The sequence below is a fragment of the Oreochromis niloticus genome, linkage group LG16 (assembly GCF_001858045.2).
Source record: "Oreochromis niloticus isolate F11D_XX linkage group LG16, O_niloticus_UMD_NMBU, whole genome shotgun sequence".
NCBI lineage: Eukaryota > Metazoa > Chordata > Actinopteri > Cichliformes > Cichlidae > Oreochromis > Oreochromis niloticus.
The window spans coordinates 8,973,296-9,045,384 of NC_031987.2; the positions used below are offsets into that span (position 1 = coordinate 8,973,296).

At 39.5% G+C, this 72,089-nt stretch overlaps 1 long non-coding RNA gene across 1 annotated transcript; it reads left to right on the forward strand.

Annotated features, from left to right (window-relative positions):
* The first annotated feature begins 12,832 nt into the window (after positions 1-12,832).
* On the forward strand, positions 12,833-16,674 carry LOC109197338 (uncharacterized). The gene is made up of 8 exons (XR_002058450.2): positions 12,833-12,966; positions 13,597-13,655; positions 13,743-13,894; positions 14,376-14,463; positions 14,554-14,753; positions 15,009-15,215; positions 15,449-15,617; positions 15,779-16,674. It is a non-coding gene; the product is annotated as an uncharacterized LOC109197338 (long non-coding RNA).
* Positions 16,675-72,089: the final 55,415 nt, after the last annotated feature.

The following is a 72,089-nucleotide window of genomic DNA, read 5'->3' on the forward strand; positions in this document are numbered from 1 at the left end:
TACACTAACATAAGCAACTTAAATTGGTTTTTATTTCAAAAAGCAGGTGATAATACCAGTAGTCTTTGGTTAAGAGTTAAGAGTTATAAACAGATGCCCAGAAAACTTCCTCACCCACAGTGTAGTTGACATTCTGACTAAACAAACCAGCTTCAGTTCGGTTCAGTTTTAGCCATCTTGCTACCGTCAGTTTTTCAATGTGTGCTTTTTTATTTTTTGTTTTCAAGACTTCACTGTGCAACCACTTAAAGAGAGAGAGAGAGAATAAGTTCACAAAAACAGATAACCTGCCTGCAGGGACTGTGGCTAATTAAGGCTAGCTTAAGTGAGCTTTAGCAAAAATTATGTTACCTGCTTTTTCTTGTTGTGGGATCAAAAATAATTTGTGTGCTTCAAATTATTGACTGAGAACAGCTTTCAAGATTCAAGACGTTTATTGTCATATACACCACAAAACACAAATGGTCCACCTGAGCAATGAAATTCTTACTTTGCAAGTTCCCTTCACACAACTAAATATACAACTAACTAACTCTTAGCATTGTAAATAATAAATAAAGTAAAACCAGTGCCATGTACACAAAGGTAGGGTGTACTTTTAAAGTGCAAGTAGTTATGCAACACTGTCACAGTGTTAAGATATTCATAATGTGCAAATATTTAAATTGTTTATATTGTATGACGTTGTATTATATTGTATAGAAATGTTCAAAATTGCAAAATTACAGGTCAGAAAGACACTGATTGGTGCTTTCTCCAGTATGCTTCTAGCTTTGTCTGCTAATGAGCAAAAATCAAACTACACTATCTTAAAAGAGCAGATGCTTAAATTCCTGATGTAGTTGATCTATGTAGCTTATCCTTAGATTACTTAAATTCGTTTAATATTCTAATAAAGTAGCTGCTTATTGTAAAAGGACAAAAATGATAAGAAACTAACATGATTGCATTTTAGCTAAGACGCTACATTAGCCCTGCGCGATGCAGCTCAGTGCAAAACCTGAATGTTTATTGGAGTTTAAAATCGAAAACTCTGGTAAACATTCGACAAAGCTAATTAATTCATTAGCTTTGTTTTCAAAGGTTAGAACTCTAAATGATGAACTGCCGGAGCTACCTTAGCATAAAAAGTAGGAACAGAGCTATCAACTGACACTAGCTAAGATTTGTTGTGTTGTTGGTTTGATTTATACAAAAAAACAAAACAAAAAAAAACATCCAAGTGTTACAGGCAGGGTGAGGGTGGGGTAAAAACAGGTGGTGTTACATATGGTTAACATGAGAACCAGGAACCTCCAGGACACTGCAGCTGGCCAGTAAGCAGCCCAAATTAAATAGAATATAATGTGTTCAGAGTAATATTGATAAGAGGCTGGTGAGCAGCTTTTTTTACTACTGGACAAGATTCAGATTCCTCTTGTTCTCAGTTTTTTTTCTCCTCTCATCTGGAGACAAAGATGTTATTTCCCTGTATTTCTTTCTTTCCCTGTTTCTTCATCTATGTTAATTGGCTTTCCTTTTGTTTTCTATTAATTCTCTGTGCTAACTGACCCAATCAACCTGCTCCACAGAACAGTTTTATTCAAAAGATTCTGACTTTTACAAGTCTTTTCACAAGTGTGGTCAAATTTTGTACCAAACAGGACCACTTTTATCAGTAGTGTGAAGTCCAAGGGGCTTAGCATAGTTAAGTATGATAAGCACCTTCTTTTCCACACATAAAATCAGATGTATTTATTATGTTTGAACATTGGGATAATTTAGGAGTAAATTTTTCTTTCTCCTTGGTGTTTAATTTGCTTCACTCAACACCTGTCGCACTGCAGATCTGGAGTTAATTAAGTTCAGTTGTAATTAGTCTGCATTAATAATGAAGTGTTAAATTTTAGCTGCCTATCTTCCCTTGTATTTGGGTTAATTAAGTCAGGTATTGTTCCTCTTACACTCGAGCTGTAATTGTTATCAAGCTTCATCATTACCATTAGGCAATATTCTTTTGAGAGCATTAATAACTATTATTCCGTTTCATCATCTCTGAATGACAAAGTCACACTGTGGCTGGTGTCTCTTTTGTGCACTTCAATTCACCATCATTTTAAGGTCAAACCATTATTTCTTCACCTCTGCCACACTCTTATCTGGTTTAGACAAGCCACTCTTACCAAATCCAACATTTGGCCCTTAAGGTGAACCTCATTGTCGTGTGATTTTTGTCCTTTTTCATCTTTATCTTATTTGCTACATTTGTCCACAGAAAGAAATTGTAGATAAAAGCAACCAGACCTTCACAGGAATGCGGCTGAATATTGTATTTTAGATGCAGTTTAACAAGAACAAGACCAAGGGCAGATGGAAAAGCATACTGTTATTGTTCGTGTGCCAAATGTGCATATGTGCACTGATTTAGAGGTAAGTGAGGTCCCAGATCAGAAACATTGTCCAGTTAGAAAAAAGTAGAGTGGCTTAGATGCTACAAAAGATTTTTTCTAGAATACTAACCCCCCCTAACCCCAAAAGAGGAGTCTGATTGAGTCAATGACTGCAAGCAAACCTAAGTCAAGCCGCCATGTTGTTTTTTAGCCCTTCCAACCAACCCATACTTGTTTGGTCTTCTAATTTTGCTGTCATCAACTTTAACCTTTAACGTGCTATGTGAGGCCTGCAGAGTCTGAGATGTAGCTCTTGGGTTGTTGTTTTTTTTCGCAGTTTCTCTGAGCATTGTATGGTCTGACCTTGGCATGTCTACTCCTGGTAAGACTGGCACTTGTCTTGAATGTTTTCCACTCAGAGTTACATTTTTTACTATAGCATGATGGACTCTCAATTGTTTGGAAATGGCCTTGTACTTCCTATGGATGCAGTAAGAGTGTAGTTATGTTTTTCAGAGGACTAGATAGAGTCCTGTGAAAACTTTATTTTTCTAAAGAAGATACTGTTACTGTGTCTCAATTCAACTACTTCCCTTATCACACTTTCCTGTAGTACACTATGCATACTTACTTGTGAACAAGTAAGTGTGAACTTTAAAGTTTACCTGTGAGTTTAAAACCTGCAGCAAAATTATAATTATTTACCAACTAGTTGGCCAGTGATTGTAGGAGATTGCTGGCAGTGTCAAATTTATTAATAAAGCTAAATTTCCGGATGCTTAGAAAGCAGTGACCTTAGTCACTGTTCAGACATCTTAAAACAGCATTCATTTAAAAATGTCTAAAAAATCTATCATGACATTTTCATATTCATATAAATGTTCATAATATCTGTAAAACTTAAGAGTTTTATTTGGTGCTAACACACTGAACTGTGGAAAGGAAAGAAAGATTAGGAATTATCAACGACAGCAAATGATCAAAGATAAGTGGGAATGAACTAAGAAAAGAATCATGAAGGCTTCCTGCTGATATACAGCATCAGAAATAAAAAGGCCTTGTTTTTCCGTGTTCACGCTAAATAAAAGTCCACTCTGTGAGAATTGATGGCGTTAGACAGCTGATAAAACCAGATTGTGTTTGCAGTTGTGCTGGCAGTGCAGGCAGATATCATATATCATCCCCAGTATAAGATCCCCCATGTTTGACCCTGTGGCATTAACCAAGATGTCCTCCTGGTGTTTAAATGTGAACGTGTTCATCAGACAAGAATGTCTCTACTCCCCTTTCCCCCACCTGTGTGTGAGGCTTGTTAAAACTTTATGGACATATGAAAGGTCTGGCCTGTCTTTCATATGACACGGATAGCTCAGTAAAGGTGCGAGAGGGTCAGCTAAATGTGCAGCGTGGTGTTATATTGAAGCGGGTCAGAACATATAAGCGAGCGGAGTTTCATTCCTTCCTGCCAGACGGAGTGTGTGCCCAGTTTGAAACTTTGATATCAAGCCTGATGGATATTTCATTAGGCAATAACTCACCCATACTTCAGTGTAAAAAAATATGAGTGTGAATGTCACTTTACTTTTTTATGTCAGATTATATAATCTCAGCCTTTATACTTTGCCCTGGTTTTTAATTACTGCATATATTAGTTTATGATTTTATGGATGCCCCAAAGCACGAGTGAACATGTAATGTACAGTATGTGTTCAATTAACCAGCTCTGATCTGATGGTGTAATTCATCTTTTAATTCATTTATATTTCCCCAGTTAAAACATTCAGTGTTTCCCCAGATAGTGTTTTTAATGCAGTGCACTGCAAATTAAATGCACACAAATATCCACAAACCTGAAAAGTTCTACTCTTTATATAATTACATTTAAATGTGTTTTAATCTCGCCCTTAACCACTGCCTTTTCCTGTAAGCTAGCAAACAGTCTCATCTGAGCAACTTCTGGTGCTGATAAATGAAGCTAAACCCTGCAGTTTCTAACATGCACTTGAGGCTCCAGCAGTGAGTCAGTCCCCAGAGACTCCCATGTTAACATGTCCAACTTTACTTCAGAAATAAACATGGTTACTTGATACGAAACCCCCCCAAATACTGTTTTGGTCTAACATTTTCCTCCTTCCTAACAACTGTATTAAAAAATGTCACCTGTTTAAACTGTATTAGCACTTAAAGTTTGCATTTTTAGACGTGCAGCCTCTTTCACTGACAGGTGGATGGTGACACAGGTGGCTGTGGCTACTGGTACCCGTACAGTCCAAACAGTCATGAGGGTCAAAACTTTTTTTTTGCTTGTATAAAGCAGGTGAACTTTTTTCTCAGAAAAAAAACTATGACCAATTTTAACAAAGTATTACATTGTTTAGAAAAATATTCACTAGTCTGCCTTCACACACTTATGAAGCTGAGTGACATCCATCCTTAATACGTTGGATTTAATATAATGTCGACCCACTTTTTGCACCCATAATAGCTTCACCTCTTCTAGGAAGGCTTTCCACAATGTTTAGAAGTGTGTTTATGGAAATTCTTAACAATTTTTCAGTTTTTGAGGTCAGACAACAATGTTGAATGAGAAGACCTGGCTCACGGTCTCTGCTCTAATTGATCCCAAAGGTTTTTTATTGGGTTGAGGTCAGGACTGCCTCTAGGCCAGTCAAGTTCTTCCACATCAGATTTGCTCATCAACGTCTTTTTTGGACTTTGACGCTCCCAACTTTGCAGGAACTGTTTGGGGATTACCTTTTTCTGTTCCAACATAACTGTGCACCAAATTGCCCAAAAAGTCTTAGTTCCAATGAAAGGAACTCTTAATTCTTCAGCATACTAAGGGGGGCAACTCCTGAAAAACAACCGAAAAACAACACTGTGTTTGGCACAGTGCAGTCAGACAAATACTGTTCTTCTGGCAACCATCAAATTCAGACTTGTCCATCCGACTGCCAGATGAAGCAACGTGATTCATCACTCCATGGCAGCAAAAACGAGTTCTCTGAAGTCCAGTGGTGGTGTGCTTTACACCACTGAACTTCACAGCAGCAAAAACAAGTGTTTTGCATTGCACTTGGTGATGTAAGGCTTGGATGCAGCCGTTTGGTCATGGAAACCCATTCCACTATGCTCTTTACCCACCGCTTTTGAACCAATCTGAAAGCCACATGATGTTTGGTGGTCTGTAGCGACTTACTCTGCAGAAAGTTGACGACCTCTGGGTACTATGCTCCTCAGCAATAGTGCCTCTGTGGTTTTGCATTGCCTACCTCTTCGTGTCTGAGTTGCTGTTGTTTCCAGTGGCTTCCACTTTGTTATAAGAACATGAGCAGTTTACAGTGGAATATTTGCACAGGTGGCATCACGATACCATGCCGGAATTCACTGACCTCCTGAGAGCGACCCATTCTTTCACAAATGTTTGTAGAAGCAGTCTGCATGCATAGATGCTTAATTTTATATACCTATGACCACACAAGTCATTGGAACGACTGGATTCAGTGATTTGGATGGGTGAGTCAATGTGTATGGCAATATATTCAATATCTTGAAGTATCTTTCTTTGCAGTTTGGACAGAAACTCTCTGCCAAAATATTTTCAGAAAAACTGACAGAACACCAGTGAAATTAAATGTTATTGGTCCGTGGTATTTTTTTAAGGTACTAACTTTTATCTTAAATAATGAGGCTGTACCTAGGCATTATTTTTCTTCCTCATAACAAACTTCATGAAAGCACAACAAACAATATTAATTTCCTCTACCCCGACTTGAAGCTCAAAGCCTGTTGGGTCCTGTAATTTTTACCGTCCTTAGTCACCAGCACAGGCATCCTCATTAACTATTTTCAGCTGCATAAAAAAACACATTTTGATTTATTGCATCAGGACGCTTCACATGGAACTGAATCAAGATAAACTGCATTGCTTGCACGTCATCGAAATAAAGAAACCAGAGCTTAGCTTTACTGGCAAGCAAATTAAAGTTTAATTGACATAATTAATTTTAATCAGTTAATCATTTCAGTCATTTGTCACTTTCATCTCTTTGTGCAACTTCAGATTTTTCCTGACTTTGGAATAAGGTCAAAAATGTCAGAAGAGTTTTAGGGAGACTTTTTTGAGTATTTTTACCTAAATGTACGAGTCAACCAGAGGAAAAAAAAACAATCACTCCTCTCTACAAGGGGCTGATGATGCTTCAGTAAAGCCAAAAACTGTATGTTGTCCAATGTTCACCACTTTTTAGTACAATTTAAATGCTCCAAAATGCACCAGCAGCACAAACATGGTCCAGTTAGCTGAGGTGGAAACTAGAAGACATCTAGCATCTACAGCCATCTGTGTCACCATCCGACTGTCAGTCAAAGAGGCCGCAACCCTAACTATAGACCTTAACATCATTCAAAAAAAGTTATTAAACTTTTACTCCCATACAGTTGTTATGGAGGGGAAATCAGTCTTTTTGTATCAAGCTGTAAACATGTTTAATTCCGCTGTAAAGTTGGACATTTTAACATGAGAGCCTATGGTGAATGATTTACTGTTGGAGCTTCTAGTGGATGTTAGAGGTATGGCAGTTTTTCATGCTTCTGATACTTTTTCAGCCTCAGGGATAGCTATTTAGTTACAACAATAACATTGACGAGGAGGAATTTCTACATTCTTACCCATCATGCACCCTTTCATAAAGTCTCTAAGTATGAACAGAGGATGTCAATCTGCAAGCAGGTTCATGACCTGGCCAAGATATCAGCCCTGCCCTGCCAGGACGCCATCGTCTCCACCCCTGCTGTGTCCTCTTGGCCTGCACCGAGGCCTGGAGGCCAGCCGGTGCAGAGGGGTCCAGGTGTTGTGAGTTAGAGAGCGTCACTTCAATAACATCAGTGCAATCAGAACCTTACACGGCTCACACAGCGGGGCTGCCTCCTCTGCCGAGAGGTGTGAACAGCCGGTCACAAATTAGTCGCTCTGCACGCCTCATCCATCATCCCTTTCGTGCGTCTGTACATTCTCTGTCTCCTTCCTTCCGGCCTGCGCAATCATTCTGTATACTGGCTGAATTAACTACACAAAAATGGAGAAATACACGATTTAAACCTTCCTTTCCCTTTCTTTTCCTATTTTTAAAATGAGTCTTGAGGTCGCAATTACTCGTCTGATTAAAGAAAGAAATTACAGCTTCATCAAGTGGCATTTAGAAATGCCTCTTGAATGCATCAATACTTGGGTCAGAGTGCCTATTTGTGGTTCTAATACAACAAACACAACAACTTTGGAGCCATAATACAATCAATCAATAATCAAGATCATGTGGTCATTGATTTGTTGAAGCTGCTGTATCAAAGGCTTTATGTGTGGGTCCTATAGTATGTGCTCCCTGGTGGTTTCTTCTTTGTCCTCATGTATATGCATTGTTTGTGCATTCGTGGTCAGCCGTGGTCTGTTTATTTGGACTGTTTATTTGTCTGTGAGTTTTTAACATACATGCTTCTAGCAATGTAGCAGAGCATCCCAGAGGCAACCAAAGGATAAATAAACCATGGAGGGAAATGTGCATTTTACCATTTCCTCCCCCCCATCTCTCCACAAAGGCTAAGTGCACTCACTCATGGTCGATTTTCAACTCAATAAACTGGATATTTCTGCGATGACACACTGACTGCAGATCCCCCGTGCGGGCAGAAATCTAGCAGTAATGCATTTCATATTGTGCACAAACACAGGCGTTCAGGGATATACATCCAAGCATACATAAGGGCATGTGTTCTCTTTTTGTCTGTTTCCTGTTTAGAAAGGGATATTATGGCTCTTCGTGGGAGACAGAGAGAGTTATGGTGGGAGGGAGAGGGAGGTGGGAGGCTGTGTTATTATTTTTGTGAAAGTTGTCAGCTATCAGGGGTCATAACTCTCACGTGGCAGCGTGAGATGATAGACAGTAAGATAGTGTGCCACTTATGAAAATTTAACTTCTCATTTAATCAGAAATGAGCCCAAGTAAAAGACAAGGTCACGTCTTTGTTCTTTATTCATCTTGTGTTTGTTAATTTTTAGAAGAATTCACAGAGTAAATTAAAAAATAAAACATTTAATATATACATGTATATGCTGTTTTGTTCCTGTAATTATTTATTTCCAATCTAATTACTCATTCTTTACTGCATTTATTTATTGAATTTCGAGCCTGCATATATAAGATGCATGGAGCTTCCAGGTCAGAAAAAATGCAGGGACTTTAACCTGATTTCTTTCTAATGATCAGCAGGAGAAACAGGAAGTACTCTGGCTGCAGAGAGGCAACTCCATCTGTGACCTCAACGAACACTTTCACGAAGAGTTTATGGTCTCAGTCACTAGTTTTAAGTTGTATAAAACATGATGTGACCTTCAAGAGTATGAGCTCGTTCCACATTGCAGGCAAAAAGTCAGACTCGTTCCCAATTAGCACTGGACTCCATCAGGTTGATTCTCCACTGATTCTGTTTGTAACTTTTATGAGCAGAACTTCTTGGTACGAGCCAGAATAGGAGGGTGACCCACATTCTTGGTGGGTCATGATCATGCCTTCACTGAGGGATACAATGCCTCTACCTGAAGGCAAAGATTTTGATTTACTGGAATTTACAGATCTTAATTTCTAACCTTACCTGTGAGTAAGAGTTGTGGGTGGTAACCCAAAGAATAAGATCAAGGCTACAAACGGGCTTTGACTGAAAGTTGTCTGAGCTGAACCTTAAAGATAGGAGGTATCCAAGAGGCAGATGCCTCCACAGTTCCTCACCCTATGTATACTAGGTAGTGTTGCAAATGTGGCCAAACCAGAGAAAATTATAAGTGGACTAGTTCTCAAAGCACTTTTTACAACATTTATTCACATGCCAGTGAACGCATCACAGAGCAACTTACCCAAGGATTCTTTGACTGGAGCATTAAACCACTGACCTTCTGATTAGCAGATGACATGCTCTAACTTCTAAGCCACAGCCACCCCAAAGCCACAGGAAGGTGGGAATGTCTCCAAAATATCCCTCTAACTCCAAGAAGAGCTTTGTCCATCTGGTGGTGACCAAAAAAAGAGAGGCCAAGACACCTCAGCTTGAACCAGAAAATGGTAGTGGATGGATTGATGAATGGATGGATGAATGGATTGATGAATGGATGGATGGTGAGTACCACTACTGCCAAAAGGAAACATCCAGATAGAAGTTACATGCAGCGTCTCAGCCTCATCTTGAAGCATCTGACTTAGGAACCATGACAACAACCATAGTTAGTTTCTATGTCCGTCTTAGAACATTTCATCATTTTGTGATAAAAAGTTAATGACATCATAGTTTTCCCAACATCTAGATAATTTATATTTATATCATACTAAACCAGCATTTGCCAAGTAGCACTTTCTTCCTCAGCCTACCTCTAGTGGTTACCAGAAACTGCGGTCATAAACTGATTACATGATTGTTCCAGGTTTCTTTTTTCCTTTTCTGTTTTTTTGACTTTAACTGAAGGTAAAGGGATTCTGTTTGTGATGATGGCTGCCTAAAAATAACATATGAAACACTATCCTCATAAAACACTGTAGTTCCACTGAAAAATGCAATTATTAAGAGTCATAGAATAGTTTTTAGTCTGGGCAAAGGGGCCCCTAGTAAAAAATAAAAAACAACAAAAAAAAAAACCCAATCTGCTGAGGGCTCCTACTGACCTCCTTCCTCCCACACTCTTTGCATTGTGTATGTACCCTGTTAGCACTTATCAGGCACAATGCACACAACAAACTACCCATGGCAGCTTTGTTGTGTTTGGCCCAAAGTACCAAAAACTTTGTATTTCTGCTCATCTTAAGAGTTCTAAAAGTTTAAAACAGCCAACTTTTCTCTGTATCCAACTCCTCTCATATATACAGACTTTTCATAATGAAAAATATAAAAAGGTTCTCTGCAGTCCTGCAAATACATTTTCAGGCATCATTAAATATATTATACATTATTGTCCATAGTCCAAATCATATTTAATCTCCTCCAAAGAAAGGCATGAATTCATGTCCCTTTTCTTTGAATAACCCCTTTAGCCTTTCAGCTATGGGAACAATGAAAGTACACTGGAGGACAAAGCATCTCAGAGCCCTCTGAGGTAGACTGTGTAGATCTCTAAATAGGGAACACTTACTAAATACAGTCAGAGTATTTTATTTATTTATTTATTTATTTTTGCACCCGGTATAAATGTAATTTGGATGGAAACACACCCCACTTAGGTAACCTTCAGTACACTTTCATCCAACCCACCCACAATGTCTTAACATATACTACTGTAAATTTGGAGTATATTTATTGCCAGTTGTTGAAAAGATCATCATTATCAATATCATCAATGATTACACGATTGAAAGATGATTACTTATTGATATACAGTTTACAGCTTCCATGCAAATATTATTTTATCCCTGACAGCTTCATCCTTGTCATCACCCTAAAAAATTCGCACGTTCGTGTATTTCAGCGGCCGAGCCCGGTCTGAGTTATCACGTCTCACTCGCCACATTTCCCACCTTCCTCCGAGCTTCCCCTGAATGGGAACACAAACCACAATATGGTAGCGTATCGAGCGTGTGTATGCAAAATAAAAGCGTTCCAGCTGGTTGCCAAGCCTGGATTCACTTTGTAATCCCAGTCTTTACCTTCAGGCTGACTTCCATTATGTTTTCACACGTTAGCACTTTCATCCTCGCTTTTCTGCCTCTCCATTTTTCGCTCTCTGGTTTAGCAAGAGGAGAGGGGGTAAAAGAGCCCGGGGCGGGCCACCTGTGCGGTTGTGTTGTTTCTTGTGTAAATCAGTAATCAGAGGAATTAACTTCTGTGTGAATGCCTGTGAGAGAATAGAAAATGACATGTGAAGGAAAGACCAGACTATATTTGTCTGCGTATGTGTGTTTAGGTTTTCCACTGGCTGGATATTTCATCATTCCACATTGCTGCACATTACTTGCTTCTTCATTTTCGGCTTCATTAAAGAAACTCATCCATAAATGCAACAGCAGAAAATGACTTTGCAGCAGTATCACAACATTATAGTGTTGTTGTTCATTTTCTCTCACAGCGAGTTTATAATTGTTCTTTCTCTGAAAATGCTCTAAATCTATTCCTATAAATTATTGCAGGTCAGACTGTGTGCGCAGAGAGCAGATGGAACAGATTCCCTCGCACTTTGAACACTGTAAATGCAGCCTGGTGAAGTCATGAAATCCATTTGTTTTTTTGTTTTTTTTGTGACAGTCAATGCGACTTTAAATCTAATTTCTTCCAGTCGGAGCTGGGCTTGTTTCTCTCTCTGCATTTTCTTTTCTCATTTAGTGGCACCACTTACCCAAGAAACATCAGAACATGTGGATATTTAAACCAAATGCCTCCAAGTACTTTTTGTTTTACTTTATCTGTGGAACAACCTCAGTGCTACAGTGGCCTGCAGTATATTGCATGACTTCCCTTCATGTCTCTCCTGTTCCCCTGGCTGGTGGTAGGTACAGTAATCCCTGTGAGCCAAGAGCTCAGGCTGTAGACTGCTCTAAATGCTTGCTTTATCACAGCTTTTTCTACTCTCTTATCTTTGTAATGTCACAGAGGGGTGATATGACTGATATGCACTCTCAGAAATAGAGGTACGAGAGAAGAACATTTTTGTACCTATAGGTACATTTTTTGTAAATGTTCCCTTAAAAGTACAATACTGGTCTTTAAAAGTCCAGAAATGCCCCTTTAAAGGTTCAATTTGAAATAAAGTACAAATCTGTACCATTTTGACCTGTACTGCAGTGACAGTGGCAGAATGTGGTAATGGGTCAGCATGGGAAAATCTGGATGGGCCTGGTTAATTGTAAAATTCATATGAGATGTGAGTGTGCTCATAAAAGCTACATGTTATAATCAAATCTGTTGGTCCTCTCCTCTGTACGTAAATTATCCTATGATGCAAAGAATATCTGTAACCTACCTTTGTGTAAGTTATGTTAAATTATATTAAAAAAAAAAAACACACACACACAATGACATGCAGGCACAACCAAATGATGTTAAAAAAAAAAACTGGTCCATTTCCATTTTATTAAGTTCCAGTTATAATTTTTAATGTTTTAAATCTTGGTTGTAGCCTTCAAAAACGTGAAATCATTTTACTGTTATGTTTGGCCATTTACTTTTTCGCTTTTACTACATCCTAGAATTGTTCATTAATTGTGAGGTTTTTATGGAATTTGCAACATCAAGTTAAACCGAGGTTCTTTGGAAGTTAAAATGTCAAGCAGATTTTTATGTTACGGTGACTACATTTTGTAAGTTACAAATATAGTTCGCCAAGACAGCATAACGGTTTCTAAACAACTGCGCATTAATACCACAATGTTGTATTTTCATGTGTCAAGTTCGCAACGCGCATTAATCCCAAAGGCTGAAAAGCCAGCAGCGACGAGTGCTCCGCCTCCGCGCTGACTAGCGTTGACACAGAAAATGACTCTCAGGGGGTTATTGATGGAGGAGCTCCTTAAAAAGTTGATGGAAGAAGGCATTGATGTGTCAGACGACGAGGCGCAAAGGTTTAGAGGTAAGTCGGGTGTGATGGGTGAAAGCTAGCAGTTAGCTAAGTTTTAAACAAAGAAAGATACAAATGTGGACTATTTAGACTGTTGGTGGAATGTTCAACGTCTGTCTGCCCGCCGTATTCGAGTGTTTTATCAATAAATAGTGACTAACCGTGTACAACAATGTAGAAAAATCAATAATTTCTCAAAACGTGCTAGTATGTAAATATAGTTATTAACAAAATCGTTTTCTAAGCAAAATTTATCGCATCTAACTTGTTTCCCGCTCAAAGGGATTTTAAACAATGGAAGGTACACATTTGTACCATTCCACCTACTTAGTGGGATTTTCGAATATGAGAGCTGTAAGCTCTGCGCAGGGACACTGTCTGCAAACACCTGTGATGCCAGCTAGCTGCTCGATCAGGGATCGATTTATAATTTCAAATAAACCAAAATCAAGGAGGCAAATTGTGGGCAGCAAAAACAGACAAGATAGCCTAGGATTCTATTCTATCCACAACTCGGGTTATTGTTTTGGTTGCAATGAATAATGCCTACAGCCAACAGGCAATCGGCGCAAGGATTCCCCCCCCCCAAAAGAAATTTGAAAATGGTTTTATTTTTATTTCATACTGTACTTTATATTTCAGATAACGATGTACAACATTGAAGGTACAGTTGAAGGTCCAGTGTCCCAAGCAAACCAGAGGTAGGTTGTGATAAATGTCTAAATTTGCATATGCATTTAAGTGCTTGCAAAATGGCTAGTTAATGCTGTTTTCCTACTGTATTGCAGTTCTATACCTTCTTGCCTGCAGTTATTTCCATTCCAAAATTCCCACAAGATGTCCAGAGTCGCTTGGATCTCAAAGAACCAGTCCAGAAAGAACAGAAGTACCGAAACAAAATAATTGGGACTCTTTATGAAATGCTGTCACAGTACACAATGTAAGGGTTCCTTTCTGAATAATTACATTAATTTCTTAATATTAATATTGCTGTTGTACGAGAGGCAGAGAACAAATGGTTAGCCCATCTGCCTCCCAATCTGGAGACCAGCGTTCGAGTCTGGCGTGACACACGGTTCCAATGAACTGGCAATAGTGGTAAAACCATACATCCTGTGTCTCCAGACCTTGTCTGGACTATGATATCCAAAGTGTTCATTTTCGAATTTGCTCAAGAGTAAATTAATAATTCAGGACTGCAGTCAATTAATTAATGAAGTTTGGGAGAGGTGTGGCTGTTTGTCCACGCCCATTTTTAAAAAATTAAAATCAACTTTAGCTACATTGATTTGACATTGGTCTATAACATACTATTTAGGGTAATAACAATATGAGTAGAAGAATTGAAGAACAGAAAAGCCCCCAGAAAAGGATAAGAGTAATCAGTGTACTGTGTGTTGTTTTTCTTATGTTTGAAACAGGTACCCAACCCACTCAGACTACATCCAGGTCATCAAAGCCCTGATTGTGAAGTATCCTTTCTTAAGAGATGTACACGGAAATGGTTATGTGAGTACCTCTCCTTTTTTGTTTCTTTTATAGATTATATTAATATAAAGTAAGCATAATTAACTACTTATATACATTTGAAACAACTAGGACACCTGGCACAGCCAACTCAAGAGAAAGTTCAAAGCAGAACGGGCTCCCCTAATCAGCAACGAAGAAGTGAACCGGGTTAAAGAAAAGTTTGGACGCACGCAGAAACATCGGACCACAGAGGAATCCAGCGGCTCCTGTCTGAAGAGACTGAAGCCCTCTCTCGTAAATCCTCACACCCTCAGCCTCTAAGAGCTAAGGTAACATATGTAGTCTTATTATGTTCACTGTAAAGCTAAAAGTAAACATTAATTGAAAGAAACATGTTAACAGATAACATTAACATAGAAAAAGGAACTTCACAGTTGATTTAACAAAAGTCAGCTCAACTTGCAATTCCTATTCAACATTTTTGCATTTTTTTCAAAGCATTTGGTGTACAAATTACTGCATTTCGAGTAACATTAACTTATCAGATTTTACTTATGATAATACTGATATCTGCTTTGACAAAGGATTCGTGCTTTGTGGGGGAAGATGCAGCCTCCGTTGATGCTCATATCAAGGTGCTAAATGATCAGCACAGGACGCTACATCCTGACACAGCACTGGTGAAAGACCGCATGACAAAAACCTTTGCATGGAGACGTCAAGAGGTAGCTGAAGGAATGTGTACTGTGGACCTATTAAAGAGATATCCATTCCTGGGGACATCTGCAGGGGTAAGAATTGTTAAGATGATTGGGCAAACAGCTAATGATTTTTTTGTCTGTAAATCTGATTATTATTTTCTGTACTAACTGATTAATCAATCTGTTTATTATCTTTAGAATTTTTGTTCAAGGGTTAAAGCACTTTACATTTATCTCCAGTCTGTGTCTTTAAACATGTCAAAAGTTTAAATCCTCAATGTAAAATGTCATTCTTTTGTCTATTCTGCTCTTTTCATTTCCAGTTGTGTGATGAGGTTGATTTAATGCATCCCTGCCAAGACAACATCTGTTGCCGCTTTAGCGAGAACTTCACTGCTGTTCTTCAAAATGTTCTTCAAATGACCAAGGATTTGCCACTGAAGAAGGTCTACATGGAGGCAAGAGAGAATGCACTGGCTGAAGACATTACAGGTACTAATTTGACCTCATACAAATAGTAAATTTTGTGACAATTCATTTGCGCTCTCTTCCAAAGATAATTGATGTACCATAGTGCCATGTCAAGAGCATGTTAATGGGAATTTGCATGCTATCAAAATCTAATGAAGTGCATTTGCATCTGTATGACCTAGGAATTGACTTCAAGGGGGCACTTCTCCTCTTGCCATCCATCTTCAAGGAGAAGATAGAAGATTTCATCATCCTTGGAGAGGTAAATGCATGATGCAATGCATAGCCTTTGGCCACAAGTTTCATTCTCGGTGTTTTGTTGGCATGGAGCTGAATTCAGCTGCGGTTCAGCATCACAGCTAAGCTAATGTAGGGGAAACACTGCTGTTAATCCACAGACTTACAGAATGCTCTGGAAATGAACAAAAGTTTTACAGATGTGCATTTTCAGGATAAAGTGCTTCAGCGTGTGTCTGCTATATCTGTCAGCAGTGTCAAATATGAACTTGAGGATGTTTTTGTAGTTGGCCATGTACACACTGAAGCCATACCTATATTCTTTAAAATCAAGTATATTTTGAATGTTGATACTTGTTGGGTATTGTGTGGGAAACTGTTACTTCCTTGCACTTATGAATGTCATTTCCATGCTTACCAAGTGGCAGTTGACAATGACTGGATCCTGTTCAATCCAGGAAATGAATTAGACTTTCAAGCTCTAGACACCTATTTAGTTGATGATAGGCTGTTTGTGTCCTTGAGGTATTCTGTGTGACGTTGCAAGCACATTTTCCACTTTGTCTATATATATGACATATATATATTCTGGCTTGTTGAAGTAGAGCAAAACATTTGTGTGGACAGTTTTTTAAATACATGCCATCTCTGTGATCCGTCAAAAACATTGTGTTCAGGTGTTTAATGTCTTTATGTGATTGTTTACTTTTTTTAAATGAATGTATTTTTCTTGACATGTCCTATGGCAATATACGAATGTAATCAAGGATGTATTCCTATGGTTGTTTAAATGCTTTGATGTGATTCTATTATCGAAAATAAATGGTTAAATAACCAAATATTTTGGACTATTGGGGGTACATTTTTGTCTCTTTAGGTACGAAATAGGTTGTCGCTGGGGGGGTACCCTCATAGGTACCCTATTGTACCCTTTTCAAGGGAACATTTCTGTACTATAGTTTGAAGGTACATTTATGTCTTAGGAAAGTACATGATTGTACTTCAGATGGTACAACTTCATAAGGTACAAAAATGTACCACGCCTAAAGGGTACAGAAATGTCCTTCAAAAAGGAACACCCCCAGCGACAAGCATTTGTACCCTTTTTGGTACACTTTGGTACCCCTATTTCTGAGAGTGTGGTCATCTCAGGTACAGGGGCCCCACCCACCTGTTCAAGCCTAGCCCTATATCTGTGAGGGGCAACCAATCAGACGAAGCTTAAAGGAAGGATAGTCTTAAAGGAGGAGGGGCTAAAATTAGTTCTCTCAAACAGGGCACAAACTGAGGGGATGCTTCTGTGCATAAGGATCATTTTAAACTGTGACTCACACAAAGCTGCACGTAAAGCTCAAGGATAAAATTATGGCGCTGAAAACAATTAGAAAAAAAAGCAGTAGGTGGGATGTTCTGGTTGTTAACTTGCTTCGACATTACAAAGAATCTGTTCTAACAACTGTCCTGGTCTGTTTTTATGTCTCCGAGTTCTCATCCCACAGCATCAAATGCGGATGTTTTCTCAGATGTTTCTGAGGTTGGAGAGATGTTTTTGGCTTTGGATAATTGTCCTGTTGAATAAAGACAGAAGAGAATAAGTTACATGTTTATCAACCATGAGACATTGGTTTCTGTTTCATTAGGGAGCTTTATGTCTTGAACTTTGTTTTTGCTCATTATTCTTATTTCACTGGTTGGTTTATTGGGCCTGCTGGATTTGGATCATTATGGTTCCAAAACATTTAAGCTGCCTGAGAATGTAGGAATTTTTCACACAATCACAAACACACTCTCACAAGTCCAAAGAGAGTTTTCCAGGAACAAATAACCATACAGAAGTTTATCACAGAGCTTTCTTACTATCACGGTTCTGATGCTGAAGTAGATAGAAGATAAACTTTGTGAAGTAAATGTACTTTATATTGTAGAGCATCCAAAGATAAACTTAAAAGTAGAGAGAGTGAACAGTCGTAAGAGCTGTAAATTTACTATCCATGTCATCTTGAGTCAACAGTTCAGCATCCAGGGTAAGAATCTCACTAACCAAACATTCAATATTACTCTCATTGTAAACACTCATATTGATTAATTGAGAAACAGTTGTGGAAGTTAGAACATTGCTCTTATAGTGGTCTTCATTGTATTCTGCAGTGCTGCAACACGGATAGACAAGTCTGATGGTAAGAGACTAATTAATACCCCCAAAGATTTCTTGGTTTGTGCAATTAAAGGAAAGCTATTTTTCAATGTCACAGCAAGTTATTACCAAGTTGAGAGGTTCAGTTCTTTCTAGTTAAATTTATGCAAGTAGTTTTTTTTTTTTAGAATTCACGCAACATGTACACTTAATATGTAAAAGTGGGGAGACAACTTTACCGCTGATATTAATATATGCACATAATGAATATGGAAAAGAGAAAAATGCACATAGATTCTCTCCATGAAAGTGTTAGCATCTGTTCCTCTATTACATGGCTGGTTCTAAAGTCCACGGGGAAATTCAATAACAGTAAAGATGGTGGATATCACGTCTCTGGCCTCAAAGTGATAATGAACTGAAAACTGGGGAGCAAATGAGCCAATGATACTCACGGTAGAGGATCATGACAGTGTCAAATAAGCATATATGAATATGCTAGCTTAGTAAAGCTAACTAATAAAGTTAACAATATTTATTGTCTGTTGTATTTACATGAAGTAGCATGGCACTGGTTCAGTGCTCTGGTTAAAGGAGCAATGAAGTCGTAATGTTTTGTAACTTTGAGTAACTTTACATAATATATGTATAAAAATGCATTGTTAACATTATTTTGGAGCAAAGCCACCAAAACTTTAAAGCCTTTTTTATGTGTTGATCACTACTGTAGCTTTTTTAGATAGTGGCTTCAAAATAACTGACCAAATGAATTGACAAGATGGCTTTAGAGTGGCAAGATTTTCATGGAGAAGGACTTTTGTGGAACCATGTAGATGAGAATGAGACTGCATCATCTGACATCTTGACCACACAAAAAAAAGTCAGTCGTACACGTTAAAAAGAGAGCACAGTTTGCCTTGCTACCTCAAGCAAGCCTGTCAAAAGTTACAGATAGCAGCAGATGCATCATCTGGGCAAAGGAGCGCAATAGAAGCAGCATGTCACCATTGCTTGTTCAAACCTAGGATCCAACATTTGGCCATATTCAAACCAGAATAAATTTTAATACCAAATAAATTATAATCCCTCAAAAAACCTTCGTTACCAGGTGCAAACAGGAACTTGTAGAAAATACTTAGCAGAAGCTAACTTTGTCTAGATCAGTGGACTACGTGGTAAATATAGTCCACGGATAAATTAGACCAATTTTCACCATTGTTGGTGGCACTCTTAAAGCACGTCAGTAGAAGCTGATTGGTCTAACTCACTGTTGTTCTGCTGAAACGTGCAGAACCTGACCGTGATCTTTTAAGAACCCATCTGCCTCTCAAGGTAAGTAAATGGGTCTTTGTCACTGGCATACCACTTGTACTGCTCCACCTATAGCTTAAAGTTTTCAGCATATGTTCTATTTATACATTGCATCAGCTCCTATAACCAGCTACAGGCCTTGAGCATGTGGGAAATGGTGCTGAGACCTTCCCTTCACTCTTTGTTGAGTTTGAATAAATAAGTGGAAATGGAAAGCAGACCTTTGGGTCTGGGGAGGGATCTTGAAGACACCTATTCGTTGTGAGTGTTAGAGTCCCGCAGGGGGGTGCAACAGCCCACTCCATCGAGATTTGTTTGGCTAATGGCACCAGTGGCCATCTTTTCTTCCTGATCAGAGAGGGAACCAGTGGGGAGGAACGGCAGAGAGAAAGATGAGGGTAAGGAGGAAAGGGTGCATACAGGGGTAAAAGTATTTTTAGCTGGAATCAGAGTCAGATTTGACAGCAAAGAGCTATTTTTTTTAAACACGCGTGTGTTTCAGAACAGACAATGAGCTTACGTGTTAGTGTGTGTGAGGAATTCTTGTCATGTGTCACTCGAGCCTGGAGGTGTGAAAGAGAAACATGCTGAGCAGCAATATAGTAGACGAGGGATTCAGTCACACTTCACTGGCACACGTTCCTGTGCTACATTTCAGGCTTTAAAGATGTTCTGAAGTTTTTCTACTAGAAACATTTGATTTTCAGTAAAAGGAAGAAACATGCGAGAAAACTGTATAATAATCCACTTCTTATCCCAGTATCTATTATTTGAACAAACTGAACACTGATAAAATGTCTTCATAAACTCTAATAACAGCAATATTAATCGCACAGTCAAACTAGACTAAAAATAGGACACCAGCCTCCATGTGACTAGGAATAATCGCTGGTTATTTAGTGATTGCACTGAATATTTTTGCTGTTAGAGCCCAATTGTAAGTAGTTGTAGCAACCATCTGGTTGTTTGGTGGAAGGAAACCTGTCTCCAAACAATTCTGGTCCAACTCAGTATGACTGTAATCACTCTCAGATAGACTGGCAATGCATTGTAGTCAGAGTTCTTCTGCGGTGTACAACTGTTTTACCAACTGGTTGTCTTCTGGTTATATTTTCCTGTCATTTTGCTCTTCTATCTCTGTCCTGCAACAACTACAGCACTGTTTCTGAATTTCTCTTTCAGATTTTTGAGGTTCCGACTGGACTTTGAAAGGAAAAAGTTAGAAATATAATAATTAATGTGAATTTCTTTGTGTGTCTTGTGTTTGTCTTAATCTTCAGAACCATCAGAATAAAAAAAAATAAGGTTTTGAAACAAGATTCACTAATAGTTTGTGCTTCAATGAATTCATTCACCTGTTACATAAATTCTATGGTTTACTGCTCATTGGAAAATTAGCATGCTATCAGAGAAAAGACATTGTAAACATTAGTTGCTAAGTATGAGCATTTTCTGTGAGAGATAAAATGGGGCTATGGCACAAAACATTCTACTAACCCAACCAGCAGATATACGTTAGCCTGCTCATAAGGAGCTTTACAGCCTTCCTCTAGCTGTATGCTGTTCAGTGGTCCTTCCTGCAATGTTGTATATTTCAGTCCTTTTTAAAAATTAATTCAGGTTTAACTCCCCTATTCTCAAACTCAGGACCTCCTGCACAGTGAATGAAAATCTGGTCAGGTATCTCCAAGACCTTCTTTCCCACATCTGTCTCAGAAACACACTTAAGGTTTGCTTTCTATTCGTTTCTTTCTTATTGATTAGAAAATCATTTGTTTCTTGTTACCATGCATGCTACAGATATTTACTCACAGTGAGGATGACTGATTCAGGTCGTGCTTATACACAAGACAGAAATCCGGTATTATAACTCTCAATAAGACACATGAGCTAATGAGCTCTGTGATAATCAATGCCATGCTTTTACATAGATACATGGTTTTTATGCATCTCACTTTAACAGTGTTTTTCTTCAGTCAATAATAAAGTTTCCCCTGATTATTCATTATTCATTTGAACCTGCACAAATTCTTCTCTCTGAAAGTCTGCCATTTTTGTACCAAGAAAAGGAATAAAAGAAACACACTGATCTGTAGATATAATAAGTGAATAAATGTGAGAGACAATAATTTATTCATTTTAATTGCTCTCTCTGAGCCGATTCTCTTTGAAAGGTTCAACTTACAGTTCAGCCTCACATACAAAACACTGTTGAAGCATAATCCACAACACAGGACCTCGGATTCAAGACCAGCTGAGGAGTGTATGTACCTTTGAAGGATGGTCATTTAAGGAATATTGAAAGTGAAACCTGATTCTAAACTGACCTACATGAAATACTATATATCCTGTATCTTTTTGATGGATTGGGAAAGCTGAGAACTCATGAGAACTGCTTTGGTAGGAGACACCTAGGGTGTAATAGATATTCTCTGCATTGATGAACATCAATTTTTATCAAAGAACTAGATCTCAATCAAAGATGGTTTAGCAGCTTATCAGTGATTTACACGAGAAGCATAACGCTTTGAAGTCTAAGCTATCATAGGCGCTAACCCTAACCCAGCCCTAATTCTATGTTTTCGGGGAAAAAATTTACCAAGGTTTTTTTTTTTTTTTTTTTAAAAATGAATAGTTTTTTGATGTGTGTCAGAATATTGTCTGTGTTTTCTGATTGTTAATAAAATATAAATAAAAAAGTTAATAAAAACAGTAAATTAAATATTCTGATTGATAACAAATAATTAATGATGTACACCAACCAAACCCTTTTGAAGCCCTAAGTTGTAACCGATGCTGTAACTTGATGCCTATAAAGTCAAAACAACCTCTGACAAGTTTGATTGGTACCACTGTTTCTGCCCATTCATGTCCAGCTACTTTTTCTTTCTGCCATTTGAACAAGCTGGAAGAAACTTGGTCAGGTCAAAGAGGAAACCCTCACTTCTGGGTGTAGCTCAGGTGGGGTTGGGTCACCTACCAACCGGAAGGTTGTTGGTTCAATCCCAGTCTACTCCAGTCTGCATTCCAAATGTCCTTGGGCAAGATACTAACCCCAGGTTGCTCTGTGTATGAATGTTAGTTAGATAGCACTGAAAACCTAGAAAAATGATTGTGTGAATGGGTGTGATTGGGTGAATGAAAAAGTTGTATAAAGTGCTTTGAGTGCTCAGATAGGGTAGAAAAGCGCTATATAACAACCAGTCCATTTACCAACTAGTGTTTCATGGAGCATAGAAACACAAGTTCAGTACACAGAAGTACATCTTGGCTTTGCCAAGTTGCGTAGCCTACAGCGCTGGATTGGTTCAAAGCAGAAGTATAAATTAAAGCTATAATAGCCTGAATAAGATGTTAAAGAAGAACAAGATGTGTTTTTAGACTTGGGTTTCATAGAGAGGGAATTCTGGCATTATGTGACATTTCATAATAGTCTCGCAAGAAAAGTAAAAAAGAGCAGTTTTTTGACTTAATGTGACAATATTTCAACATGAAAAAAGGCTATGTCAAAAAGGTTGAAACTCTAAAACAATCAAAAAATGGGTGTGTTTCAAAGGTTGAGAATTAACTTTGAAGCTCAACGTTTAAGGATATAAAAAGGTCTAGGAGTATAAATCCTCAAAGACCAACGTGCTGTCATAGCATGGCATTTAAATGGCAAACCACCTTTTAGTCCCATATCTGCGAATTTTTAACTTCTTGCGTGTGTTTTTGAGGTGTTTAGATGACACATGAGAGGCTTAGGGCTTCAGTTTGGGTGAGGGTGTCATTGTTTGAGGCTGCATAGAATCAAATGACAGAAAATACACCAAGCTCTAAAGGTCCAGGAAATAAAGGGTGCATTCTAAATATTGATTTGCTCTTCTATTTATTCTGTTTTAAACAAAAACAGGCTTAATATGCACATATAGAACTGCACCAAACATGTTTTCCTCCTCCCTGTTGCACCAGTACCTCAAGTAATTGTATGAGCTTCTTGAGTTAAAGGTAAAAACATCACGTTTTTTTATCTGTTTTCTTGCTGGGTTTATGTTTGCATTCTTACACTGAGGATTTATTATTTTTAATTAACATTCACACTATATGTGGTCTACAGAAAATCAAATTAAAGTCATTTTAAAGATGGTGACATCTTTTGAAATGCACTGGTTTCAGCAGCAAGGCATAACTTTAAAACTACTTTAAAGGGAAATGGTCTCCATTTCCAGTTTTTCCTTTTTACTTATTCAAGTTTCACAGTTGTACTGTGATTAGTTAGGATATGTTTGCTGACAAGTTGGTGTTTGCCATGCAGATTATGGCAACCACAGCAGTCTGCCTGAAGTCAGAGCAATTACAAGTACAGGACCTTCTGTACTTTACAACTTGTTGGGGATTACACGTTTTTTTCCTGGTAACTGGAGGGTGCCAGCAAGTCATTGGCAGGTCTCTAGGGCTTTGTTGTTGAGGTCTTAGCTCGTCTTCCTTGCTTGCAGATTCAGATTCATGTTATTTAAGACATGGGGAACTTCTGCTGTCACTGCAGGCTACACATTAGTTCTATTTTACCACAATTTATAAAACACATGTGCATGTTTAAGCCAAAACACCAACATTTCACTGACAAAACCTTAATATGACAAAATAGTTCAATAAAGATGTAGAGGTAGAACATTTCAGTTAATTTTTGAAGCAAACTGAAGCCTGAACAGTAACATAGATTTTGCCTGAAGAGGAGCTTTGACCATGTATAACAGAAATAACCATACGACCAGTAAAGTCTCCCTTTGATGGTAGAAGGTGTCTTATATGTTAAAAAAAAAAAAGTCATGTAGAAGGAATCCATGCATAGCTGCATGTTAGGCCTGAGGACAATGAAATGGAGTTAATAAGGCCAAATCTTGACTGCACAGTGTGTCTCTTTCGACTGTTTTGCAGGGGGAACAGCTCAGTATCCAAACCAATCTGTCACTTATATGATTAGATGGTGACCAGACTGTTTCTCTGCCTGCCAAAGGAGATGTGCTGCCTCTGATTATAGACAGGTGTCTCGGTCAGTGAGACAGACAGCTGAACTGGCAGATTGCAGAAAGATTTTAATCGCGGCCATGGTCACACTAATGGACAGACTCAGTCAGAACATTCCCACAGGCCCTGCTGAAGGTCACATCCTCCAGGCAGCGATTTAAATGTGATAACATAAAGCCTGATGTGTGATGTTATCTGTCTTAACCTTTTTAATATGCACCAGGTCACCAGTGAACCACTTAGGGTTAAGGTTACCATCCACAAATCCATCACCTTTTCCATCAGTTTTTCCATTTGAGTCTCCCAAATAAGTGGATGGGACCCTAACTCCTACCCTTAACCTTGAACAAGTCCCTGGTGAATAGGTCAGTCTATTAACAATTCAAGCTACTTTATTTGCAGTCAGATTTATGCAGGCGTAAACCAACCAATGTTTTGTTTTAAAGCTTCATTTACCCACAAATAGCAAATTTTCAGTGGCATCCACCCAACTAAAGTCTAAATAAGCAGTAAATTGAGCTCAGTAATACCGAACGAGCTTTGCGTGAATGTGTTTCTTAGAGCAGTGTTACTTTGATGTGCCCCGTTAGCCGAGTTGGCCGAACATGACACACTCAAATAATGTTTTTCTTTCTACTATACAGTAATTTGGATACATCCATTCACCAAATGGCATGGGTAACTCTAACAGCCAGAGCAAGGGAAATCAAAAGACCCCTCCTGTTCTGAACTAAGCTGGCTTTGTTCCTGCAAAACCGTGTTGTTTCATTCGATTACATTTGATCACTGCAGCTGGTGTGAAAACAGCAGTGTTCATCGTGTTTTGGCCCGGGCACTTTGAAAGAGCCATATGCTGTGGGTTTTTAGCAAACTTAGGAAAGCTTGTTATAGATTTCCCCTGTGAAATGGTGCATACAATATATAAGATTAATCCTAAAATTCCACCATCGGCCATTCTTTTATTTAGATTGCATTAAGGAAGGATAATTCTTTGGCCTACAGCTGTCACATTCACTCTTTAGTGGCATCTTCTGCACTTTAAGTGCCTCTTGTTTTCCAAACACATACTGTATACTTCACTTAGCCTGAAATACAATAGGAACTTTGGCTTTTAGAGGAACTTGCTGATTATGAGTTGGCAGGAACACAATTTGTGAAAATGTAGTCATGTGGAATGGCTTCATACGCTCTGCTGCTGGTGTCCTTGTCAGGGTGGTGCTGTTTGGCAGTCAAGGTAGGACTCAAATGTAGGACAGAGATGTGGGAAATAAACTCAAGGAGGCAGCTTTATTGCTGTAACAAAATTGTGGCAATACAATCATACAAAAATCAAACACTAAAAAACTGAAAACAGGAATGCAGAACAACAGAGACACAAACCACCAGGAACTACAGCAAACATGGACGACACAACAACAAGCAGAGGGAGACTCATGACTTAAATACACACCCAGGATAATGAGAGGATGGGCAACAGGTGGGAACGCAGGAGGAACAGATCAGACATAACGAGATGGGCGAAGCAAAATTGAACGCACACAGGACACAGGACAAGAGACCTTCAAAATAAAACAGGAAGTACAATAACCATGGAGACCAAGACTAAGACACATGGGCTTGACACTGAGACTGGGGAAGAAATGAATGTGGGTACATAACTAAGTGGGGAAACAGAAAGGAAATACTGAACACAGAGACAATAGTTAAACAACTTGAAGACAAAATGGACAAATACATCTTTATACTGGGTCATAGACTCAGGACCATGACGGTCCTATTAAATGTAAAAAGGTTAATGCTGCAGTCACACATTGGAAAACGATGTTTGGAGACTGTGGCGCAACAATTAACTTGAAAACTCATCGCATTTAAAATGTTGTTTCGAGGACAAGCAGCAGGTCTGCGACCACTTACAATGACTCCGATGCATTAAGATGGCCATAAAACAGCACTCTCATAATTTTGAAAGAGAAATTCATAAATTCATCCACAATTAGTCAAAGAATTGCTGCAGTTTAATAACAAGATGACAAAGGTGCTCAGCAACCTTGCTTTTATATAAGAATAAAGCCATAACCCGGTGAATCCCCTTTGGCAAATATCTTACACTGTTTTACCAATGTGTTTTATTGGATTTGGGACAGTTTAATAATTTCTGATTATTGGCACTGCAGTAAAAAGTAACTTGGATAAAATGTGCTCAAACAACCTTTAAGCGAAGCTGCACCTTCTTCGCTCTGCCCTCGGTACTGCCGTAATATTTTTCTTGCCCAACTGCTGAGCAGAATGTGTTTTTCTCTGGTGTTCAGGTGTTTGCTGGAAGAGAACAGCAATTCAGAGCTCAAGTGGTCTTACCCCAGGCACAGAGGCCTCAGGCGGGCGACTCGAGTCATGACTCGCTCCCAGCAAGGAGGCCTGACAGCGGGGATTACATTCATCTCGTCACCTGCTGAGAGGTGCCAGACATGGACTCAATCAGTTCTCTCACTGTCCTTGGAGAGAAGGATGAGTAAGGAGACAATGGACTCAGCGCACACACGTACACACACTTAATTGAATCCCATTTGTCTCATCACCGGACATCTATGAGATATAATGACAGCTAGAAATCTGCAGTAAATTGCTCCAATGCTAGGCACTCATTTACACCCTCATCTTCATCATTAGAGATGGAGGGAAGCATGGATAATTGCTCGTATCTAATGGCTCGCTAATTATCGATATAAAAATCACCACTGCTTCTGCAAATTCTAAAAATATCTGCCGACAGGTGGAACAGCGGCAGCAGCTGGATAACTCAGACCGAACCCTCTGCCTTTACTCTCTCCTTACTCATGGCTGTCTCCTCCTTTATCTTAAACTCAATAAACTTCTTCCTCTTTCTCTCCTCTTCGCTTTCATCCATTATGCATTAAAACATTGGCAACGAAGCCTTAAGGTCTACCCCACAGTGCATTTGTGTGTTAAAGCTTACAAACCTCCACAGCTTCCACCTCTGAATGTATAATGACACAAATACCTTCAAAGCGAGTCATCCAGCTCTCCTCCATAGACGAGCCGCATTCATGCTCTGACCTCAGGTCACTCTGTGCTCTGGTTTGCTAATCCGACAATACTTCACATCAATAGAGCAACAAGGTGAACAGGCTAATTATTAACAATAATAACTTAAAGAGCTTCTATTCAAAGAGCAAAAAACTTGAGTCTTAGTATTAATTCATTGCAGTGCATCTGCCATTCGTGAGGAAGAAAAACTCAAAATTCCATTTACGAAGCAAAAAAAGTGAAGAGGCAAAATGTTTTTCTCAGTTTTAAGGCCAAATAGCTGCAAATGGTTTCTATCGTCACATTAATACAATCACGTTATGTCCCCAAAAAATCTGAAACATTTTTAATGTGTGCTGAACGATGGGGTAAAATCCAAAGACTTTATTTAAAAGATTACATCACTTACTGGTCTGTAAAATCCAGTCTTCGAGCCTCAGCTTGAGCACATCAGTCACAAAGCCCCATCAAAAATCATCCCCTGACTTATCTTCCACTGTGACAGTAAGGGGACGATAATTTTCTTAATTAACATCATGTTGTATTACAATAAATGAAACCTGAAACTAGCAACAGACACCAAAAACTCATCAGGAAAATGTTTACTGAGCCCAGAGATCAGGTGAGCAGCACTGTCTCATAGATTTCTATGTAATCTGACATTTTGAATTAACCAGGTCACCCCCTGCTGCTCTTAAACTTTTTCTGACAAGAAGTTCTGCAGTTTTTAGCCACTAAAAATAAATAAAAGTTCAGTGAAAGTAACAGTCTTTTTTCCCTTAAAAATCATATTAATCCAGTTTAGTGTCCCTCCATATTTTTCCTATGGTCATCCACGCCCCACCTGCAGTGGCAATGTTCTTTACCACCATCCACGCCCCTTAGTTTCAGAACCATTGCTCTGTGATAACAGCACAATATCAGACTGGTAAGAACAAAATATCCCGAACACATGCACAGAGGACTGTAGCTCGCCCTCAGCTCCTTGGAAGTATGTGTAAAGATTGGGGGAGCTGGGAGCTCATTTAATGGTCACTTTGGCTGATGCAATAATAGCTGCAGAGATGCGCCGTGTAATGACCACCTCATTCAGCTTATTCAAGTAAGCCGAGCCTTTCCAGGCTGCCCCTAATAAGCAGTCTCTGGGCCAGAGGAGACACTGGACTAGCAATTGTACATTTCTTAGACACCTCGAGGAGTGAAGACATAAAATAGGACAGAGAGGGTATTATAGAACATTGAGCTTTATGACAATGGCAGAAGTGGAAAAGAGTTTTTTTTCTTTAACATTTGCTTTCTGTGGATGTAATTACGATGTGGGTTTAAATGTGCTCAATAAGACACAGTCAAATCTCTTTTTTCAGACTGTAACAACATCAAAGTCACATAAATTCATGTGAAATATCTAAACCTACCCACCAAACCCTGTGTCCCAGGATCAACACAGTATTAAAAAAATCATTTGACTGTGGAGTGAATGGTGTGGAGAGACATCGCCAGAGTACCCCATTACTATTTTTTTTCCTATCTGAAATGATGTCACCCTTTGTTACAGGTAAGATGGATTTATGAGGTTTGTGCATTCGATGAGAAAAGTGGGAGAATTTGAGAGTGAAGAGTGAAAGGGCATGATATGGAAGATTCTCCTGATTTGCCAACTTGCTGAACAATATATTCCCACAGAGAGATGATAGATAGACTTTCTTTTTTCTTTTTGCTCTTTGCAGACATCTGTCTTCTTTGTGTCATTTCACTTTGGGCCATTGGTACAGCCAGGCCTGTATCTTTGCTGGTACTTGCTAGTGGTATGTTGAGAGTGGAGAGTGGAGGTTTTAGTGAGGAATAGGCAATTTTAATGAACCCTAACTAGTGTATATTGGATATATTTTCTATATCACTATGTTCATATTATGTTGTGGATAAAATGCTAGTATTCTTGAAAGAGTAGTTGCAAAAAGCTAACTGATCATCTGCAGAGGATTGGTTTATTTGAAGAGTTTCCATCCGTGATCTTCTCTTAGCCTCTGACGGCGGACTCATCCCTCTGATTGCCCTGTTAGACCTCAGTGCGGCATTCAATACTCTTGACCATAATATATTATTACAGAGATTAGAACAGCCTCTAGGTATTAAGGGTACTGCGCTGGACTGATTTGAATCAAATCTATATAATAGACTCCAGTTTGTTGATGTAGAATCTTCATCACACACTAAGGTTATTAACTGCAGAATCGTCTTAAACACATAAAGATCTGGATGACCTCTAATTTCCTGCTCCTAAAAGAGAAAACTGAGGTTATTGTACCCTAAAAATGATATCTGACCACATACCTACTCTGGATGGCACTACCTTGGCCTCCAGTAACACTGTGAGGAATTTTGGACACCAGGATATATCCGTCAATATGGATATTAAACAAATATGTAGGAATTCTTTCTTGCATGAACACAGAATCTCTAAAATCAGAAACATCTTGTCTGAGAGTAATGCTGAAAACTAGTTGATTGAATTGAATCTTATTTGTTTATATAGCGCCAAATCAACAGTTTTCTCAAGGCAATCATGCATATATTACTTCTAAACTGGACTATTGTAATTCATTATTATCAGGATGTCCTAAAAACTCCCTGAAAACCCTTCAGTTATTGTCGTGAGAGTACTGACAGGGACCGGAAAGACAGACCATATTTCTCCCATGTCGGCTTCCCTTCATTGGCTCGCTGTTAAATCCAGAAGCGAGTTTAAAATCCTTCTCCTCATATACAAGGCCTTGAATAATCAGGTTCCATCTTATCTTAAAGCCCTCTTAGTTCCCTACCACACTATTTGGAAATTGTTCAGAGAATTTTTATCTTGTTTATTGTACTTATAAGGGATCTTAGAGACACATTTTTTCACAGTTCTCCCTTGGTTTATTTGTCTGGGCTGACTGTTGCGTACATAAGGCTGGTATGCATCTCAGAATGCAAATTTTAAGCAAGCCAAAAAAGCAAAAAAAAAGGTCATTTTTATCTGTCATCAGTCTTTATGTCACTTCATTTAGTATAGTTGTTTTGGACAGACAGGAAAGTAACTCTGTGGAATTCAAATATGAGGTCAGTAAATCTAAACGCTGTCTTTTTGAAACACTGTGATACTAGCTGATCATTTTGGCATTTAGCTTTGCATCTCATGAGATGAATGGCCAGTGAACCTTTTGCTAATTTAACATTGACTCACAGTGAAGAATATGCTGTGATTATGTTTTTTTTTAAATCAATATTGGTCTCAGATGAAATATTTGTTGCTGCCTCACTGAACATAAAGTTATTTTCATGTTTTAATTGGATAGTCCAACAGTTCGGGAGAGTTTTGGGACCTTGTTTGAACAGAGATTGCCCTAAAAATCAATACATTTACAGCATATACATGTAAATGAAGAGAGTGTTGTCTTTACTAAACTTAGTTTTATGGACTTTATATTACAGATTTCTGACTGTATCACTGTGTGGAACTGCATGATTATGGACAAAACGATGACCGTTATTGGTTTCAACAGTATTGAGATCACAATTATTTGTCATAATTTTTCAATGATTTTGGTGACACTGCTTCCACATGCATGTTGTGCTGCATGCCTGCCAATGTACAAATGTTTGCCTCAAAACAAAACTGGTCCTCTTTAACTACATAAATTCAGTGCATCTCTTAGCGTTAATTTTGTGGTTTTCTTTCTTTATTTTTTAAAACTGTTCTTCCATCAACAGAGCACTAATTTTAGTTTTACCTTTTTCTAAGCAGAAAAATATTTACTTGACCTAAGTGCATCTGTAAAGTCTTCTAGTCCATTCATTGTACCTGATTGATGGATGGGAATAAACCTTGAAGCAAAGTACTTGCTGTTGTGAGATCCCTCTACATTTCCATTCCTTGTTTCGCACACTGCACAGGTTTTGGTACTTAGGAAAACTAATTTCAGGGGGGGATGACATCTTTTGTCTAATGTGTTGACCATTTTCCTAAACCCTCTCCCCTCATGTTTTTATTGGACATACATCTTTGGCTAAATGTGATTAGTTGATGATTTCAGTGTTTCTTTGTTAGACAGGTGCATATGCAAGCAGGTTCTACAGGCTCATTTTTAAGACTGACCAAGCTGATGTTGGACGATTCGCGTTAGCACCCATTTGCACTCTTGTTTGGAGGGTTTTCATTATACTGCAGTTTGTGATGTTTTTCAGAGAGTTGAATAAGTGTTACTTTGTGATGCAGAAAAACACTACAGCACTCTTCGATTTCTTCTTGGTTAACATCACTTGGCCTAAAGTATTTCCAAACAACAGAACAAGCACTTCACCTTCTTTCTGCAGCAGACATTTAGTTTTTGTTTGTAGCAGTCCCATCACTGTGCATGTTGGTGTTTCCTCATAAAAAGTCTGTCTGTTACACTTGAAATTATTTTTGTCAAAGTGCAGAGAGTCAAAGTTTTCTAATCACTAATAGTTTTAATGTTATGACAACTTGTTCAAGTTTAAAACCCATCATTTTGTGTTCTGCTGCCTCACTTCTGAATATCAGAAGTGCATCTCTAAAGTCGTTGGTCCATTCATTGTACTTGCTTGATGAATGTGATTAAATCTCTAAGCAAAATATCAGCTTATCTGTGTATCAGAAGTGGGTCCTACGATTGGTGTATTATGTACCTTCTCCTATAGTCCATTCATTGGGCTAGCCATCAGATATGTTCAGAAATACAGATGTACCTCTTATCCACTTTCTGCTCCCCTTTGGTGCATTTTGATAACCATTCTAGTTTTGCACAGGTTTGAGAGCTGAACACTGTAGAGGTTCAGGAAATGATGTTGGAAGAAATCTTTAGGTTCCATCACTACACCTGTCTAATTGTTGAATGTTGTCATTGTGGTTCTTAAATTTGTAAAGTCTGAGTTCAATCTATAGGATCAAGACATTCCTTTGTCTCTGACCACCTCTCCAGCCACTCTGTGCTGGGGGAGGTTTTATTGTAGATAGATTCTATCTGGAAGATCTGTTTCTTGTGTTGTAAGCTTCCTGCTTTTATGATCCTTTTGGTGAGCAGGAGGTCACACAAACGCACCCCCAACACACACACATTCTTGCACATGTGCTTATACACACACACACACACACACACACACACAGAGACACATGCAGACACACACACACACACGTTCTTGCACATGCATACAGGTGCACACACATACACACACACATTCTTGCACACGTGCTTATACACACACACAGACACACAGACACACACACACACACACACACACACACACACACACACACACGCAGACACACACACACGTTCTTGCACATGCATACAGGTGCACACACATACACACACACAGTGCCTTGTCTTTGTAACCAAGGGGGGTTTTATGAGGGGAGGTGCTTGTGCTGTGATGTGGACTGTAACTGTCATGTCAAAAAAAAAAAGGCTACGAGGACAGTTACTCTTTGAAGGATTTGGGCTAGAGACAGGTGATGAGCATTAAGCTCTACTGCCTGGTTCTGACCATGCTTCCCTCGTTAGCGAGTAAAAGACCGGTTGAAGATGTTCTGTCTTGTTTTCCGTTCTTCATGAGGAATAAGTCTCTAAACTAGCGAGGCATGTGGAAACACAGACCCAACAACACCCAACAATTTTATCGTGCTACCTGGCTTCTTTCAGTGGAAGTGGTGGAATCAGTTATAGATTAAGCTGTGACTTCAGTGTAAAAGGGTAGAAAAACCTTTGTGTCACTACAAGAATCCTGAGCATCTAATGAAAGGAAATGTTAGAGGGAATATGAGACAGAAACATCTTTACATTTTGGTTTGGTATCTGCATGAATTAGCTTTTTACTAGGATTTTGCCTCTTCCTTTCACAGTGGAGCAGTGCTATGAGGGTGCATAGAAAGGTCAGTTTGAACAGAGGGAATCAGACAGAAACTTGATTGTTCACATTTTGGTAAATGCCTCAAAATCATGAAAATTAAGAGAACTATTCCCATTACTGCAATTTGGCTGCTCTAGCCTTTGATATTTGTCAGTTTTTTTAAGTCGCAAGCATAGTGTCCTCTGCCCTTTAAATGCATAATAATTCTGCACTTGGATTTTAAAGGGGAGGTTAACAGATACTGTAGTTGGGAAGCAGCTGAACCGCACACTTAATTTTAATTGCAGGCCAGCTGAAGAGTGCAGGCTGACAGTTGGCTGAAAGAAATCAAGCAATAAATGGACATCTGGTCTTTGTGCTTGGATTAGTGTACATTCAGCAGTGCTGGGCCAACAGCACATCAAACAAACTCCCATTAATACCACACAAAACAAATGACTGTGATAAATATAGGTAATGTTACCAAGTACATATGAATAGAAAGCTTTCAAATAAAAGCATGTTTGAAAGTGAATCCTGCCTGCGTGAAACAAAGGACAGACAGGAAGTGCAATTCAGATTGACCCACAGTGGGGTAAATGTACAGGGGAAATGTAGGGTTTGACGTGTGCTCCATTGTTTCTTCCTCATATTCCATGTCATTATTCTCTTGAATATGCCAGCCTTTTTTAATTACACTTTATGTGAAGCATTTAAGCCGAGGCCTCTTCTTTATCTTTTCCCGTTTCCTGTCTCTTTGAGCCGCTTTTTCTTCCTCATCTGTGAAAGGTTGGGAGACACGTCACCCTCTCTCTCTGGGAGACGCTCTGGTAACTGGCTAATTTCAGCTTGCCGACTGTCTTGTCATTCGAAGCTAATTGCATGGTTTAGCCCGGCTCTGGCAATTACAGCCACCCTTCTTTTGTGCTCGCGCGATAGCTTTCAGGGGTCTGGTGGTTAAAGAAGGTGGGGCTGCCGCTTTTTCCTCGCGCAGTTCAATTCGGTGTTGTACTTAACTCTGTGAATGCAGATGTCTTCTAAAAGCGGTAGAACAAGGAGCTCTGGGGAAGAATTAGTCAGAAGGCTACTGACACTAAGAGCAGAAAACAAAGCAGGTTCTGTTGATGGGTTGATAGTCTCAATCCTATGACTCATTACCGCAGCTCGAGTGGCAGAAAGCTGGTACGGTGTCAGGGCGACATACAAATAAGACATTTATCTCCTGCAGTGTTTTCTTAATCATGAGGCCAAGCGAGAGTGCAGAGTGGCGGACTTGTTTCTTTCTTACATTAGCACATTTGGCATCTGACCACACTCCCAGTGGAACAAAGCCACATACTTTGAACCTTCCCGCACACACACTGGGGAACCTCAGTGAAGTTGGAGGCTTCGGGGTCAGGGCTGTCTGAAAAAGGTCAGGTCCCTGTTTTTTGCCAGACGTGTGGAATGCTAAATACAAAGTTTGTGCATCTGTGTGTTGCTTTCAAAGTGGTAATTATATAAATGGAAGCGGCTTACGTACTTTCAGTGAAAATATTCAGATAATGACTCCTGGACAGCCCATCTTTGGGTTAGGCGAGATTAAAAAAAACCAAAACACAAACATAAATACTCACATGCAAACTGAGCAGGGCTAAAAGGCCAGAGGCATTTGCCAACAGGCGCCTCAGAAATTTTCACACTCTAAACAGAACCCAGGAACCACTGACAGACCACGAGCACGAACACCAGAGCAGTCGGCAAACACCAGGCACCTCCCTTGTGGCTTGGAAACTGTTGGAAGCGGTGTAAGGGCTCTTGGTTTGAAGCCCACTCAAACAAGCCCAAAGCTAATGAGTCCTTCGCTGGATAAACCAGAGGCTGATTGGGCCTGTTGTTGTAGTGAGAGAGCCAAATGTGGAGGGATTAGAAGGGAATGCAGCAACGATGAGGGCAGGCGCTTAATGCGGAGCAACGGTTTGAAGATCAGATTAGAAGAAGGTTGAGGAAATGTTTGGTGTTGTGGCTTCAAATTGACTCTGGCACACACACACAGATAGGAAACACTTGGCATAATGTCAGGGTGAAAGCCTGTGCATGAGCACTCTGATGTAAATCATGCATGGACTGTATGACCTGCTCTGTGTCTGTGGAAGATGTGAGATTTATTATAATAAGAAAAAGGATATATCCATCACACATTAATACAAATGTGAACACTCTCGGCGGTGAACAGTTGGGCGTAGGATCCATTTATAGGGGAAAATAATGACAAAACGGATGGTATAGTTTAATTTACGAGATTCAGATGAACCTGTTTAAGGTTTGATTTTATTACAAGAAAGTTCTTTCTAGCTCTGCACCCATATATTGTTTTCTTCTCTTTTTCTTTTATCTGAATTTCTAATATAACATTTGTTTTTTGGAAAAAGCTCCACTTGAAAATACTAGCAGGGCATTTGTAGAAAGGCTCCTTTGTTTTTATTCCATTTCCATTTGACAGAACACTTATGAATTTAGTCAGTAACAAGGCCAAAATGAACAACCTTGGGCTGTGTGGATAAGAGGCACTTGGACGAATTTTGAAATACACAAAGTCCCTTTATTCTTATCACCGGTCCAAAGTGAGATATTAAATAACTCCAGCAAATACTAACAAATTTTATTTCTGCCTATCAAAACTCGTAATTAGAATCAATAACAGTCTGGCAGCAATAAGTTATAACTCCATCAAATTTGATGCAAGAGAAATCACTCACAATATTGCTCCACCCATTATATTTTAGAGTAATACCAGGGGCGTCTTGTGAATGTTTAACACATGGCTGCCTTCAAAAAATGGTCCCAGTACACAGACCTCCAAAGTGGAAACAAATTAAGAAACCATATAAAATATGATTTCTCCAATCGATATACTGAAGGCAGTTTTATTTTAATGTATATACTGAGTACTTGGTATTTAGTTTCTTGGCAATAGCTGCAGTAATTTATCTGGTTCGTGGAACAGTTTTTAGACAGAAGGTCAACACCACATCTTTTGAAAGCGGTTATGGATAAGCAGACGTATATCGAACGTAGATAAACTCACATTCATTAGTTACACCTTGCTAGTAGTTTCAGATTCTTCATGTCATAGATTCAGCAAGGTGCTGGAAACATTTCTCAGAGTTTTTGATTCAAATTGACGTGACAGTGTCACAGATACTGCGACTCGTTGATGACAATACCTAATAAAGTGGCTGCGTGTATTTCAGAAGACTCTATAGTACAGTCAGTCTTCTGTTAGTGAGATCCAAGATTCTTTGTTACAACCTTGGTTTAAAACAATGTTCATAGACAAAACTGACCAATAACAAATGCTGCACAAGTGCTAATGCAGTCGATATGTTGGATCACAAGTTGGAGGTGGTCTAAATTTTTGTCAAAGACCTTTTTATTCTGATGAAAACAAGATGAAATTAACCAAAACCTAGTGCACGAGGACAAAAACTATGATGAAATGTACTGACACTTTCATCAACAAGTAAAAATGAGACTAAAATGTTCTGGAGAGATGAGATCCAATCAGACTCATGCAGTTTGATCTGCTGTTGTTTCTCATGAAAACGCGACAAAATATCAATGCTTAGGAGGATGAGAGGAGTAGACATGTAGGCATATTTCAAATTTGATATCAAGGAAAATAAGATGTTTGGCAAAAACGACAAAACACGACAAACATTTGCACTTTATAGTTTAGTCAACTGAATGAATTTAATCGACGATATACTGATGATATTCAGTCAACTAAACTAGACTACAACTAAGAGACTTTAGATCAGCGGTCCCCAACTCCCGGGCCTCGGACCGGTACCGGTCCGTGAGTCGTTTGGTACCGGGCCGCGAGAGTTGAGGCTCAGGTGTGAAATGTATGGTTTCCAGGGTTTTTATCGGTTTTCAGCGTTATTTTGTTATCGTTTTTATCGTTAACTCGGTTTTCCTGGGTCTTTTCACGTGTGTTATGAATAAATCTTCTTTTTTTCGGTACCGGTACTAGTTTTATTTTGTTGTATTTATCCGCGACACCTTAAAGGCCGGTCCGTGAAAATATTGTCGGGCATAAACCAGTCCGTGGCGCAAAAAAGGTTGGGGACCGCTGCTTTAGATGACTAAATTATGACTACAGCCATTTTTTTTTGTCAAAAGACTATGGCTAAAACTAAATCTAAATTTGTTGTCAGTAACACTGCTCTAATGTTTGTGCCTCTCTCTTCACTTCTCTTTTTATTAAGACAACAGGGATCTCTTCAACAGCACCAAAATACTGTCAGAGTGTTGACAGCATTCCCATCATGAAGTGACCTTGGTAATAGCTTGTGAACGTCTGGAACATGGTTTTGAAAAGGAACTAAAAATACTGAATAAACAGTGATGTGAGATCATTTTTTATAGACATACCATCCTTATCTGATTTAGTGTTGAGAAAGGCTCGTTTCCAAGGCTGAACTCTGACTTAATGGTGTTGTTACAAATCTCTGCTTTTGACTCCCTCAAATTGTCCTCAATTGACACCGAGTATCAATCTTCTCCATCTGTACTTCACAAACCAGCTGCGCCATTTTAACAAGGTTACTGTGTTGATTGTAAGATGTCATACAAACTCATTTTCAATCAATGGTTTGCTCAAACCACTGAACTCCAAAGACAAACTGGAAGTTCTGTAGGGTCTAAAAAAGTCAGCTGGATGTCGACTGCTTTTCTTTCTTTTCAGTCACCTCAGTTTCTCCTAGTCCAGGGGTGTCGAACTCCAGGCCTCGAGGGCCAGTGTCCTGCAGGTTTTAGATAACACCCTGGGCCAACACACCTGAATCAAATGATTAGCTCATTACCAGGCCTCTGGAGAATTTCAAGACATGTTGAGGAGGTAATTTAGAATAGAATAGAATAGATAGAATAGAATAATCCTTTAATTGTCCCACAAGGGGAAATTTGGTTGTAACAGCAGCCAAAAAGACACATATACAAACAAACAGTACACAGGACACAGAACAGAAACATACACAATTTTTCTTACATATTTACATTAAGGACAATGGTTACTATATACAGAGAGTACTGTACAGTTATTAAATTAAATTATTATTAATTATTACTACAGATAAGAGGCAAACCAGGTTGTAGTGCGAATCGGTTAATTAACTTATGGCAGTTACAGCGCAGATGTAAACATCTGTGATTGTTGGGAGCAGTTCTGATTGTACAGTCTGACAGCTGCAGGGAGGAAGGACCTGCGGAAACGCTCCTTCATGCATCTAGGATGCAGCAGTCTGTCACTGAAGGAGCTCTGCAGTTCAGCAACATTTCCATGCATGGGGTGGGAGACTCTGTCCATCAGAGATGTTATTTTGGCCAGAGTCCTTCTGTCTGCCACCACCTGCACTGGGTCCAGGGTGCATCCCAGAACAGAGTTGGCCTTCCTGATGATCCAACCTCTTCCTCTCAGCTGCCAATAAACTGCTGCTCCAACATACAACACTGTAAAAAATGACAGATGCCACCACAGAGTCATAGAAGGTCTTTAAAAGCGCTCCCTGTACTCCAAATGACCTCAGCCACCTCAGCAGGTAGAGTCTGCTCTGACCCTTCCTGTAAAGAGCATCGGTGTTGTGGCTCCAGTCTAGTTTGTTATTCAGGTGAACACCCAGGTACCTATAAGAGTCCACTATCTCAATGTCCACTCCCTGGATGTTCACCGGTGTCAGTGTGGTGGGTCTGCGTCTCCGGAAGTCCACCACCAACTCCTTGGTTTTCCCGGCGTTGATCAGCAGGTGGTTCTGCTGACACCAGTCCACAAAGTCCAGAGTTCACTGTCTGTACTCTGAGTCGTCCTCACCTGTGATGAGGCCGACTATGGCAGAGTCGTCAGAGAACTTCTGTAGGTGGCAGCGTGGGGAGTTGATGGAGAAGTCTGCAGTGTAGAGGGTAAAGAGGAACGGTACCAGCACAGCTCCCTGTGGCGCCCCCGTACTGCAGACCAGCGTATCAGAGACACAGCCCTGTGACCTCACATACTGTGGACGTTCTGTGAGGTAGTCCAGTATCCACCGGGACATGTGGTGGTCCACTCCCGATAGTTCCAGCTTGTCTCTCAGAAGTTGTGGCTGGATGGTGTTGAAAGCACTGGAGAAATCAAAGAACATGATCCTCACAGTGCTTCCAGGCTTCTCCAGGTGAGTCAGAGCTCGGTGCAGAAGGTAGATGATGGCGTCCTCCACCCCAGTGCCAGGCTGGTAAGCAAACTGCAGCGGATCCAATGAAGACCTCACCAGGGGGCGCAGATTGTTTAGCAATTTAAATCAGCTGTGTTGGCTCAAGGACACATCTAAAACCTGCAGGACACCGGCCCTCAAGGCCTGGAGTTCGACACCTGTGTCCTAGTCCAGTGGTGGATGATCAAATTAATCGTAACCAAATTTTCACCTAATATTTTAACCTCATATTCAAATCTCAGGCCGCCCTAAACACTCTGTTTATCACAGTTTTTTTTTCTAGTCTTGGATGTGTATGAAGTCATAGGGTGCTTATTTGGTCATTCGAGGCAAACTGCTCAGGCTTTAAGGCCAGAAGTCCCACCCATCTCCTGTTAAAGGCTTCAGTTTAGGAGGGGCAACCAACAAGAAGAAGGCTGGGAGGAGCTACAACAGCTTGTTTCAGACAATGAGGTGCAGCAAGGCACAGATACAGATTCTATTATTGTGATAATCATACAGTATAGCTCTAGTAGACCTCAAGAAAAGAATTATGGATCTTTTTCCCAGTTAGTATGTGTACGAAGAAAGTTAGCTCCATATTGCAATTAATTGTAGCAAGGCGATAATAAAGGAAAGTGAGCAGTACAGAAAGAAAAAAAACATACTGGCGATAGATTACTTACTTCAGGCAAGTTTTATATGACTTGGAATTTAAAAGATAAACAGAGTAAAAACTGTGAGACACTATCTTAGTAATTGTCATTGTTAAAGAAATGAAAGAATATGCAATCAGATGAAAATGGGCCATGGCATACAGAAAGAAAATCTCCAAAAATCGCACTGTGTCCTTGTGGAACCATTTCGGTTGTTTGAAATCTTTGACCTTTAATAAGAATCTGTCAAGTTTTAAGAGACCCACACTTTTTCTTTGAGTGTGCAAAAGTTCAAAGAAGGCCAGATTTCCATTTGAGTAAAAGGCACAAATGGGTTTGCAAACAGGGAAGATGTTCCAGCCTGGTTTGGTCATTCAGGCTGATAAAATTGTGACAAATGGAAAAATTACACCACAGTGAAGCGTTGAAGTCCATAAACACTGCATACAAGCATTTTGTATTCTGGATTCAGAAGTCACCTTCGGACTGAAAAGACTGATGTCTGAAAGCCTTTAAAGCCAAGGTTAGGGCTGTAAGAGGTGCTGTCTTTATAAAACAAACAACAGTCCCTGTGATCTTATTTATGCATTCATTATGGGAGCTCTCTGGTGCTATTTCCAACACAATCAAAAACAAAGGCCTCTAGCAAACTGGCAAGTTATGCATCAAATGCAGTGTTCTCGGGAAATAATTGAGCCAGCAGGGATCAGCTGGCAGGAAGAGTGGAGTGGAGTGCTGTTGCTGCTGGAGCTGGAGATGCTGAGATGTTTAGTAATGCACACTAATACAATGAATAAAGCATAAGGGCTGGTTGTTGACTTTAAAGAGATTACTGTTGCAATATCCATCAGTTCTCATCTTGAATTGAAGGATACTGTGGGGCTTTGGTGGTTTGCTAATGCAGTGCCAATCCAAATACAGATGTACAGAGACCCATCATGCCTTGGACGGCAACACTATTACAGAACCATCTTCAAACAAGTTACGCCTCATTGAGCTTCCGATGATCGATGCTGCTCAGCGGACTGAGTCAGCACTCAGAAACTGTACGGCTTCAAGTGAAGACGGCTGCGATGAATGACGACTGTGGGGAACGGCCTAACAAGCTGCAGGAGGAAGCAATGAGATTTATTCGGCATCTTCAAAGCTCTTTAAAGGCCAAGTTAGCACTAAATCCACCTTTTCTTAGTTTGTAAAATATAGCTCCGGCCACTTTACTGTACTAATGAATTGATTCTGGTCCCAGACTTTTATTGCAACAGTGTTCCTTTGCCTTTTCCCAGAGACATTCAGAGAAGTCACGGATGAACTAAGTTGAGCAATAAGCAAACAGTTGGTTCCAATAGTTAATGATTTGGATGGGAATGTATGAAGACATGGGGACTGTGACCAATTTATTAAAGAGTAGGAGCATCTTAGAAACATTTGATGCAGACCTACTGGCAGTCGTCTGATAGAGGGGAGGGACAAACTATGAACCAAAAGCTGATGACTCAGACATATGTTGGAACATATAATTGTCCCAGCTTACACAACATCAGACTTACTGCTAATGTCTTGGTGACAAAGCAATGGGACAATTTTAGAGATCTTGGATGAGTTGTGTGAAGTGGGGATGGCTGATTTATATATGCAGGGAAGGTATAACAATTTGTACTATTAACTGAAATGATACAACGGGATACACGTGACAGCTGAAGCTTCACCCTTAAAAATCTTTAAGTGAACTAGTAAGAAATTTCTTATAAAGCGAGACTCTGCCATTTCTTATTACTTCAGGCAAAAAGACATTTTATCACTTCTCATATTCGGCAAAGAAACTACAGTCAGTCGAGATTTGTTGAAACTGAGTATTGCATTAGATCGAAAGAGTAAAAGGGAAAGTTTAAAAAATGGTAATGAGACCTGCTATTATGTATGGAATGGAAACGGTGGCACTGACAAAAAGACAGGAGGCCGAGCTGGAGGCAGCAGATGTTATGTTCTTTCCCACACCACAGACAAATTGCAGGTATTATCCAGGATTCCATTCAAGTATTTCAGGAAATGAATTCATATTTGTGAGTTATGTCTGTGGATACTGTATATGCGTGTGTGTTTTGTACTTTGATGCAGAAACCTCAATTAACACTTGAATCTGGAGCAAATTCTTTCCATCCACAGTCAAATGTTGTAGGTAATATCCTAAAAATACTTCAATTACATTATCTTATGCAAAGAGAATGTAGTAGCTGCCATGCAAAGATAATTGAACCACAAACGTTAAAGTTAAAGGGTTGGGTAATGTTATACCTTGATAACAGAAGACATACTCAGCAAACACACTCCTTTGACAAACAGGAAATTCCCCCAGTTTAGTCATTAGTTTGAAAAGAGATCCAGCTCTTTTTAAAGGTCATATTTTTACATGGGTACACAAAAAGCGAAGGAAGCATTATTTTTTCTTCCTTTTTTAAAGATGCAGTACATCTGATCACAACGTCATAAGCTTGAGCCACTAAACTAGGATTTACATTGGTTTGAAAACTGACTTCTTTACAAGTTTACCTGCAGCGATGAGATATTTTGAATATCCTGCTGCTCTGATTTGTATCTATACTCTATGGCAACGGCAGCTTAGAGGTATCCACATTCATGCCAACATGACAAACAGAACGTGATTGCACAGAAATGAAGCTCATAAAATGAAACTGGTGGCCGTAACATAAACCATTATGATGGTTACATTCTCCAGGAGACTCCTGTGTTTCTGTATTCTGTAACATCAAGGAGGTTGTTTAAAGAAACTTGAAATGGGAATGCAGAATGAGGAAAAACACTTGCATAGCTCTGCTTTTATTTCAGATCAAAAACATGCAACTCATACGATTGAAATGCGAGCCGTTATGCCACCAGTGTAAATAATGTTCAATCATGCCTTTTTTTTACAGGGGGCTAAAGTCTCCGGGGTTCAGGGACAACAAAGATTTCTTTTCCCGACACACCAGACTTCGATTACAGTATCTGGACTTGATTACATTTGCAAAGGAAATTCATTAGTTGGCTTATCTGTCTAAAACAATCTCAAAGACTTACAGTGATCCTTTATTAAATTTGTCGGTCAGAAAAGCCTTTGGCTATGGAACGATTGTTTGGGAATTTGGGAGTGATCCGGATCAGGGATTTTCATTATTAAACGATGACTGTTAATTTCAGAGCTATGCCTAAAACAAAAACAGCAGCGATGGAGACTTAATTCTCTTTGTCTGCTTGTAGAATCAGAAAAAACAATCTATTGAAACATGAGATACTTGCGGTAGGGATGTGTCTTTAAGGCTTGACAGCAAAAGGATTGATGGAGGTTTGCACACAGCCCCACTTTCATTGTTCAATATACGTTACAGCTCACTATTTTATCAAGAATTTCACCGCACCACGGTGAACGCCCGCTCTAAAAATCATCTCACGTCTGACTCTGATCCCTTGTTTTAACTGGAAAATACATCACGGCGGCAAGACACAGCCATTCCCAGAGGCTGTATCTGATTCTTCTTTTTTATACTATATTTCTCTGTCTTCAAACATCCTCTCTCCCCCTCCGGTCCCACCCGACCCCTCTCTGTCTGGGGCAGAAAGCAGCCAGCGTGAATGACCTTCGTTCTGTCCAGCAATTTAAATTCAGCTCGTGGTTTTATGTTGAACTGCTGGATTCCACTCCCAGACCCCCATGACACATCATTATCTGCCTGGGATAGAGTGGGGATCACTGCCTCTTATCCATCGGATCACTGTAGCCCCCTTCACCCCGCTCTCACCCTCAGAGATGCGGCAGCCAACCTTGTGTCATGTAATGTAAGATATTTTATGGTGTTCGCCAAAAGGATTCAAGCGAGGGACCACAGATACTCGCTGCTGTTTACTGGAACGATGCAGCCACTGCACTGCTTGGGTGTAAGTTTTCACACTCCAAATTATTTTTCACACACTACTTCTGCATGTTGCCTTAATTTCTGTTAAAAAAATAATGATATGGTGTAAGATGGCCTACTTTGTTGTTCGGATTAAGACTTCCAAGGGACTAAATCATTTTTATGTCCTGATAGATAAAATAGACTTCACAGATAGTATGCTTTTTTTAAGCTTAACTGGAGACAGAGGCTTCAACACAATAAAAAAAACTGATTTTCAATCAGTTTAGTTTGCTACTAATAATAAAATGTATTTAATTAATTAAAAAAAATCCTCAACTGACTAGGAACTTCTTAATCTGATTTAAATTGAGTATGGTAAATTAGCCAATTTAAATTACATTGTAAGAACTACAGTTCAAACTTAAAACAGTCAATCTGTTCATCTTAGCCGGATGGCAAAGTGAGAACCAACAACCACCGTGTCAGTGTTTAAGTGCTGGATTCTAATGCCAGCCCGAGTTTACAGGAAGTCTGCAGCTTTGAGATGAGCCTTAGTGATGAATTAGCAGTGTTCATGGTAATTAAATCTCATGAGGAGGAAAAAGGTGCCCATCTGTAGATTACAGTATATAAGTAATATAAGTAAGCTGTAAATTCTGCAGCAGAGCATTGACAGCTGGGTGCAAGTAATTTACCATAAAATGCATTTACAACAACTTTACTGTAACTGAAAATTTGCAGCAATTTTCTGTCATTTTAATTACATAAAAGAAAAAAATATATTTTTTAACTTTAATTTATAGCAAAGTTACTAACGTGTTTCCAGTACTGTATGCAGTTTGTGTGCAGTTTACAGGTACTAAAACGTTTTTGCTGTATTTATATTTGCAGTATTTGTAGCACATGTTCATTTATAAAAATGTGTTTTTTCATGGATTTTTCTCTGTTTTAATTTACACTGTTGCAAGATTAGCATAGGTTATTAGTAATAACCATCAAAGCATAAATTTAAAATGTACCTGTACTTGTGTGTAAATGTAAAAAAAAAGTCACTATACTAAAACACTGTAAACCTCATCTAACCCCTGTGCCTTAAAAAAAAATCACAATTATTCATAAACATCTGTTGTTAAAACATGCTTTTTAATTGGTGAAAGTACAAATTACAAATATGAATATATTGTGTATCTTAACTTGGTCTTAATGCTAATAACTACCTGTTTACCTGTCTTAATATCTACTACAGTAATGCAGGCCTCTTATCATTAGCGGACCTAAAATCAAATAGAGTCACTAAAGTTATACAAGTCACTCAGTAGGAAAGTCCATACTCACAGAGACAGGCTGGAAAAATATGCATTAGATATACAAATATAAATCCATTTTTACTGTGTTCAAAGTGTAAAAAAACAAACGTGTTTCTGAAGATCTGAAAAAGGCAATGTCCCCAACTGTAGAATACAGTATAAGTAATATAAGTATTTAAGTAATAAAAAGATGTTGAATCGGGCAATTAGACTTTGACACATCAGTGACTTTTCTGTGAAGAGCATCAGAAGACAGGTGTAGCTTTACACTCTTCACTGTCATTTGATGTAGAGCAAAGACAGTGTGTGGCTCCTTTATATGTATATGCTGTGCCGTACACGCTTACACAAAAATTTCATGCTCTTCACGAGTAGGAGGCGGTCCTGTGATTGCGATAATAAGTTCACGATCACGTGACACCAAACCAGCTGAGAAGTTCCACGTGGAAGCAAAGGAAAGAAAATCTGTAAGGAGACAAATCTGAAGTCACAGAGGCAGTATTACTAAAGCGAAGCAGGGGCCTGTTGAATAATTAATGCCACCGAACGTCAGCGTTGTTTAAAATTAAGCAGCGTGGGCTGCATTCAAGCTAATTCGAGCAAATCGCACTTTGATCCAAACTTCTTTTTTTTTTTTTCAAAGAATGACAGCCTGAACACACACAAGAAAATCAACATTCACGCCTTTTGTAGGATTTAATTAATACAGCAGGGAAATAATAATAAGAGATTCTTCTGTATTATTCCCGATCAAAGCCAGTTAAATCTCCTTTAAATGTAAACAAAAGTCAGTCCTGTTCTTTATTAAAATTGCTTTGCCCTTTTGTCCTCTCTAACCATGAAGATAAATGCGTTACGGCGCGACATAATTGTGTTTACAGTTGGAGAACAAGCGCTGGTTCTATTTGTCATTTATTTTTGATGAGTTTCTATTGCGTTCTCAGTTTTCTCATTACACGAGGCAATGAGAGCCCCCAGGACGAATCTGTGCTTTTCTGTGTTTAACTCTTGTTTCAGCAAAAAGGAAAAACCAGGGTGAGAAACTGGGAGGGAACACAGCCCACCACCTGTCAGTGATATCAGAATCAACAGGTGAACCCTCCACCCACGCACATCTCATCAGGATGAAGGCTGGTGGGAGCAGGGAGCTGTCTAGAGAGAGACGGTAAATGCTGATGAGGGGAAAAAAAATCATGAAAATATGAAAAAAAGGATGAAAACATGCAATAAGGGAGCTCTATTTGTGGCAGCGGTGCCGTCGAGCACCCCAGGCTACAATTTTGGTCTTTCTGGAAAACAATGCAAGCAGCTAATTAAACACCTACGGAGTAAACCCGCTTGGGTAGCTGCATTCATGTGGGTCAGACATCCATCATCATACTGTGCTCCGCCACATGCCGCCCTCGCCATGGGAGCGTGGTTCACATTCACAACTCACCTCACCGCTGTCGCTTCAGAAGTTATGGCTCAGCGGGTCATACTTTGGCCTGTGGTTTCACTAGGCTGTATGCGTTTCTGTGTGTGATAGCGTTAGCTTAGCGACGTCACACTACTCCAGAGCCTCTTTGGAGACTGACCTCCCCCAGAAAACTTCATAGTTTGCTTGTGCAAGCTGTTTTATCGCCTACAGTGATGAAGTGACCTCCAGTGCATTTGGATGTAAAATGTGCACTTGTGTGCAGAAGTGAATTCCAGTAACTTGCAATTAAAAGCATTTTAAATTGAGTTTAACTTAAGTTTAGGAAAAGTGGATGCTTTAACTAACTCGGTCATTTTTTGTGTGAAAATTAAAGTGAATAATGAACTGAAAAATGGGTCCCAGATTGGACTCTAGTTTTCCAGTCAGAAGTCAACACATCTATGTCCGAAAGAAGACTTTTTCCCCTTTTTTAAGTTGAAGCTGTTGGGTTTTTAGAAGACTTCTATAGGGCTGGATGCTTTTTGCAGTCAGATGACTGGTCCCCTGATTGCCATGAGAAACAAAATCAGGTTTAGGGAACTTAAACACTGGCTTCACTTCTCAGACTGTACTTCTTTTTAAATATTGCGTATGCAGGAAACAAACATATGTATGAATGTTTAAAGTTTGACAAGTTTAGATGTTAATTCCAGCTTAAATAGCCATTTATGAGCCATGAAGCCAGATATGGTGAGATGTTAAAGAAGCCACGAGAGGAAAGTGAGAAACTAAAATGATCCCATTATCACTGTAATCACTAAGTCTTAGGTTCGGTTTCATTTGACAGATCTAATGGCACATTTAGGACTACAGATCCCAGAATTCTTAGAAATACTCCTTGAACAGCTGCTTTTGGACATATAATCTAAAAGCACATGCAGTCCAAACAGTTTAACTACAAGCTGTGACATGAATTATGATACAAAGTGAACCCTGTATACTGCCTCCATCTGTGAGAGTGACTTTATCACACACTGCAGCATTTTTCCTCCCCGGGAAACACAGCATATGTACCTTTACCTGTACTTCTCAGACAGATTGCGATCTAAACTGCACAGAAATAGCCTGAGTTGGCTGATACTTGATGCATTTGAAATTACCTGCCATTTTTTAAAAAGTAACCCTGTTTATGGTTGTCCAATTTAGGTAGATGTTGAAGAAATGCAGCTAACATCTGACAGGGATGACAAGCAGAGAGGGTGGGGGGAACGTTGGGTGACACTAGTGTCTGATTTGTTGAGTATCTCAGTTCTTTGGAAGGAACATCAACAGCAGGACATGAACTTGTTTAATATTATGAATTAAACTTGGGATTTAATTTCTCAGAAACTGACAGTGCTGGGAACCTGTATGATGAGGTACCCTTTAGTGTCTGCAGGAACCATAATTAGTAGGATGGAGGTTAAACACAGCTTTACCTGTGGATGAAAGATGGTCTGACTCTAATGAACAACATAAATACTACAGAGAGAGTTAATTACAGAGTGTAAATACAATAAAAGGCTATTATTGAATGTACAGCATGAATTTTCCTGAGCATCACAACTTTAGCAATTATTTTCATTTATCACTTTAATTACACTAGCTTTTGGTTTTACTTTAAAAAATAAAAGTGTTTCCTCACAGCTTCACCATAACCAACAGAAATCATTTCCAACCCGGCTGAAATAACAAAGAAAGCTAAAATATTCCAGCCACGGGAGGACCAAATGTTGCTCTTTTACTCTTCACGTTGCAGACTTTGCATATAGCCTCTTTATTCCCCGTTGGCAGGTTAATTAAAGGATCGGTGCTATCGTGTGTTTTAGGAGTTCACTGGTAAAGGAAATACAAAAATATCAAAAGGATGACCGAAACCACGGGCACGCACGCTGACGGTAACCATCCTGTGCTCAGTTTTCTCTTCATCCAGCAAACTTTAGAGAAGTGGATATTGTCTTATTAAGAGTAAGTGCTTCACTTTCAATATTTTTCCAATCCAGTCTGCTATTTTTGGCTCCCAGATTCTGTGTGAGTGTTTCACATAATCATCTCTGGAGTCCCAGAAATCACTTGTTCTTTGTGCCGCGTTTCTCAAGTTTCTATTGCTCGGATTGGAAGCCCTCCACTGTTCTGCTTGCTTTTGACAGATCGCCTGTTCTCCTGCCCGAGTCTTTGTGCTTCGAGTTCTGTGTTGTCGAGTATTTCCCACCTGGAACCTTTTCTGTCTCCGCCTCCATTTTGCTGCCTGCTTTTGAATGCATTTGTTTCTGCTTGTTTTGTACTTTGACATTTGTGAGAAAGTTTTCTGCCTTCGTTTCTTCATCTTAAATTCCTCTTCCTCACTCTTAAACTGACTTTTCCTCTTTTTAAATGTGTTTCTTGTCCTCCCCCGTTGTCGTCATGTAAAGTTTAATATCTTAACTGACAAAAATAATATTGTTTTCCGTCTGGATGCCAACAAAACTGTCACAGGAAAACCTTGCTATTGATATTATGGGACATTTCAGGAAGAGTTTGACAGTTTCCAAAGTGGTTAGGACGCACACAGCACCGTGCTCTGAGACATTTGTTGCATTTTATTTTCCTCCTTCTTTTCTTGCAACCTCGTTTCCTGTCGAATCCTGTCTTCTTGAAATCGGTAAAATCACCCTTATGGAAAAAACTACTAGATTGTTCAGTCACAGTAGAGAAAAATTACAGCAACTATAAAAAAAATCATTGGTTATCCTGTAATTACATACATTTTTTTTTTTTACAGATTACCGGTAATAGCTGTGCCTAGCTTATTGGCGAGAGAGTATGAGTGCGCAACACCCTCAACCTCTGGGCGACCACTGAATCACAATTGCTGAGGTCACCTGGTGGGAGACGACCTGCCTCCAAACAATTAGTGTGATTTGAACTGACTGCAATCACGTTAACACAGATTGGTGAAAACGTGTAAACAATAATTTATAAACACAAACAGATGCGATCTTCTAGCAATCTCAACTTAAGTTAGACTCAGCTGGTTGCCAACAGGTAGGATTCCAGTTATATTTCAATATAAAAACAATGTTGCTGAGTGTCTTTGTGATAAAGACACTCAGATAAATTGCATTTCAGCATCAACTACATCACTATTTGTAGAGAAATTTCTGTTTCTGTGAGGCTCTGGAAAGACTCTGAATCTAAGTAGCTAATGTGAATTTCTGTGAGTGTAGTCAGCAACAATTTTGTGATTTTTGGTAATTTAACACAGTTAATCGCTGTATTATCACACAGACATTACAAAGACCCAGACTGATGCCATGTTGACACACCAAAGTTGCTTTGGCTGACTGTGAGTTGTTGCAGACGTGGTTCATCACAAGTTTTTTCCACACGGTCACAGTCATTGGAGACTGCTGCATGAGCAAAATTACTGTTTTCCCCTCTGTGACTGTAGCCTAACCTGACAAATATACTTCAACCTTATAATACTGAGACATTAAATAATTGCCAGAAGAAATGTATTTTTTTAAACTGGAGTTTTTTTTGAACCTTCTAAGAAAAATCATCTTTATCAAAAAGGAAAGTTTGAAGCCCAGTCCTAAAAGCAGAGTGTCTATCTCCTGAATCCAAACTGGTTCCACAGAAAAGGGGCCCGACAGCTGCAGGCTCTGCCTCACAGTCTACTTTTAGAAACTCTAGGAATCACAAGTAAGCCTGCAGTCTGAGAGAGAAGTGCTCTGTTAAGATAATATGGTATTATGAGGTAAAGATCCATAAAATGACAATATGTTGAAATCATCCTTTCTGTGCTTTAAGTGCCTGAAACTTCTGCAGTGGGTGTGCAGCCGTGCTTTGCAGAGAGACATTTCCTGTCATTTCTCTTGAGCTAAAATATATATATCTATTTTTTTCCTTCCATGGTTCCAACATGAAATGTGTCAGAAACACCAAACCATTTTTGTGTTTCAGCTTCCTGCTGTGTATTTTTAGTCTTGGTATATCATTTTGTGCTTTTCGCTGATGAGTCTAAACTGGTCCAAGAACAAACACATGAATGATTCTTTGCTTGTTTGATCTGACAGGGCTACACCATGCTAAGCATTTAAATGTGCACAGTGTATTTATAAAGCACGGATAATGTCATCTGTAGGCGTCCAGTTGTGGCGATCTGATGTTTCTTTTTTTGTCCACTCTTCTCTGCCTCTGTCTGTGCATTCGAAAAAAGCCCCGAACCCCTCGGCGGGCGGACGTGGAGGCCATCATCAGTCATGGGTCGTTAGTTTGATCGTCCTTTCCATAATGGGGTCACTGTCACCTCGGCCTTTCATAATTCTCTAATTACTCTGTGTCTAGAGGTGGACTCTCATTAGCATGAAACACAGAGACGAGGGTTCACAGCCCGACTGTATACACTCAGATTACTGACTATTTACTTGACCTGCCACATTAGTAAGATGCTGCTGCTGTTGTGAAACTCTTTGAGGCCCACTCCACTCCATTTTCTCAAAGCCTCAGTGTTTCCAACAGAATGATCATTTTTGAGTCCTAGCAGGATTGGGGGTACATACATACTCTAATGATCAACACTGCAGTTCAATGCAGTAGAGCTGGAGTTGAAAAATCAACTTTAACATTAGACCTGGGTTAGCAAAGACTGAACTGTCAGAGATGTAGGGCATTGTCCTTTGCTGAAAATACTTTCTTAAATAAAATGGTAAATATAGCGATGACCCACCCAACTAAAGTTTATGTTTGAGAAACACTTCCTCTGTTTTCCCCAGCGTCACACTGATGCTGCTTTGAATTTGGTTGGTGTTTAGCTGTCGTTCCTCTCTTTGTTTCTCTGCACTCGCGGGTTAATCTTGCTTTCTGCTTCTGGCTTGTAGGTGTCAGGATTAATTAAGTGAAGTCAAATTTCCAGACAGTTGGTATTTAAGTTGATTTATGACACTGATGCATCTTAATATGCAAGTGGGATAATGTGTGACTCTCCTTGTTGACCCCTGTGAGAACAGAGTGGGTTATTATGGAAAAGGGACATAAATCTGTGGGTACAGTCTCAGTGTGGTTACTAACCTGACTATGAGCAAGTCCCTTAAATAGAACAGATTAGAAGCAGGTTAGATTTGGGTAAAATTATTACATCTCTTCTCCTCCTCACAATTTAAAGGAACGAGGATGTTAAGGGTTTTAAGGGTCATGAAAATGGGGGACAAACAGAAATAATAAATATCTCATCTATTCCTCAAAGTTTATAGCTAGGTGTTTAAAATTAAGGACTAATATCAAAATGCAAACATGCAACTTTAACTTTTGGCACACTTTACAATATAGATGCTATTAAATGCTAATGGATTAGAGTAAAACTTTAAAACTTAATATCCCTGCGGGACAGTTTACAGACAGAAGTCCAGCTCCAACACATCAAACACAGATCTCCTGCATTATTTGATTATATTATATAAAATGCTGCTACTAAATTGCCAGTCACATAAAAATCATAAATGAATTAGTGGCTAACCTCCAAATATTCTCATTGTTGGCGGGTGGTGTTTTTTAATTAGAGCTGTAAAATGTAGAAAGCCATGAAAAAGAACAGGTAGTTGGTATAACATCTCAATCTTATTCCCAGGGTGCCAAATATGAATGAAAGCTTTCTGTTGCTCTCATTGGGGATACACTATAGTGGATCATCTGCCTCCATCTCACCTTGTCCCTAGCATTGTCCTCTGTCATATCAACCCGCATGTCCTCCTTCATTAGATCCATGAACCTCCCTTGAGGTCTTCCTCTTTTCCTCCTGTCTGGCAGCTCCATCTTCACCATCCTTTGTCCAATATATCCACTCTCCTCCTCTGCACATGTACAAACCACCTCAGACTTACCTCTCCAGCTTTGTCTCCAGACTGATCAATTTGAACTGTCCCTCTAATGCACTAATTTTTCTAGTTATGTCCATTCTGGTCACTCTCAATTAAAACAGTAACATTTTCAGTTCTGCCACACAAACTATGATCTCCTGATTGCCAAACTTCTGACCACTCGCATCCTCCAACAGCCTAATGTGGACAGATCTGCTAACTCTCCAAGTCTAATAATGCTTTGATTGGAGTATTACAGCAAAGGTTTATGTGACACCAGCATCATCTGACAGAAGATTATCATGAGAACGTGTTACATATAATATATATAAATCAAAGAAAAATGGGCGAGGTAAAAGGAGCATGAGACCAAAGCACATTTTAAATGGTAGTTATAGGAAGGTTTATTGTTGTCGGTTTATCTTGAGGTTAGCATAAGGAAACAAAAGGAGTGTGTGTGTGTGTGTGTGTGTGTGTGTGTGTGTGTGAGTGTTCAGCCTGGTGCCCCAGACTAAAAGAATTATCAGACTGTGTCAGGAGACAAACAGGATTATCTGTGTCTGTCTGTCTCTCACAGTCAATGACTCCATATATCCATGTATGATACTCGGCGGTTGCCATAGCAACCACTCACCGCAGTGCACTTTTCACTTCATGATTAGATTCGTGATGAGTTTCACTGAGTTTAACTGCTGGGATGTATCTGCTGTATTTTGCATTGATTGTATTGATTCCAGGTGCCCGGGTGGATGAGGCGACTAATCTGTGCAAGTTACATTAATCTGAATGAAACCTCGGCTGTCTTAAACCATTAGTAGGACCTGGAGGGTGGGGACCTTTCCATATTTCCTGACATATCTCCCGATTCAGTTGTAGATCTTCATGTTAAACATGGTTAAAGTTTTAAATAATGATCCTTGTGAGCTGAAAGCTCAGAGATCGTGGATATCTCTAATATGGTCATCTCAGACGCACACAGCTCTGGCTGAAGCCCCACCCTTTTCAAATCTCCTTATGAGGGGCAGCCAGTCAGAAGGGCTTCAGGGAGGAAATTGTGCTATTGGTGCTTTTGGAAAATGTTCTCATAATTATCTGATAAATAACGTCACAATAGACCACCTACTCTTTTTGCCGAGAACTCAACACTCCACCCTATCATCTATGGTGCTTCCTGTTTCCTGTTTGGATGTCACGTTTGATCATACCAGGCTCTGGTTGCCTAGGTAATGCTCTAATGTTAGTTAGCTGTATCCTCTGTCTGTAAGTTTCCTACTTTATGTGATGTCCTTTGTCTGTTCTGCATGTTACATTCTTCCTAATATAAGAAAGTCTGCAGGATCCTCATTGGTTAGGCACTTCTATCGCACAACGCAGGTGAGAGGTTTAACTCAGTATTCGCCTACTTTGCACCAACACCCCTTATCATTGCTTGTCATTGGGTCAACGTCCGCATCCCTTAAGTAGGATTTTCTCTTGCTCCACAAATCCAACATGGTCTTGGCCAAAACACTATGTACTTATTCACAATGCAGTAGTTGGTAGCTGCATATTTGACTTGGATTCACTTGGGGTCCAATCCCCGATGCATATTAAAATGACATGCATGTGGTCACCCGTGGCTATTCCGTCATTGAATTAACAGTCACTAACAAACTAAGGTTTTCATTAACACTCTGGATTGAGGCTGATTTTCAAAGCAAGTTAAATTGTGTTACCCTTGGCTCTGGGAGGTTATTTGTTCTGAAAATTATCTGATATTTTCAGGCTAAATGTTAAATCTAGGTAATCAGCAAACTAACAAAACAAAAAAGAAAATTGCATTCCTCATAATTTTGTTTTTAACCTGTTATAAGAATTCAAGGGCTTGTTGTTGACTCTTCATTAAGTGCCACTTTTCCTTCCCCTAACATTTCTCTCCTTGACTCCGCCACACTTGACAATGAAACATGTCTGCATATTAAAGTATAAAAACACTTCCAGGGACAAACTGCAAGATCTGCTTTTTATTTCTTCGGCTTAAATAATAAGTTGTTTCTGTATCTGCATTTAAGCAGTGAGAGTGAGTCCACATGAGTTTGAATTTTGATCAGTGATTTATTACCGAGCAAGAAACCTCTTCTCCTCCAAATTACCCAACAGAGGAAGACTTGTACAGGACAAACTGCAAAGACCAGCCAGCACTCAGTCAACCAGAAAACAGCCAACGCTAACAACAATCATTGCTTTCCATCTGCCAAAGGCGCTCTGTGCAGGAAACAAATGAGGTAGCTGCGTGTTGTGACACTACATCACCAAAACATGAGAAGAGGAAAATTCCTCTGGTGGTTTTTAGTCTCCTAGTAGACTCGCTCAGAGTAACACTCCCACCTATATACACTGCAAACACACAACAACCGATGCTGCACACACTCATGGGCGCACTTCGAGGACATTTATCATGTTCAATTACCTTCAGCTGGGATTTAGAAACAAATCAGTGCCAGGGTTTCAAGCCACACACACACCTCCCGGTGAACCTTAACTTAGAGCTGGACATTTTCCTGGAACGGACACATCTCTCCCCTCCACACGCTCACTACTCTTTCTGTCTTTGCTGCTCCTTGTCTGGAGGTCCAGCATGTCTCGAACACATGAAATTACATTCCTCTTTCTCTAATGGGAAACACATTATTCAGGTATGAGGAGAAGCTGGAAACAGGGGAAAACTTTGGAACCCGTTTGCCTTAACAGTGTTGATTCCCGCATCATTAGATAGTTCCTCCTGCTCTTCCTCCCACATGTTCACCTCATCTAGATACAGTCAATGAAAGGCTTATGGTGCTTTAATAGAAGTGTGGATAGAATTATATGAGCTGTCAATCATGGCTTTGTACTGACAATATGTTTGTCAGCACTTCAAGAAGGATTTTATTGGAGGCCTTTCTAACTTTTTATTGTCTTAACATCCACATGGCCGATGGTGAGCTACCTAGCTACAGTCGAGTTATGCTTTAACCACATGGCAAATGGTCAGTCTCTCAGAAACTAGAAGATGTTATCTTTCAAATAAAGTCTTAAACCTTCATTTTGGCATCACAGTTTTTCTGGTAAGATTTTGTATTTGGGAGCTGAAATACACAAGAATTCAGTAAAACTCTAGATAAACCCTACGTGTGTTTCCAGTGGTCCGGTGCATGCTAAGAGGTTGATGATGTCATCAGAAGGATCCAGCATGTCAGTTCTCTGTGTTTTTCTCTGTCTTTCAGCTCTAAAGCAGTAGGACAACATAAATACTGACCTGAATGTCGTCCCTTCTGTACAGCCAGAGGTGCTGATCATTAAGGCCGGCCATAAAAGGATAATTTAAGGACAAACGCACTCAACTGTGCGGTTGTTTGGCTTATTCTTTGGCTTATTCATCTTTGAAATCACATGGTGGCTGATTCTGATTGGGCAATTAAAGCTTTAACAATACGCACAACAATTAGAGAGCAATATGCACAAGTCCCAATCGTTTAGCTTCATTTAATCCGACAAGCTGGCAACAATAGAGAAAACTCACTCAACGTCTCTATTAGGGAGTGCTCTCGAGCTGGTTTCCCTTCCCAGTGCTCTATCTGCAGAAGTCAGGTGGGAACAGAACAATAGCTCTCGTGATTGATGGACCTAAAACCAAAATGGCTGGAAAGGCCTAGGAGAAAAGTGATAATTGCGTTTTAATCTTGGTCATCTGGGGGAATTCAGAAGGCGAAGGCCATGTGCTGGTGTCCACCTACCCCTAACTACAGGCCAAGGTCCTTATTAAGGATCCAGTATTATTGAGGACTCTTTGTCTTCTATGTTGGGAACAGATTGTAATTAAAACTACAACAGGTATGCTAACTGCTTCTAACGAATTTCATAAAAAAGGACAGACTGGACAACGTGCAAAGGAAAACATACAGGATGGCTGGTGGATTGTGATTAGAGTTGCATTTCTAAATGTGGCATTTGCAGCTTTTTGTGTTTGTAGAAATTACTTTGGACCATCTGGCCATTTCCTTCTGATAAAGTGTTCAACACCGCATGAGTACATGGTGTTTATACTCTAAGTACTATACTATAAGTACTATACAGCAGACATACTAAGCCTGAGGCAAAGGAAGGTTTCATTCCAGCCTTTACTGAATGGTTTTTATCCTTTTATAGTTATTTAGGGTTGATTTTTGAAAAAAAAAAATCAAAGTGAGCTCCAAGTGAAACAAAATGTGTTACTGTTAATATGTTCAGTCCGCTTATTGGCCAGATGTGTCTGGGGTGGGAGCGAGGAAGGCGCTGTGTAGTGGACTAATGGAGAACACTGAGAATTTAGGTTCATCTAGGTATCGTTCCACATCCCAGAATACAAAGCTACGTGGCTATGGAAAATTTTTTAGCTCAAACGTACACCTGGTAGTTGGTTCAGATCAGGGTTGGATCAGATTCACACCAAAAATGAACTTCACTGGAGTTCATTTGGAAGTGCACCAAGACCATCTCCAGAGGGTCTCAGTACAGTTGTTTCGGTCTACACCCGAGTGCAAATACTATGTTCACACCTGCACAAACGAACCACAGCAAGGGAGAAAACAAGCCCCAGATTGATTTAAAAGGACTAAACACCACAGGTGTGAAAACACCCTTAAAAATTAGAATTGGGGGATGAGTTTGAAATTATTTTTAATTGTCTCTATCCACACAGGGTCAAAATCACACGTGCAGACATAAAAGTGCACAAACACACCCACTAATATTTAGTTAAGTGTCCCTTAGCAAGTTACAGCTCTACCAGAAACTTGTGGTAGCCATCAGCAAGCTTCTGGTGTAATTCTATTGACGACTCATTTGGCAGAATTAGGAGAGTTCATTTAAATTAGTTGGTTTACTTGCACGGACCTGGCTTTTAAGCATAGGCCACAAATTTTAAATAGGGTTGAGGTCGGAGCTTTGGGAAGGCCATTCCAGGAGCGTAATTTTTCCACCTTGGAAAAAGAACAAAATCATTAAAAGCTCTAAATTCCCATGACCTTCATGCCCATCATGGCAAACTTTTAATCATATATATGCTGGAATATCATATTATATAAACATTTGTGTGGCATGAAAAATGTGTTTAAAAAGTCTTAAATTTAACTTGATGAACACAAACATCCAACTTGTTTTCATATCTAAGTCAGCCTTGACCAACCACAATTCAAAGCTGCTCCAAAACACAGACAGAATGATGGAAATCTGCATGGAGGCCCACCTGTTAGATTGATCAAAAACAAATACAGAATCCTCCATATTATTGTTAATTCATTAATTTGAGAAATGCAGCCGTAAGTAGGATCAAGGAAGGGGAGACGAGAGGAAACCAGATGTTGTGGGAGCAGGGTGGGAACACGAGATAAATGAGGTCAGACTGTGGAGCAGGAGCAAAGAAAAGAGAAAACATGAGAGAAGCAAACAAAATCCCGCGAACGCAGCTGCAACCGTGGAAAAGCTCTCACTGTTGTTCCTGCTCGCCACAACTGAATTACCACATGTGGCAAATTGATGATGATTGAATAGGTACAAGCCAGCTGTTACTGAGGGACTTCCGATCAGTTTCACCTTTGGATTGAACTCTTGGTCTGAAATCCATTCCCAGCCTGCACATCAACAATTTAACGCATTTAAACCAATGACTTGAAGTGAGTGCAGGTGAGGAGATGAGCTCTTATTTGAAGATGGGAAGATATGTGTGACTCTTGGAGGGATTTGCACTTGTGGCTTTAATAGAGCCAGGAGTGACCATATTTAGATAATAATTATTAGTATCTTAAATCTTTGTTAAAGATTATTATTGTAGACACATCTACTAAATTTCATTATATTTTCCTCGCCTACTTCTATTTTATTTCTCTAAATTTCAAATTGACTATTAAGTATGAAGTTTGCTTTTTTAATTTTATTTAGCACTTGAGTCTTGCAGGGTCTGTATAACTGAGTTGTTGTTTTAGAATTTATTTTAGGCTTAATTTCTCCTTAAATTACATTTTGTATGACTTTTATTTTGTTTTATTTTTTAAAGATATTTTAATAAATGTTCTACAAGTACACTTAATTACTATGAAGGTTTCAGCTAACAAATACAATGCAAGCTGGAGCCATAGACCGTATGAAACCACCACACAGAGACAAATACCTTATGATTAATGCTCAGTAACATCCATAAAAATATGTGGGGAATCTATAGCTATAGAGTCCCGTTTTTTATTATTTTTTTTTGTATTTAAATATATTTAATTCTGCTGTAAAGCTTTGAAGCTGTAACATTTTAACATTGAACTCTACAGGGACTGACTCATTGATGGAGCCTCAAGTGGACATCAGAGGAACTGCATGTTTTGGCTTTTTAAAAGAAGAAGAAGAAAACAAAAGCCCATGTAAATACTTATTCTTACTATTCTTCTAACTATACCAAAGACCTTTTCTAACCCTGACTGGACACTGGAGCATTTTCAAATTTCAGGAGGAGTTAAAACAGCTGAAAGGTGAAGTAGAAAAGTCCAGCGAGATCAAAACTCGTATTATCATATTTTATCATATATTATCATAGATCACATTTTAACCTGCCTATGCGCATAATATTTTTTTTATTGCAGTTACCTTTGCCTCAGTTACCATCAATATGATCTGACTAAAGTGATTTTCAGCTCTGGACTGTGAAATAATTTTTGTAGCAGAGAAAAAAAAACAAAAAAACAACTAATCTGGTAGAAATGTTGGTCAGGTACACATCCTCCCAGATGGCTGCAGTGATCAGACATTTTAAGGTTTCTCTTTTCAAAAGAAAAAAAAAGAAAAGGAGGAAAGCCAAACATGAGACACGCCATATTGTAACATCTGGGAACCCGTGTTGAAACAATGCCCCCCTCCCGTCAGTCCTCCCTCGCTCCCCCCTGTGGACCATTAGGAGACTGATGAGTGAACAGTTAGCTGGATCAACTCAGCATGTCTGCTTCTACTGCTCGCTCTTTAATCATTCCTTATCTCCGCTGACATTACCACATCTCAGCCCCTCTCTCTCTTCCTGCCTCTCTCACATTCATCTAACACCCCCTTCCCTCCTCCGCCTCCTCCTGCATGCTGTTCATGGGTGGTGCTCTGTTTTGTTTTCAGGCACAGGACAACACAATTCGGTGCCATCGTTTGTTGTGTCTGGAAATGGAGTGAAATGCCAAGGAGTGATAAATGCTAGCTGCGGATAGGTTGGATCTGAGTTGTTAGGTCTGAGCCAAAATCATCATCTCATGAATCAGACGTTGCTCTTTAATGACACAGCGGAAAATATTTGCTTTCTTAGGCTTCAGTCTCATGTTCAGGCCTTAAAAACATCACAAAAATAACCATAAATAGTTTCTTTAACTTTATAAGTGAGAGACATGGTACTCAAAAAAATCTTGAACTGTAATCTGACTCTAACCCAGGCAAATAATTCCCTGTACAGTGGAATGCTGGAAGGTTATGCTGGAAGACTCATCCACGACCCATATTCAGTTTTCTGGCTGAGGGAAGAAGAGTTCTCGTCCAAGATTTTACACTGCATGGCCCCGTCCATTAGGCCTTCATTGCGGTGAAGTTGTCCTGTACTGTTAACAGAAAAACAGCTTCAAAGAAAAATGTTTCCACCTCCGTGCTTCACTGTGGGGGTGGTGAACTTTGGGTCATGCTCAGCATTTGTCTTGCAAAAACACGGTGACTTGTGTTGATGCTAAAGAGCTTGTTTTGATTTCATCTGACCATAGCACTTTTGCCCAAGCCTTCTGTGAATCAGTTAGATGTTCACTACCAAACTCAAGACGGGCCTGTAAATGTGCCTTGTTGACCAGATTTCAATCCAACACTTATCCACTACATCTTTTCTACCAACAGCTGTCATTTTCTCATCAAAGTTCTTGCTGATGGTTGTGTAGCCTATTCTAGACTTCTGGAGGTCTGTTTTTGTCCCTGATTTCCTTTAAAAGCTTGTTGTCTTGCCCATGGTGCTGAAGAGTTGCAAATATAAGACACTGATTCTGTAGACATGTGTCCTTTATACACATAACAACTGAAGATCAGAAGTATTTATACATAATTGTTTGAGTGAATGCAATCTGTTGGAGCCTAAATTCTGGCAGGGTTCTAGGAGATCAAATACTTATTTCACTCGATGATATGTAATTAAATGTCTAAATTTTTAGTAATGTGGGGTTTTTTGTGTCTTTTTTTGGTTGATATTCTGTCTCTCTCCCTTAAAATAAAACTACTACTACTAAAAAGAAAAAAGAAAAGAAAGAAAGGAGAGGTTCTGGTCCTTGGTGCAACCTTCACTTCATCCTCTGCCTGAAACAAGCTATTTTATCCCTTTCCCGTTTTAGGCCACAGTGTCTTCTGATTGGCTTCCTGTTGTTAGAGACTTGGACAATGGGTGGGTGGAGCTTCTGAGCCTGAGATGACCATATTAGGCGATCCCCCCTCTACATGACCTCATAAAGATCCAAGAGTAGAAAAAACAGCATCTGGAGCAGCAAGAGCCTCATGCGGCTTCTTTGTATGTACACTAACCTCATCATATGAAACTCTGCTCATCTTTAATTTGAACTTACATCAGTGGAACAGGAGATACATGACAGAGAATAAGGAAAAGCAGAATAGATCCAGACAATAGATCAAGACAAATGTGACTGCTGCCTGGGTGATATTTTAAGATATTTCAGGGTGGTATAATTCATCCTGAGATTAAAATGAATCAAATCAATTTATGTTTCATGGATGATAATAGCCATACAGAGCTCGTGACCACGCAATATTTTCTCACAAATGTTTGCAGGAGGCGTGTACTTTGGGCTTATTTTCTCAAAAAATATCTCACAGCTTATTGTAGAATAAATGGAATTTCATACTGGATTATCTGTTGTTCTGTACTTTTCCATTAGCGTCAAACCTTCAGGTCTTTCTTGGTGAAGTTCATTAATTCATATCTCTCTATTGTCAAGCTTGATCTCCAATTACAATATGCCAGGGGAGCTTTTGATGCAGGCATCCCTTGAAGAAACTGTCAATATCAATATAACCATAATCCTCTTGAATTTCAATATTTTCATTACAGCACAGCATCCATGCCACACTGGTTTATGTATTTTTTTTTCCATTTCTTTCCATGGTTTACTTTTGTCTCTGATTGTCTTTGAACAAGTTTCATGGAATCAATCCCTCCTCTTTTTCGCTTACCGTTAGCGTCTCTTCCCCTCAGGAGGGATGTCATGAGTTTAATTGCCGCCAGGTGACGAGGAGCTTGGAAAAACAGAATTAACCTTGTCAGCCCAGAGCCATCCCTCTTCCTCTCCTCTATCCGATGCATCAATTAAAGTTAAGCCACCGTGGCCCCCTGGTTTCAGCAGGCTCACAGTCAGGTACACAAAGAAAGGTGGAGAGGTACAGTAGAGAGGAGGAGGAGAAGAGGGATTTACAGGGGAATGGACAGGGTGGATGAGAGAAATGAGACAATGAGCCAAGGAATGATAGACAGTTAGACTTGGCAGATAGACTGGCGAAGGGATAAAGGGGGATTCGGCTCTAGCAGGATTAGAAAGGAAGGATGATGGCACAAAGGCAGAGAGTAAGAGGGTCAAAAATGTGAGAGAGATGGAAAGAGATATGCATGCCGGTGAGAATCGGGGTAGAAGGCAGGGATCTGGAGGAAGAAAGGGAGAACAGGACAAAGATGAGGATGAACAGAGATCATTCATATTGTGAGTGAAACGAACCGAGGCCACAGGAGGGTTTTCAGCCACCTGTTTGAAGACGGAAATCAGAAAAGACTAGAAATTCTAAAAAATGAATTGGATTGAATTTGTGGTATTTCCGTGTACTTGGGGGAAAAAGACACAACGCATCACATCAAATTAAACAGAATCTCGGTATTAAGTGAACCCGGAGCTTATGAGATACCTGGGCTGTGGGACGGTTGACTTTTGAACTAAGGAGCTAGCAAGCTAAATGATTGCAGGTTGCAAGATATATAGCTAATTTGCTACCTGTTATGTTAACCCAGCAGCATTTAATAAAGCTGAATAGGTGGCCTTAGAACCAAAGCCTATTTAGAGGATACATTTTAATTCCTATTTATCTCACTGTACAGAATCTGGCTGCAGAGCATAGGCCTAAAATAAGTGCAACATTTTTTGCACACTTTAGATTTCACAAGTTTTTCTTACAGTCAAGCTGATTTTACCCATAAAATGGCAAAATTCGGCTAATGCATGCTGATTGGTCAGGATTTATAATAGCACACCCATTTCCAAGCATTAGTGAGATGTTAGAGGCGCAGTGATTTCCAACAACAGACAGCTGTTTGAAATAACTGTTTCCACTGTATCACAAATATTTTGGTCCATGCTGGACCTTCTCTTGAATCAGGAAGTCCAGAGAGTAGCAGTCCTCCAGTAGTTGTAAGGTCTTTGATGGTAAGTTCTGTGTTTTCACTGAATAAATTATAAATGGACATAGTACAAAGACAACATGTTAGATTTTTTTTTGAAGACGGCACAAGAGGAAAAATAGACTGCAAATGTTGGGTACTAATTATAAATCTTATAGAAAAGATGAACATAGTCTTCACAATGGCACTTACTGGTTTTGCTCTAGTCTAAACCCTACCCTAATAATCCTCTAAATTAACCATAAAAGGGCTGTTATTTACAAAATGAACATCACGTTTTATTATACAAGACTTTAAATTGGTAATTGAGAACATAAAATCATCAGGAAAGTCTCCAAAAGTTGAATCTGTTCATCTGGACGTAGCGTTTTGTGGGAGAAACATTTTGTCACTCATCCAAGTGACTTCTTCAGTCTCAGCTGACTGCAGGTTTCCCCAATCTTATAAACAGTACATTTGCATAATGACTGAAACCAGCCCACTGAAGGAACAATGGGCTGGGAGGTCAGTTCCTTAATCATAATTATGCAAATTCTCATGACCACTGATCAACAATCACTGACCAAAACCCACTGATCAAAGAACACTGATCAATGGCCATGAGTACCATTCACAGAGGTTTGGGGAATGGCTGTAATCACAGCATTGTAAGATGGCGAAAGATGTACCCTTAGGCCCCCTCCTCCATTCAGAGATGGTCTTTCCCTTTTCACGTAAATGGCCTCCTTGACTCCGCGCTCAAACCAGCGTTCTTCCCTGTCCAGGATGTGTACATCCTCATCCTTGAAAGAGTGTCCACTGGCCTGTAGGTGTAAATAGACTGCAGAGTCCTGATGAGGTTGCTCTTCTGTGTTGTGCCATCCGCTTCGCTAGAGGTTGTTTGGTTTCCCCGATGTATAAATCCTGGCAATCCTCCTGGCACTTAACAGCGTACACCATGTTACTCTGTTTGTGTCGGGGGACCCGATCCTTGGGGTGGACCAGTTTTTGGCACAGCATATTTTGGGGTTTAAAAGCCACAGAGACCCGGTGTTTAGAAAAAATCAGGAAAGTGTTCACTGAGGTCACAGATCAGAAATTGAAAAATACAAACAGTCAAAGTTTGAACAGTTAATATGCTGTCTTTTGACTGTTTTCAATTAAGAAAAAATAGACTCTAAATTATTTGAAAATTTTTGGTGACCTTTCCACATCATCCCGACTTTATTGGAAACATGATTGTGCAATCAGCAGGCTTTAATGGATCTGAACCATTTAATGGATGGCATTTTGACATCCTACAAGTATTTAATGCAATATTCATTTTTGGCAGCATCAGCTTGAGCATACTGGTTATTGTGCGTGTCGTCTCATTGTCATACAGAAGGAAACAGAGGCGCTGTTCATGGTATTAGGAACACCTGTGCTGCGACAAGTGTCTTCTGTGAAAACGATGTTATGGAGGAGCAACAAGGATGAATTTCTGTAATTCTTCACCTTCCTCATTCACAGTGCGAGTGCAGCGGTTTGTCTTGGAAGGCACAATGCTGTTTGTGTTGGCTTCACCTGTCCTCACAGTGCTGTCTTTGTGTGATCCTCGAGACCTGTGACGCCAGGCCTGTGCAGCCTGACAGCGCGATAATGGAGCACACACACACACACACACACTGAAACACACTTTTACGCACTCGTACACAAAGGAGCTCAGAGCTTTTAGTGCCTCTCGGTTACAACCCTCTCACCATCTCCAGTAGCATTCTTATCACCTGCCCCTTTCTCTCTCTCTCACACACACAAACACACAGACACACACACAAACACACACTCGGTGGGTCTTCACTCTACAGGTGTGCATTTGGGTGCAGGTCACATTTCATTTCAGATGTTCGCTGTCAGATACTTTCCCCCATAATTATACTAATGCAGGTGGCCAGCTAAACAGTCACAATATTATCCAAAAAGAAGACATGTTTGTTTGAAAGGAGCTTAATGAACTTCGGGAGCCTTTTACTGGGAATTTAAAACATTTTACAGCTTTTAACAGTTGGCGTCACAGCGTGGGTCAGTTGGTCCATGGCTTTGATGGTACCTGCATTGCTATTCCAATTACCTCACATGTCCCTGTGTCAGCTGCTTTTATATTGTTAATCAAACTTCTATTCAAAGGATACATTTGCTGCTTTTCACCAAAACATACATTTCCCACAATGCCGCATACACACATTTAGACACATCAGTGCTGCCTGCAACACAACATTAAATATGGACATATCTACAGACTTTTGTCTAAGCTTTTTAAGTTTCTCTACGATGGCGTATTACGGCCACAACTACCATAATGTCCATATTTCAACTTTTCTTGAAATAGTATTTCAACCTTTTTCTCAAAAATCATCAATAATAATTTTTTTTCTTAATGTGGCTATAAAATACGGAGGGCCAGAAGAGCCACGCGCATCAAAATAAAGAATTTATTGCTTCAATAAGGAATTGCACAATAAAATATACGTTAGTCAATTAATTTACGAATTCATTTTTAATTCTTTTACTTATTTAAACATCACTAAAATAATTTATTTTACTTTTAATTTGTATTTTAAAAAAGATTATGAAAATCCATTTTTTAATTTGGAATTTGAAAATGTTTTCAAATGAGGTTTCATTGAGAGTTTAATTCTTCAGTTTTCAATTTCAAGTATTTATTAATGGATTAATTCATTCATTCATTTTGAAATATTGATTTATTAGAAGTGTTTTTGTTTTAGTTTAAATAATAAATTACTTTAAGCTAGTTTAGAAATTTGCCAAAATACCATGATGAGGTAATTCAAAGGTCAGATCCCCTTTCATATTCATTTTATTAATCCCACTCTAAGTATTTTGTATTTTTAGTACTAATAATAAACTAATAATAGGCTGTATCTTAACGGCAGTCATGGTATCTAAAAGCCATCATGGTGTCACACATTGGTTTGAAGTTAGCATTTTGAAGTTTTGTATTTTGGAGCCAAACGTGACAATGCTTGATGAAGGACTGAAAAAAATACAAGAAAGCTTGGTCAGCAAGCTTACACGCAGAACATTCAAATAAAATCATAGAATTTCACTCTCCAAAACTGGAGCGTAGACTTCTTGGATAGTCTTTCGGTACCTTTAACAACACAGCAGCCATAATCTTGATCAGTTAATTATAATAAGGTGAAGCTGCCTATGTTCCTATCCACCTGTTTATCATAGAAGCCTTTATGAAATAAAATATTTGGAAGAAAAAAGCTGTAAGGTCATTCATCTCAAATTAGCAAATTTTCTTAAACATTTCTGGGTTTTTGTTTCTTTTGCACATTCAAATCTGAAGCGGTGTTTGAATACGAATATCTGAAAAACCATTAGAGATAAAAGCCTGAAATTTTCACTGCCCTTTCTTACCAGTAACATGAATGATGATTTGTAATTTGAAATAGAATGACCCTATAGAGACCATAACTTGTTTTTGTATTTGGGTGTTAACGTGTTTATTTCTGCTGCTTTTATCACTTCTGCACTGGCTCAGAATTCTACTTGCTGCTAATTAGCAAATGTTAGCTAATCTTTGAATATATTAGTAAGCTAAGGTTGTGACCATGGTAAGGAATGCGTGCAATATGTGCTATTTAGCTAAGTGAGAAAACAGAACCACACAGAGCTGCTAGTGCACTGAGTCAAAGTAAGTCAAACTTATGAAGTATGGTTTTTGGTATTGAACCCGTGAATGTGGTGAAGTCTGGAAGGGTTAGAGTCCAGCGTGGCGTGACCTGCTTCTTCTGTTTTTCATTGTCTAGTAAGCTTCTGCATGAACTCTGCTTCCTCATCTCATGGAGTTTGTAGATGTTGAAACCGGTGCAAAGAAAACTTAGGATGTATTTCCAAAATGAATTTTGTTGATAATTCTTGTGAATTGTTTCTAGATGAGGAAAATCTGGTTCCCTAACAAAGCTGAATGAATGATTTCGCTGTGCCAAATCATGCACATCTGGTCTGCAAGCCACATTCTCCTTCGGAAGTATTACGGTTATAAACAAAGATAAATTCCCAACAGACATCTGCTGAGTTATGAAATGTCACAGTTTGTGTTTCTAATATGTATTTGACTTTTTAATTTGCATGGTTAAAATAACGGCATGAGAAAGAAAACTAAATACGGCAGGAAGAAGCAAAGGTCGCCATATCATGTCAGCTCAACCGTCCAGTGTACATTAATTAGCTTAATGTGCTTACAAGTGCATACATTAGACCAATTAGCTCGTTAAAATATGCGAATGGGGACGAGTGATGAAGCGTTTAGTGACACGCAGCCATATGTGCTCGCAGCAACCGCAGCAGACGACTCTCACAGCAGGGGGGCGGCTAGGTGCGTCAGTTCAGACGAGAGCTAATTAAATAAAGAAGCTAGTGTGGCTGTTATCTTATCATCACGTCTCTCCCAATTACCCGATCTTCTCCTTCCTGTCCCTCCTCCCTGCCTGTCCCTTTTTCCGTTATGACTTAATTTGTCCAATTCCCCCTCGAGTCGCTCTCTAACTATGGGAAAATATTTGAGCAATAATGGCGCCTGCTTCCTTGATGTTTTGTGTAGTTGTCAGCTCGTGCACCGAGGGGCTCTGAGGCCATGATTTAGTCAATGCAACCTCCCCCCTGCTGCCCTCCCTGTGCTGCCCGCTCACCCTCACTCTGTAGCACTTAACTAACTTTCACAGGCTGATAAAAAATAATTGGTGCCCCAAGGGTGGGGGGCTCCAAATACATTAGCACCACAAAGAGAGGAGCTGGGATCGCATTACAGAGAGCACTGACACTATATTGTGCAGCCTGGAGAGAGGAAAGAAATATCGGGTCAGACACCAGTGCGGCGGGCGTGCCCGAGTGCACGCGCTCAAATCGCGTGAACGGCGCCACAAGATAGCGTCAGTACAGAGGCAGAGAAAAAGGAATGCACTCAGTGTTTTGTTTTTTTTTATTCGCCTGTTCTTGTATTTCTGTCTGTGTGTCAAAGGACCTCATCTGCCGCCATGCTCCATTGCAGACCAATAAGACGGGGGTGCAGGAAGGTGAGGGGGTTCTGTGTTGGGGACGGAGTCAGGAGAGCGTGACTCGGCTGCAGGAAAGCTCTGCTTGTGAAAGAGGAGATGGAGGAGCTTGCTGAAAGGCCTTTAGCTGCTGATCCCATCCTGTTGTGTGTGTGTGTGTGTGTGTGTGTGTGTGTGTGTGTGTGTGTGTGTGTGTAAATGTGTGCGCATATGTGTGTGCGTGTGGTGGTCTATCCAGCAGCTGCACCCTCTCCAGACACCTGTAGGACTTAACACGTCTGCTTGTCTTTTCTGAAGCACGTTCCACTGCTCTTAACCTCTTAACATCCACAAGGTCACCAGTGACCCATACAGAGTTTGCTTTTGATTAAGTCACATGGTAAAAAGGTAAATATTCAGAACGTAAAGATGTTACCTCTAAGATGTGGTCTTTTCTTGCATTTGGGCTTTATAGCTGATAATCAAATTAGAAAAATTTCAAAATAAAGTGGCAGACGTGATCCTGTGATCTTCGTTTTCTGAACACAGCATGTTGACACTGCTCCCTGTCCTCTGCCAGGTCCTACAGTTCTTGAACCTTTGTGTTTATCAGCTCCTTCATTGTCCTTATGTAGGTAATGTGTGGTTTACTGTATTTCTGTAATGCCCTTGGGCTGTACAGTACAGTGCTTGCTGATGGATTATGTTGTCTGGGGGTTTTCGAAGCCAGTGGCCAAAAGTTCAGACTCTGTTTGACTCCTTTCAACTCTTTTCAAAAGTACCTCTTTGTTTACTTGATATGCTCTCGTGATACCCAGCGTGATACGGTGACAGTTATTGGCAAGCTAGTTGTGCTGGTTCTTAATTCGCTGATACAGAGTCAAACCTTCTGCACTGTACAGGAAAATGGTTATGTGTGAAAGAGTCATAACTTCAGCTGGGTGGAGATGTATTTAGATTGCCATACTGATTTTAGCTTCTAACAGTAATTCCAGGCAAAGCTACAGCATTGTGGAAAAGTTAATTGTAATTTTACAAGTACGCTTTTTCCCATGTTTTAACTGATGCCTGGTAGGACACAATGCTGTAGGTTACATCTAGGGTACATTACCAGAACGTGGCAGTAATCTGCTTGGCAACCACTATTAGCACTAAGGTCCAAGTAATGGTGGTAACGCTAACCCTACCCTAATCCTGTTTTTGAAGAAAAGGCAGGAAATTAAACTAGCAGAGGACACCACAGAAAGAAAAACCCTATTTTATTATCATTTTTCACTATGATGGGACCATAATGTGAAATTTAAACATACGTTTTATTCAAGCAAACCTGAAACTAGTTATTAAAGTTTGAAAATCAGGGAAAAAAATGCCTACTGAGTCAGTACATGAAAGAAGATGTGTTTTTTTTCTTTTTCTTACAGACTTATATAGAGCTTTACATGTATAGCTCCAACAGTATCAATCAATCAGTCAGTTAGTCAGTACTTCTGATCTCAAATAGCTATGTGTATAAAGCACACCAGTTCAAAAAAATCAATTTAATGGATTCCAGCCTCTCCACCACCATGGGCAAAGCCAACGAGCTGTGACAGGACATCAGGACAAAATTGTAGAGCTGCACAAGGCTGAAATGGGCTACAAGACCATCAGCAACAAGCTTGTTGAGAAGATGACAAGGTTGGTGTGATTATTCAGAAATGGAAGAAATATATGACCATCAGTCACCCTTGGTCTGGAGTTCCCTGCAAGTTCCTCATGGGGTGAGGATGATTATGAGAAAAGTAGTGGATCAGCCTAGAACTACAAGAGAGGTGCTTGTTACAGATATGAAGGCAGCTGGGATCACGGTCTCGACAGGATGATTTCACAACTTTGAGGGGAGAATGGATGGGGCCATGTACCATAAATTCTTGGACAAGAACCTCCTTCTCTTAGCCAGATAACTGAAGATGGGTTGTGGGTCAGTCTTCAGGCAATGATGCAAAACATACTGCCAAGACAACAAAGGAGTTGCTAAAGAAGAAGCACGTTAAGGTCATGGAGTGGCCTAGCCAGTCTCCAGACATCAGTCCCTGAAGCATTGAGTTGCCAAGCTGCATTCAAGAACTCAAAAGGACTTGAAGACTTTCTGCAAAGACTTGGGGATCAAATATTTATTACAATCATTGACATGCAAATCAACGTAATGTGTTTATTTCTTGGATTTTCTTCAATGTTTTTCTGCTCCTCTTTATTAAAATAAAACTGTCATAAAAATTAGTTCTTTGTAAATGAGCAAACTTATAAATTCAGCAGGGGTTCAAATAATTATTACCCCCATTGTAGGCTGTAGCCTTGTGTGTGAAGATCAGTGTACAATGTCACTGTTTCATCATAGCTGAAATCTCAACAGACAGTCTTTTTAATGGGAAAAGGGGAAAGCAGTAGTGTGCATCACTGTGAAGCTCCCTCCACTGTTAAGCGGTTATTACCAGCCTCGTAGAACAGCCGGAGCCTTGACTATCGCCTCTGAGAAACATCTGCTGATCGCTGCTGGCGAGGAAAAAGCGTGATGCTCAGTGGACTGAAAGGCCCTCAGAGAGACGAGAGAATCAAATAGTTTAGCCTCAGAGATTTTTTTTTAGTGACGCTAACTTTCTTTTAATCTTTTTAAACTTAATGTCTTCATATAAAGTTGGAGTATGCTGACAGATCACGTAAAATGCTTCACTGGGAAGTCCTTGGTGTCTCTTGATCTCTTTCACACCGCTTCAAACTTTTGGTGAAATGTCAAAAGTAAATCCACCCTTGCTACTTTTACAGATTTAATTAAATCTTGAGTGTTAGAGCACTTCTGAAGTGCAGAGCTCAACAGGTACAATCACTGAACCTTAACAATAGACCTTCAATAAATTCATTTGTTTGTATCACAAGTAAAAACTCAGAATAAAAAGTCAGATATCACCTTTTGGCCTCCAAATGAGAATTTGAGTCACTGCATAAAAAGAAAAAAGAGGGGAAACCAGCAATAAAGTGAAATTAAACTTCCATTTAGTTTCACCCGCACCGCTTTTAGCCAGATGACTGTGCTTTTCTCTTAAGATGAGCTGCAATTTTATAAAGTAGAGGGCCTGGGGTTGGCTTTCTAAAAACGGACCTCAAGGTTGCAGCTGGCAGTAACAATGGCCCAGTCCTGCTCACGTACCTTTTATCTCGGCTGTACCAGCATTGTGCTTTTCCTGGTGAAAGTGCAATTAGGTACAAGGTGAAATGGGAAAGTAGCTCTGCATGATGACCCACTGCATCCAATTCATTCATTTTTAGAGGTTTTTTACCCCCCCAACAACATGTCATTTATGTCCATTTAGACATCCAGCTGGCATTTACTAAGAACAGATGAAAAAATTGAATTGTAACTCTTTCTTTGATCTCTCTGTCACCAACAATGCAACACTGCATGCAACAATGCATTCTCACAGCAGCTTTGGAAATACTCGTAGAGCTAACAGTTTGAAGGAGACGTTTGGCTTACAGACTACAGTTTGAACCACATGCATTACAATACTTTTGCTCTGGTTTCTGGTTAGATCTAAGTGAAGCTTATGGTTTTATTTTATATAAAGTCTTTACTATATCACTGAAAGTCACATTTTCTGGGTTGCCTGAGACTCATACTTAAAGATACTTCTGGGGGGGGGCTGCATAAAATGCATAAAAACAATTAAGGATCCATAATTGACCTATAGATGACTAACAATACAAGCTCTGAAGCTGGCATGAACATTTTCTTACAACATAAAGTGCTGGTACTAATGGTACCCATTAAGTGAACTGCAGTTTTGATAGTTAGTGCGCAGCTCCTGCTTGCACACTGTGTGGGAATGATAACACAAACAGTGTCCTGCACCATTATGTTGGTCTGTTGTATGTACTTCATGTCATTTAAATACACAGCAGCAGAACCAGCATGTATACTGTATACATAAGTAATGACGACAAAGGCGATTTGGTGTCAGATACAGATTGTGTAGCTACATAACAGCTAGTGGGCTAACTGCACCTGCGCTGGATGTTGCTGTAGAAAATACATCTTTGCTT